The sequence below is a fragment of the Neomonachus schauinslandi genome, chromosome 7 (genome assembly GCF_002201575.2).
Source record: "Neomonachus schauinslandi chromosome 7, ASM220157v2, whole genome shotgun sequence".
NCBI classification, from domain to species: domain Eukaryota; kingdom Metazoa; phylum Chordata; class Mammalia; order Carnivora; family Phocidae; genus Neomonachus; species Neomonachus schauinslandi.
Window position 1 is genome coordinate 558,430 of NC_058409.1, and position 63,142 is coordinate 621,571.

The window sequence follows — 63,142 nt, forward strand, 5'->3', positions numbered from 1 at the left end:
TTCCTTCCTTCCTTCCTTCCTTCCTTCCTTCCTTCCTTCCTTCCTTCCTTCCTTCCTTCTTTCCGTCCTCTCTCTCTCTCCCTTCCATCCTTCCTTCCCTTGGATGGTTACATGGGTGTATCCATTTTCTAATGTAAGCATATTTCTCTATGTAAGATACATTCCAATGAAAAAGGTAAATATAGGCTTTCAAATACGTACTACCTCTATTTCTTTACCCACTCTCCCAAGAGAACTAGGAAGAGTGAATGAAACAGAATGGAGGAGTGAGAGGTAGATGTAATTTTGGGGGTGAATTGAGTCAGAATGGTATTACAGAGGCAAAAAATATGCAAAAGAGAATATGATTGCCAATAACTACAAAATTAATGTTAATGATCTACTGATGAGTCATCAAAAAAATCATACTCCATTCTCATTTCTGGATACCATCTTGGATGTCATTTTCCAAGTCCAGCTTTGAACTTGGGCTCTCCCATATGAGAGAATGCATAGCTTGGTCCACTTTTACCACCTTTTTGTTTCTGAAGATGTGTCCAGATAAATCACAAAATGATTTAGCAGTGATTTATAACTAATATCTATGGAATTTTCACTGTGTATGAGCACTGTGAGAAACATTTTATTTTATTATTTTCTTTTCTTTGAGATTTACTTATTTATTTAAGAGAGGAGGAGGGCCAGAGAGGGAGGGAGAGAAAGAACCTCAAGCATCCTCCCCACTGAGTGTGGAGCCCAACATGGGGCTGGATCTCATGACCCTGAGATCACAACCTGAGCTGAAACCAAGAGTTGGACGTTAATTGACTGAGCAACCCAGGTGCCCCTTGTGAGAAACATTTTGCATGGAATTATCTTGTCATTTCATCATCACAACAATCACTTGAGTTACATTTTATTAATGTTTCCATTTTACTGATAAAAAAAGGAAGCTTGAAGAGGCTAGACAACTCGTCAAAATTATAAAGCTATTGAGAAGCAAAGTTGGAATTGAAACCCCAGTTGGTCCTTTTCTAAAGCTTTTACAGCCAAGCAACGAAAAATTATTGGCCAATTTAGCTGTTTCACATTATTCTTCTCTTAAAATATTCCATCCTAAGCGAGCGGGCTTCTGTGACCTTTTCCTGATTACCTTCCCTCTCAACTAACCAGGTTTTCCAGGTAGAGGCATGAGGTAATGTCGATCATTCTCTTTGTGAGTTGCTTCAAAATTTTCCTCTCTTCAGGAACATCTCAAGAAAAGGAAGTAAGTAGAAGCATTTATAGCTCATTATATTAGCTGATATCATTAAAATCCCCCTGAGACATCAATAGGAAACTTTGAACTTAGAGTTAATAAAAATGCACTCTATACTTCAAAACACAAAGATATCTCACATGGATAATAGAATTTCCCAAGATAATCTGTTTAATTGATCCAATTGAAATCTTTTTTTATGACATAATATCTTTAGATTGTTACTCAAACATTACAAGCTCATTTAGAGGGGACTTTAAGGATAAAGAGATGTAGGCATAGAGCAGTGGTTCTCAAATTTGCCATGCAAAAAATATTTATGTCTTTAATCCATGCCCATTTCTTCAATAAATGGTGTTGGGAAATTGTGTAATCATATGCACAAAAAAAAAAAAAAAATGAAATGGATCCCTAACTTATACCATTTAGAAAAAATAGCTTGAAATGGATTAAAGACATAAAATGTAAGACTTGACACTATAAAACTTCTATGAGAAAACATAGGAAAAAGGCTCCTTGATATTGTTCTTGACAACAATATTTTTGGATATGACACTGAAAGCATAGGGGTGCCTGGGTGGCTTAGTCGGTTAAACATCTGCCTTCAGCTCAGGGCATGATTTCAGGGTCCTGGGATGGAGTACCGCATCAGGCTCCCTGCTCAGAGAGGAGTCTGCTTTTCCCTCTCCCTCTGCCCCTCCTCCCACTTGTGCTCTGTCTCTTTCTATCTCACAAAAAGTAAGTAAAATCTTAAAAGAAAGAAAGCATAAGTAACAGGCAAAATCAACAAGTCAGACTACATCAAACTAAAAAGCCTCTTCACAGCAAAAGAAACAAATGACAAAATGAAAAGGCAATCTACAGAATGGGAAAAAAAAATATTTGCAAACCATATATATGATAAGGTGTTAAAATCCAAAATATATAAGGAATTCATACAACTCAACAGCAAAAAAGACCCCTCAAAAACACTCCCCCCAAAAAAGCCAAAAACAAAAACAAAAAACAAAAAGCCAAATAACATGTTTAAAATATGCATAAAGCACCTGAACATTTTTCCAAAGAAGACATTCAAGACATAGCCATTAGAAAGAAGGAAATCCTGACAATGTGACAACATGGATGGACCTTGAGAACATGAAAAAATCAGGCAGAGAAAGACAAACAATGCATGATCTCACTTATATGTGGAATCTAAAAAGCAACAACAAAAAAGCCATACTTATAGAGGCATAGGAAGAGCAAAGGGCTGGGGGTGGGGTGGGGGAAAAGGATATTGGCCAAAGCATCCAAACTTTCAGTTAAAAGATGAATAAGTTCTGGAGACTCTAATATAGACCACAAAGACTATAGTAACAAAACTGTATTATACTTTAAAGATGCTAAGAGAGTAGAACTTAAATGTTCTTACCACACACATGCACAAAGTTAATTATATGGGATGATGGAGGGACTAGTCAACCCCATTGTGGTCATCATTTCACAACATATGTCAAATTATCATGATGTGCACCTTAAACTTACACAATGCTATATTTCAATTATATCTCAATAAACCTGGAAGACATGAAGACCCATGTAATAGAAAAAAAAAAATTGGAATTCTAACAAACTCCCAGGATGGCTGATGATGCTGATCCCAGGATTACACTTTGGGAATTGTTGACCTGGAGATATTAAGGGCTTGCCCATGTTTTGTGGCTTCCTACAAGGAAAGTCAGGGCCAACCGTAGGGGCCACCTATCAGTCAGCTCTCTGACTTTTTCTTTGTCTCATTATTTTTATTACTTTTCAAAGACCAGATAATTTTCTAAAATTCCTGTAAATTCTAAATATGTGTAGGATTGTGCTTTTAAGAATTTTACATTCTGTAATGGGAATGTTAAGTACTTAATTGCTGAGATCTCACATATATATCCAAACTAAAACAAACAGAAGCAATCACAAATACGTGTATCCGAAAACCAAGATGCAGACTTCAAAGGAATTAAGATTTATTAACAATTATAATATTATATCAAAATTATTGGTGCCCAAAGTTAAACTATGTTATGTGAATCTCAATCTATTTATAAGTAGGTACAAGGAACTAACATATGCCAAGAGTTGTGGATTCTTCTAGAGTGTTTGGGAGGTCTGCAGGGGGCAAGAAAAAGCAGCCTTGGCCCCTGGGAAGACATAGGCACAGTGACTGTGGACAGGACAGGATAGACATCATTGGGCCACTTGAACTGGACTGGACTGGCCAGACAACATGGATGGACCTTGAGAACATGAAATAAATCAGGCAGAGAAAGACAAACAATGCATGCCTCACAATATGGTGCCATGCACATAGAAGCTGTACTATACACTGGGTGTAGAAGAAGAAAAAGTGAATTTTCTCTCAGCATCCCAATATGACAATGACCAACCTGAGAGTTTCCTACGTTTTCTCTTGCTCCATTCTTTCCCATGTTGGAGGGTGCAGATTCAACTATTTGGGCTTGCTTGTCTCCCTACAATTTCATGATTTTACTTTTGTGAGTCCAGGACCAAATGAAGAAATTGATCTGCGTTTATTTTTACATGAAGCCCCCAAATCAATTCTCTCTTCATGAAAACCCAAGTCTCTTGATTGGGAGCTTTCCATGATGCCTCCCTGAGGCCTTTATACATGGGGGACTGGGCCAACCTCTGGATGAGAACACTAGTCCCTAATGTCCTAGCTCTGTAAACAAGCTGTTATCTGTCCCCAAGCCCCCAGACTATTCCAAATTCCCAAGGGGACAGGATATCACATTTGCCTTTTCATCCCCTTAGTATGCACCAATAAAGTGACATTTATGTAAATTCTTAAAGCTCTTAGAAATAATATGCTTCCCTTTCTCCCTGGGGGTCACCTGCCATCTCCTTAGCCCTAGGGTACCTGTATATATGTGTGTGACATAAAACATGCTGATTTGAAATGTGGCACTCTGCCACTCCCCCCCCGCCCCGCCCGCCGCCCTTAGCTGCAGAAGAGATGCCCCTTCAGGTTGCTCTGGAGAGCTTCAGCCCATAGTCAGCTATTCATCTATGCAGTGCTACTTAAAGATTCATTACCACTTCGATGGGGCAGACCTTATTTCTGTGCTCAATCCCTCATCAGAGTTTTTGTTGGAATTTCTTTTGGAAGACCCAGAAACTAAAAGGGAGCAGAATTAGTTGCCTTCTCCCCAAGAAAACTCCTGGCTGATCTCTGGAATTGAAGTAAGGAGAGCTGACAGAATCTGGGAAAAACAAGAGTGAGGTCATGGATAGGAGGTTTGTGGTAGCGATGAGTTTCAGTCCTGTATCTTCAGTCCTTTGTATGTGGATATATAATTGTCTTGTGTGCTAGTTCTATTGAGGTTTATATCTATTTGGGCACCTGAAGGAATTGAGGTTTCTCAATCCCACTTTGCACATTAACTCCAGTTTGGAACAGAGTTACTGCATCCAATTCAGAAATGATTGAATGCACCAAATTTGAACAAGTGGATCTATGACAAGTAGAAAAGGAGAGAGTACATTCTACTTGCTTCCCCATTCCTAGCTAGGCCAATCCAAAGCCATCCCCTGACCTTGATGCACACACATCAGATCATCTTTTCTGATTTCCCCAATGAACAGAACACCTCTGTGTCATTCTGTTTTGGCACAGTGACCAATCAAGCATTGCAAGGCTTCTCCAGCAATGCTGAGAATGATCACAGGCTTTTCTCCATAATGATGGATTTTTTGTTAGGCCTTTATTGTTAAGCCTATGTGCAGATTAGTGGAAGAAGCAGTAGGAAATGACCACCTTTAAACAAGTTTAAAATGATAAGAACAGGGGCGGGAGAAAGAGTGGGAACTTTGAGCTAACGGGCAGGACTGGCATTATGGGCCTCCCTAACACCGAGATCCTATGCCTGCCCACCTTGCAGGGCTGCTCTGACCATGGCTCGGAACTGTAGGTGGAGAAGCTCTGGGAAACATCTGATTTATTGTAAATGTGGAAAGAATGATGGCTTTTAGGATAGACAAAAAATAGCTCTACTGCTTTGTATGAAGTCCCACTCAGTGGGCACAGAATATCATTCAGCAGGTTCTCCTCAGAGTGCTGGTGCAGAGTTGGTCAGAGAATCAAGCCCAACGAATCAATCCAGCTTCATACCTTTAGGCCAAAGCTGTCAAAATTGGTGTAGACTTGTAACGTCATGTGTTCACAAAGTGACTACAGGTTTTGGAATAGCAGTATCCCTTTTAAGTTTCCATTTCCAGCAGCTCCATTTCATCGTTCAGACTAAGGGTATGAGCTAACGCATATGAAAAAAACAAGTACGGTAATTTATACTTGAAATACCTGTGGGGTGACACAGAGGACAGCCTCTGGATATTGGACATGAGAATGAGCATCAGGTCACCTTGCAATGAAGGAATAGCTTTGAGAAATGTCACCTAGAATAAACATACTATAAAGAGATAAATGTGATAACTTTGCAATTTTGCTGAGTCAGGCCCTCAGTGATGCATGTTGCTAAGCAATTTGTGTTGAGTTTGTCCTTGCCACTCATGGGACTCTCTTGAGCTTGGATGAAAGCCATGACAGGTCTGTGGATACAGACATGCAAGTGATTCTTCCCAGCCAACACCAGCAGAGTGTGTGTGGGAATGTCTCTCTGAGTACTCTGTTCACACAGGGAGGTCACGCAGTCTTTGGTTCTTGGCTGGCTGTTTCTCATCATTCTCAGCCCCCTTCTGTGTCTTCATGGAGCTTTACTGGGGGTCCTATGCCTGGAGCAGGGGACTTGAGGAATTCCTGCTTGCAAACCCAGCTGGGTAGAGTTCATAAATTCTTCACAGTCACGCTAGACAGGTGCTGAGAGCAGCCGCATAGAGACACACACTGCAGAATATTTCCGTACTCTTGTTCCCACAGCTTCCTCCTTGCACGTTGCGTGAAGCCATTTCTTAATGGCCATTGGCATTTTCCATCCCCACAGCTGATACGAGCCCGGTGGACTCTAGTGCTATAAGGCTGAGACCCAGCAAAGCGCTTGCCATGAGCTATGGGAAACGTGTAGAGCTGAGAATGTTCAGGGCCTGTGGTGATACCACCAGTCCTGTAGAGCCGTGAGGTCTGGGTGGGGTGTGACAGGACCTGGCCTACTTTCCAGCGTGCACCAGGAGAAGCCAAGGCATGGAGAGAGGACTGCGTATCAGGACACACATGTGTAGATGTGCCTTTACAGACACAGAGTACAGTCTATCATCTCAACTCTTTCTGATAGTGAGTGTCAAATGTTACTGCATTTAATCTCAGTAAAATTACCTGTTGTTAAGGAACTGTGTGACATGCATATTTGTGAGCTCCCTGAATGCCATCCATGAGTTTGGGTCTTTGTGTCTATGCAAGTACTACTTTCTCTTCTGGAAACATATTTTGCTCAATCTGCCACATGCAAAATTCTTACTTGTTATTTGGAAAACAACCAAAAAACCCCCAAAACAAAAAGACCCTCTCAGGTACAGCAGTGTCCCTGAACCTAAACTCTTCTACAGGGGCTTCTCTGATCAACTGGGAATAATTTGAAGCACATTCAGCTTTTTAACAAATCTTTTAGAGAACTTTTACTTCCTCCTTTCTTTCTTATTATTTACAATCTTTCACCAAGGAGGGTAACTTCTTGAGTTACCCTCCTCTTCCTTCCAGGAGAATCAGACACACTGCTTTGCATAATATAGGTATCAATATGTGTATGCTAGGAAAGTGTGGAAAAGCAGATGACTCTCCTAACTTCATAGACCCACACATGGAAATTGGAGAGTGCTGGGTAGCATCTTCATTTGCTGTCTTATCCAATACTTGCTTGTGTGTTTCCATGACAGCTGGTGAAGACTATGGGAAACGACAGTAACAGCTACCAACAAGCATTCATCTTGCTGGGCTTTTCTGATCACCCTCGACTGGAGATAATTCTCTTTGCTTTTGTCTTGGTCTTCTACATCTTGACCCTTGTGGGCAACACTGCCATCATCTTGTTGTCAATCATGGATGCCAGGCTCCATATGCCAATGTACTTCTTTCTTGGGAACCTTTCTTTCTTGGACCTCTGCTTTACAACCAGCATTGTCCCCCAGCTGCTGTGGAACCTTTGGGGTCCAGAGAAGATCATCTCCTACCATGGATGTGTGGCCCAGCTCTTTATCTACATGGTGTTGGGCTCAACTGAGTGTGTTCTCCTGGCTGTCATGTCCTATGATCGCTACGTGGCCGTCTGCCAGCCGCTGTACTACACTGTGGTCATGCACCCACGTCTCTGCCTGCAGCTGGTGACTGTGTCCTGGTTCTGTGGCTTTCTAAACTCATTTGTCATGTGTCCCCAGACAATGCAACTCTCCCGATGTGGGCGCAACACAGTGGACCACTTTCTGTGTGAGATGCCTGCTCTTATTGCCATGTCCTGTGAAGACACCATGTTTGTGGAAGCATTTGCCTTTGCCCTGGGTGTCGCCCTTCTCCTGGTGCCCCTCTCCCTGATCCTCATCTCCTATGGCATGATTGTTGCCACTTTGCTGAGGATCAAGTCAGCCACTGGGCGCAAGAAAGCATTCAACACCTGCTCTTCCCACCTAACCGTGGTGTCCCTTTTCTATGGGACCATCATCTACATGTACCTGCAGCCAGCCAATAGCTATTCCCAAGACCAAGGCAAGTTCCTTACCCTCTTCTACACCATCGTCAGTCCCAGTATCAACCCCTTGATCTACACTCTGAGGAACAAGGATGTAAAGGGGGTGATAAAGAGGCTCCTGAGGGGAGAGAAGGGGGCCTGGGAAGCCTGAGGGAGAAGAATGCTGGGGTAATGGATGATGTTCTGGGGTCTCTCTCTTAGATATATATGTGACGATGTGGAGAGCACACTTTCAGAGTAGAGGGAGCACAGCTGGGCATGATGATTTTGAGTGTGACCTCATCCCCAGCTCTCTGGATGTGAAGTAGTTTTCTTCAGTTTAAAGGCATCTATTTTAGGAAATCTCTCCTTTTTTCCATCTTTGGGCTTCATCCACAACTGCAGGGGATTGGGAACACTAATTCAAAGCACACAGTCTGCAGATTAAGTCATGAGATGTCAAATAATGAGAGAACACCAGCCTCCTCTTGAAGCTCCTTTATTTATGACTATGGTGGTTTTTCAGAGGTGGGCAAAACAACATCAGTCAAATTACAGGACTCTGCCTAGATGTAGGTTGTTTCTTCTTAAGTGAGGAGTTTCCTATTTTTGTTTTTTGTTATTTGGCTTTTTAAGTTTTTATTTTAGTTCCAGTTAGTTAACATACGGTGTAATATTAGTTTCATGTGTACAATATAGTGATTCAACAATTCCATACAACACCCAGTGCTCATCACAAGTGCATTCACCATCCCTTATTTAACTCATCCCCCCCCCCCCCCCCCCCCCCCGGCACCCCCCCGCGTGTTTTCTATATTCAAAAGCCTTTATTTGCCACCCCCTCTCTCTGTCCCTTTTTTTCTTTCTCTTTCTCCCTTTGCTCATTTGCTTTTTTTTTCTTTCTTTCTTTTCTTTCTTCTTTCTTTCTTTCTTTCTTTCTTTCTTTCTTTCTTTCTTTCTTCCCTTTCTTTCTTTCTTTCTTTCTTCTTTCTTTCTTTCCTTTCTTTCTTTCTTTCAAGGATTTTATTTATTTATTTATTTGAAGGAGAGAGACAGCATGAGAAGGAAGAGGGGTACAGGGAGAGGGAGAAGCAGACTCCCTGCTGAGTGGGGAGCCAGATACCTCTTGTGATTTTAGCTTCCATGCAGTTAAATTTTGAACTCTTTAGGAGCCATATGTGGCCTTTCTTTATGATTAAAAAAGAGCATTTAGGGGCCCTTGGGTGGCTCAGTCAGTTAAGCTTCTGACTCATGATTTTGGCTCAGGTCATGATGTCAGAGTTATTAGCCCTGCATTGGGCTCCACACTCAGTGGGGAATGTGTTTGAGATTCTCTCCCGCTGCCGCTATCTGCCCCTACCCCCACTCATGCTCACTCACTCTCTCTAAAGTAAATAAATAAATCTTAAAAAAAAAAAAAAGAACATTTAGGTTTCCATTTTAAGGTCAAGAAATCACCCAGGTAGCATCATCTTGGAAATAAAAGATGGAATAAATTTTGTCTATTTTTGTCTATTGCCTGTCTTTTTCTTTATCCTTATTCTCTTTGTTGAGACTCTGTGACATGAAAATCACCAGCAAAGCATCCACACACATGAAATGAGTTTATTTCCTATAGTACTTTTCATCCCCATGATTTATTTATTTTATGACTGGAGCTTTGTACCTCCTAATCTCCTTCACCTATTTCACCCATCCACCCACCAACCTCTTCTCTAGCAACCACCAGTTTGTTCTCTGTATTTATGAGTCTGTTTCTGTTTTGTTTGTTCATTTGTTTTGATTTTTAGGTTCCACTTACAAATGAAATCATATGATATTTGCCTTTCTCTGTCTGACCTGCTTTTAATAAAAACAAAAAATATTCAAACAACCTTCTCTACTTAGAGCTTGAATAGTAAGATCAAATCTTGCCACTGTAATTCTCCTTTATTCCTTTTGACACATTAATATTTTCTTTATATATTCAAATCCTATCAGTCAAGTTAAGAAAATATTCCTTTGGCAGTTGTCCTTCTATGATGATTTTTTAAAAATTTAATTTAATTTTATTATGTTATGTTAGTCACCATACATCATTAGTTTCTGATGTAGTTTTCTATGATTCATTGTTTTCATATAACCCCCAGTGCTCCATGCAATACATGCCCTCCTTAATACCCTCCACCAGGCTAACCCATCCCCTCACCCACCTCCCCTCTAAAACCCTCAGTTTGTTACTTGGAATCCATAGTCTTTCATGGTTCATCTCGCCCTCCGATTCCCCCTGCTCATTTTTCCCTTCCTTCTCCTAATGTCCTCCATGCTATTCCTTATGTTCCACAAATAAGTGAAACCATATGATAATTGACTTTCTCTGCTTGACTTATTTCACTTAGCATAATCTCCTCCAGTCCCATCCATGTTGGGTATTCATCCTTTGGGTCCAGTCCCATGTAAAAGTTGGGTATTCATCCTTTCTAATGGCTGAGTAATATGCCATTGTATATATGGACCACATCTTCTTTATCCATTCATCTGTTGAGGGCATCTGGGCTCTTTCCACAGTTTGGCTATTGTGGACATTGTTGCTATGAACATTGGGGTGCATATGGCTCTTCTTTTCACTACATCTGTGTCTTTGGGATAAATACCCAGGAGTGCAATTGCTGGGTCATAGGGTAGCTCTATTTTTAATTTTCTGAGACATCTCCATAGAGAGACTATGGACTCTGAGAAACAAACTGAGGGTTCTAGAGGGGAGGGGGATGGGGGGGATGGGTTAGCCTGGTGATGGGTATTAAAGAGGGCACATAGTGAATGGAGCACTGGGTGTTATGCACAAACAATGAATCATGGAACACTGCATCAAAAACTAATGATGTAATGTATGGTTTTAACATAACATAATAAAATAAAAAAAAGAAAAAATGGGCAGAAGACATGAACAGACACTTCTCAAAAGAAGACAAACAAATGGCTAACAAACACATGAAAAAATGTTCATCATCAGCCTCTATGATGATTTTTAATTCTTATTTATTTATTTTTGTTTATTGTTTATTTATTTTTGTGGGCGTGCCTGAGTGGGGGGCTTGGGGGAGGGGCAAAGGGAGAAGGAGAAAGAGAATTCCAAGCAGGCTCCATGTCCAGCATGGAACCCAACACTGAGATCATGACCTGAGCCAAAATCAAGGGTTGGACACTTAACTAACTGGGCCATCCAGGCACCCCACTCTATGATGATTATTTTTACCCTTCTCCTTACTTATTCTTTCATATTTTAATGTTTACAAGATAGTAACAAGTGGAATTTATTGAACATTGTCTATGGCACTATGCTAAGCCCTTTTCCTATTTTATCTGAGCTAATATTTATAATAACTCTGAGAAGTAAACACTATTAATATTCTCTAGATAAGAAATCTGAGTCTAAGAGGGTTTAGTATAAGAGGCTTGATTTGGGGTTGAATTCCTGTTTCCTGGATTGGCACTGACATTGTCAAATGATTCTGAGTCAGACCCCAGTGACTCAGACATGAGAAGGATAGAAGTAGGTTGGTGAGGGAAAACACTCCATTAATACAACCCTCCATGTCTTAACCTTTCAGACTGAAATAACCAGACAGCTTTATCTTATTTATCTCTTCTGAGGTCACTCCATTAAGGACACTTACCACCAACTCCTGTGCAGCAAAGCCAGGGGAAACTAGATGATGCCCCAATGATGGCCTGGAGGCTAAGACCCAGTTCTGCTGCTTGAGGCTGCACTGTGCTCTCCTGGGCATAAGGGCCTGGGCCAGGATGCCAGAGGAAAGGAGAGGGGGCTTGTGGAGTAGGGGAGTGGGCCAGTGTGCTGTCCTCACTCATCCTGCCTTTGCCCTCATCTTTGGCAATCTATTTTACCCAGCCTGACATAGGTTTGTTGCCTTCACAACTCTTTTCCAGATTATGCAAAACCCATATGAATCTTGTCCTGAAGACTTATCAATAAGAATCCCTGGAGATTTGTCTCTAACATTTAATTTTTTTTTAAGATTTATTTATTTATTTGAGAGAGAGAGAGAGAAACAGCATGAGAGGGAGGAGGGTCAGAGGGAGAAGCAGACTCCCTGCTGAGCAGGGAGCCTGATGCGGGACTCGATCCCGGGACTCCAGGATCATGACCTGAGCCGAAGGCAGTTGCTTAACCAACTCAGCCACTCAGGCGCCCTCTAACATTTAATTTTTAATAACAAAAGCTTTGTTGGTGTTTCTAATGTAGGTATTTAATCAAACTTGGGATTCCATTACCAATACTAAGCCATCACAACAGCTTATAACTTTGGCAAATTTGAAAATTCCTCAATAAGCTTTTCAGTGCTGACAACATCTGGGTCTTTCTTCTCAAATCAAAGACATTTAATCAATGCCTACTAGCTTGAACCATATTTTCATTGAAGCCGCTATTCTTCCTGCAATTGTGGGATCCTCTCACAAGAAAATATGAATCTTTTACATCTCTAAGTGTAACTCCCTGCCCTCTTGATGTGAATTTGCTTCAGGAGGGTGAAGAAAATAAATTCCAAATATACACTGCTATCACTGAGCACAGGGCTGATGGATTTGACATTCTGTCACCTTTAGAAGAAGAAAAACATCAGATTCCAGGAGGATTTGATAATGCAGATGTAGATCTGCAGAGATCAACTTGCATACTATTTAAAATACTTAGAAATTTAAATGAATTTTTAAAAGTATCTTTCTACTATTTCTCCCAAAAGCATGCTTGGCACAGTGATAAATACATAATAAATCCTTTGTAAAATATGTTGATTTATAACAAGAGTAAAGAATGGTATATAAAGCACAAACAAGCTTTATTAGAGCCTACCATTTTATAATTAGAAATTACTATTCACTGCAAATATTTGTGATACTATATCTGATACATCAAAACTCTGGTTTTGAGAAGATAAATGGGAGTATTAATAATGATTAATAATCATTTATTTAGTCGTTTGGTATTTTGTCCACCTTTTCTTATTTAGCTGATGCTGGGACCATGGAGCTACAAATATGAAACACAAAGTAAAGGACAGTGTAGTCTGACATTGATAATGTGCTATGGGATGAATTTGGGTGGGCACTTCACTTGATTGTTGAAGTTTGGTTTTCTGCAGAAGATGATGGCTGTTCAGTGTTTGAAAGATGAATAAATTAGAAAGTAAAAGAATGGAAAGAAGGTGCTGTAGTAAAGAACAAAAAGTATGTGCTAAAGCAAGGACAGGATGGAACCTGTCCTGAGCTCAGCAGTTTGAGGTATTTGGGTACAGGATCCCTAAGGGGAATGGTTGTGGGTAAATATGCAGGTGTGTACAAGAGCCAGGTCTTTAAACACTCTCAAGTAATACTCAGTTGGGGAACTAGGATTTTATTTTTCCTGCAATGGAAAGGAAATTAATGTACTTAGGAAAGAGAGTGACACCGATAGGGTACATTTTAGGTAGATCATTTGCTGCAATTTAAAGCATGACATAGAAAGTAAAAAGAGGAAAAGCATTTCAGTAATCCAAGTGAGAGTTTATAAGAGTTTGATGAAGGAAATGGGTGAAGATGAAGCAGAGAAATTGTATTTTAGAGATGTTAGGGGAATAGACTCAGGACTGGGGATCTGACTGGAAATGAGCAATGAGCAACTGAGAATACCCTAGACCCAATCCCTGGTGATAGCTTTGCTTTTCTGGATGTAGAAGGAACACAATGGAACTGGTGGTTGAAGAGCACAATTTCAGTCACAGCAACTGACAGCATAGTTTTCTCCCAAATCAGAAGGAAGGATCTCAGAAATTATTTTAAGACCAGGCAAAAAAAAAAATCCCATAAAAATAACCATGTCAGATTCATCCTGCCCTTTGAGGAAGGAACTCCTGGCCCAGAAGGTCTCACTCTTATCAAGCTTTTTCACAGACCCCCAGCTGTGGAAGTGAGTCATTAAGTTTGGTGTGATCACATGTGAGTCAGGCCCCTGAGCTGACAGTTGCTAGTGGGGTTTCCTTGTGGTCTCCATCAGAATGAGCCACAGGCCCAGGCAGAAGTGATGATAACCCACTGAGAGATCTGTGTCACAGTCAACCTGTTTGAAATCTTACTGCACTGGACAGAGTTGGAGACCATTTGATCCCTGGGGTCCTGCCTCATCTGTCTGACTTAATTCTGTCTGAGAGCAGGAAACTACCTGATGGGTCAGAGGGTCAACAGCTGGTGAATTAAGTCAGTAATCTGTCTGTTTAAACTTATTTAAATTACTCACATTGTTTGAATGAATCATTCCACTCCTCTACTTTGTCACTGGAGACATAACTACGCATAACAATCCAAGCACTGTTTTGCCAGTCCATTCAGGCAAAGGAAATAGGAGGGTTAAGATCATCTAGGTTAACAAATGTTTCTCTGAAATATGTTGTCTTCAATTTTCTAGGCCATTATTTCTGTTTTTCATATCCTAATGGCCTTGGAAATACTATATTCCAGACAGAAGAATGAATCTAAAATTTGATAATCATTTCTACTTGATAGCTGATGTGGGGAACAAAGGCAAAAGAAAAAAAATTAAATTTCCTTACTACTTAGAGCCATTGACAAGTCCTTGAGACAGTCAGAGTGACATTCCTCTGGGAACTCGGCTGCCTCGATGTTGATACTTTGCTAAGGGCAAAAAACAATCTGAGCTTAACATTTATCTGTCCTCTAGGATCCTGTGAGTCTGTAATGTATATGGACATTCCTTTGGAAACTTCCTTTATCTCTACTCCCAAGATACTTGTTGGCAATCATCCTCCAAACAAATGACGCACTGATATACAACTGAAGGGTCTCATGACTAAGGTTTTATTAGACGGTAATAAATGACCTTTTCCCAACAATAGCTAGCCCCCTCAAGGTCCTGGAAACTTTGCTTCTAAATTCCTTAGAGACTCACACTATCCCCAACCCCCTCCCAACTTGAAAGGATACAATGGGCTCTTTCTGCCCACAGATCCTGTCCCCATTCTTTAATAAAATCACTTTTTTTTCACCAAAAACAACTCAAGAATTCTTTCTTGACCATTTGCTCCAAACCCAACATTTCCACATCAATAGCTTTTCAAATAAGAGTAAAAGAATCCCTAAACCTCCCCCCAAAACAAAAACCCCCAAAAAACAAAAACCAAAAACCAAAAAAAAAAAAAAAAACCCTTATTTGGATTGTTTTAAATTTTATTTTTTAATTTGTCATAAAGTCAAACTGTAATTTTTGGCAAACAGTTCTATGAATTTTATACACATATATAGATATATGTAATTACCATCAAGATCAGAATTTAAAAGTTTTATCACCACCCAAAAACTTCCTTGTCTTATGCCTTGACTGTCTTCCCAAGCCTAAACTTTGCAATCACCATATTTTTGTCTTTTTGAGTTTTGAACAATCTACAAATAAAATAAGATACCTTGGTTGGTTTTAAAATTGGCTTCTTTATGGATAAAGAAGACGTCATATAATGGAATATTACTCAGCCATCAAAAAGAATGAAATCTTGCCATTTGCACTGACATGGATGGAACTGGAGGGTATTATGCTGAGCGAATAAGTCAATCAGTGAAAGACAATTATGTGATTTCACTCATATGTGGAATTTAAGAAACAAAACAAGCATGGGGGAAGGGAGGGAAAAATAAAATAAGATGAAAACAGAGAGGCAGACAAACCATGAGAAACTCTTAACTGTAGGGATCAAACTGGGGCTACTGGAGAGGAGGTGGGTGGGGGGATGGGGTAACTAGGTGATGGGCATTAAGGAGAGCACGTGATGTGATGAGCACTGGGTGTTGTATGCAACTGATGAATCACTGAATTCTACCTCTGAAACTAGTAATACACTCTATGTTAATTAATTGAATTTAAATACTTTTTAAAGAGATTTTATTTATTTATTTGAGAGAGAGAGTGAGAGAGAGAACATGAGTGGGGGGAGGGTCAGAGGGAGAAGCAGACTCCCCGCTGGGTAGGGATCCCGAAGTGGGACTTGATCCTGAGGCTCTGGGATCGTGACCTGAGACAAAGGCAGACACTCAACAGACTGAGCCACCCAGGTGCCCCTGAATTTAAATAAATTAAAAAAAGAAAAGAAAACAACAGAAAAAGGAAAAAAAAGAAGATCGACTTCTTTCAATGAGCAAAATGTCTTTGAGAATTATATAAATTGTTGTGTCAGTAGTACATCCTATGTTTTGCCGAGTAGAATTGCATTGGGGGAGTGACATCAGTTTGCTTATCCACTCACTGGCTGAAGCATATTTGGGATGTTTCTAGTGCTGGGTAATTATAAATGCTATGAACTTTCGACTACAGGTTTCCAAAGGAACATAATATTTCATTTCCCAGGGTTAAGTACTCAGAAGTGGGACTACAGGGTCCTAGGGTAAATATATATTTATTTTAAAAAGTGCAAAACCATTTTCCATAATGGTATACAATTTTGCATTTTTACAATCAGTGTATAAGAATTCCAGTTGCCAACTTCATCAGCACTTGGTAGTGTCAGTTTGAGTTAGATTAATAGGTGTGCAAGGACATTTCATCATGGCTTTAATTTTCCTAATGTCTACTGAGGTGGAACATCCTTTCATGTGCTTATTGGGTGCCTAAATGAGGCATCTCTCCATCACATAGGAGACCCCAAATGTGGGGTGATGATTGGGTGGAAACTGGTTCATGCAGTGAAAGAATTCACCTGAGGCAGAACAAAGGAGATAGAAGTTTACTGAATACAACGCAAGGGAGTGGTGGGTAAGACAGTGGAGGAGAGGTCTCCAGTGAGGCAGTGGTGGGGACTGTAGTTAAGGGGAAATGTAAGGAGGTATGGAATCTTCTTTTTCTTCTTTTTTTTTGGTACCTGTTCTGGGTTGTAAGTAGCCTGTTGGTCAGCTAGGATGTGTGGAGAGTCTGAGGTGGGTCACCTGATGGTCCCATCTGTATTCCATTGCTCAAGCCTATTTGCCTAAAAGTGGCCTCTATACTTATGTTCACCAATATATCCTTTTCATTAAATCAGTCTCTTGTTTTGCCCATTTTCAGAATTGGGTTAATCACTTTTTCTTTCTGAAGAGTTTTGAGTGTAGTTTTTAAAAATTTTTAAATGTATTTAAATTTATAATTTTTGAGAGAGAGTGTGTATGTGTATGCATGGGTGGGTGGGGAGGCGAGGAGCAGAGGGAGAGGGAGGGAAAGAGACTCCTAAGCAAGCTCCATGCTCAGTACAGAGCCTGATCTGGGGCTGTTCTCACAACCATGAGATCATGATCTGAGCTGACGTCAAGAGTCGGACTTAACCAACTGAGCCACCCAAGTGCCCCAATTTCTGAGTGTTCTTTAACAATTACGGAAGGAAGTCACTTGATGAATGTATAATTTGCAAATATTTGATCCCAGCCTCTAATTTGACCTTTTATTTTCTCAACAGTGTCTTTCTGAAAGCAAAAGTTTTCATTTGGATTGAATCCAATGTATCATTTTTTCTAATATATTTGATTTTCTGGTGTCACGTCTAAGAGTTTTTTGTCTAACTCCAGGCCAAAAAGATTTTTCTCTATTGTTTTCTGCTAAAAGTTTTATGATCTTGCATTTTACATTTGTATCTCTAATCCATCTGAGTTATTTTTATGGAAGGTGTGGAGTTTAGTTGGATGACCATAATTTTTTGTGTTTGGATGTCCAGTTCCAACAATTTGTTGAAAATGCTTGATGAATTGCTTCTGTGTACTTGTCAAAAATCGGTTGGCTACATTTCTGTGGGTCCATTTTTGGGCTCCTGTTCTCTTCTGTTGACCTATGTGTTTATCCCTTAACTAATGCCATATTGTCTTGATCATTTCAGCTTGACAATAAACTTTAAGAACAGGCACTGTGATTTCTTCAACTTTAACTTACTTTTAAAATTTGATCTAAATTTTCCTTTTCCTTTCCATATAAAAACAGAATTAACTTGCCTGTATCACCAAAAATGTCGCTGAAATTTTTATTGGAATTGCACTAAATCAATGGATCAAATAGAAGTGAATTGGCATCTCTACCATGTTGAGTCTTCTTATCCATGAACATGGCAATGTCTCCATGTAAAGTTGTCTTTTTTTATTGTTTCAGCAACTTTTTCAGTTTTTAGCATACAGATCCTTTTTACCATATTCTAGATTCTGTGACAGAAATATTTCACATCAATCAGAGAAAGATAATTATATGATTTCACTCATATGTGGAATTTAAGAAACAAAACAGAGGGACATAGGGGAAGGGAAGGAAAAATAAAATAAATTGAAATCAGAGAAGGAGACAAACCATGAGAAACTCTTAACTGTAGGGACTAAACTGAGGGTTCCTGGAGGGGGGGATGAGTGGGGGGATGAGGTAACTGGGTGATGAGCATTAAGGAGAGCACATGATGTAATGAGTACTGGGTGTTATATGCAACTGATGAATCACTAAATTCTACCTCTCAAACTAATAATACACTATATATCAATTAATTGAATTAAAATAAAATAAAAATAAAAATTCCAAACAAGAAATGAACAAAAAAAGAAATATTTATTTTGAGTGTTTTGGACATTTTTCCTTACTTGATAACAAAAACTTTATGAATTCATTGTCATTAAGCAAGAACAAAATAAGAGCTTTGATCTAAGTAAATGATTTTACCCGTCTGCAAAAGAACTTGTGAATGAGGAGAGCTGGCAAGAGAGGCCCGATTCTGAGATATGGTGAGATTGTGAATCCTGAAAGAAGGTGGGAGCAGAGATTGAAGGATGGGAGGAAACCTAGTTTGTCCATAGTCACACAGCCTGTGGGTGGTAGAGTCCGGAAATGAATCGAAACCTATAGGAATCTTGCCTGGCTTTTCCCTGTTCTACCATTGGATGAGGCTATAGTGAGCTCAGTTGAGTAAACAATCCTTAAATTGCTTAGAATAGTGCCCAGCACATAAAACAGAAACAAAAACACCTACTACATAGTTTTCTCACTAAAGGCAGAAAGTTGAGTTTGTTTACATTGCTTGCTAATTAGTACTTTTTTTTAAAAGGCACAACCCTGTCTCTCCTATTTAATGACACCCTGTTCAATGTCAATAACCTTTTTCAAGATCCAACTAAAAAATTATCTCCTCTTGCTATTTTTCTATTAAGATAACGATTACATTCTCTTTATTTTTTCAGCAGTATGGACCAAGTTTGTAAAACCTAACTTGCTAATTATGGTAATCTTCTTTGTAATTTATGCTAATGATCAGTAATTATGTGTGTGAATATACAGGACAGCAACTCTGTCTCATGAATTTTTACATCTCAAGCATCAAGCAAGGTCAGAATTACAGCTTGTTCCTATAAATGCTTGTGCTTTTGGTATGTCCCCCTTAAAGGCAATGCAACATTTTCAAATATAGTACACAATGAATCATGGAACACTACATCAAAAACTAATGATGTAATATATGGTGATTAACATAACATAATAAAATAAAAAATATATAGTAGAAATGTTAGTCAAATTATTTTGTGACTCCAGGTACACAAGTGATCTGTCTTTTGCAATTTACCAATTAATATTTAGGAGGACTATTTCTCTCCTCTCTCCTCTCTAAATTTGAGTCATCTTAGTGATTGCTCTGATGTAAAATTATTATTTATATGACTTGCTTTCCTCTACATCCTCCTCAGAAGTCTCTTGAGAATTGTTTTCCTTTAGGATCTTACATCTCTAGAGGCTGGAAGAAGACCTAAGAACTCAGGCAACCTAATAGCATAAACAACTTAAGCTCATTCTAAGAAACCTACGGCGGCTTAATGCTAATTTTCTAACCACTTGAAAAGCTTTAAAACTCCCTGCAGTTTAGCGTGTGAGAGGAACGCTGTGATAGCGGTGGGGGGTTAGCGTTGTCTCCTCTCCCTGGGCAGGAAGGGGAGGGATGTGTTTTCTGGGGTGGCAGATTCATCACCCCCTCTCAGTGACTGCAGAGTGCTCATCCCCCCTTGTAACTGAGCCTGTTGTTAAGCTGAATCCTCACTTCCTCCCCTCGGTCAGGATTTCAGAGATTACGTTCCTTTCTCTCTTCATTTCCAAGTTGTATGTTAAAAGTTACATTAAATCCAATGCCAATATTGATTTGGTTAAATAATGCAGTCGTGCAACCAGTTTGACCACGTTCCTCTTTGTTCCTGAGAGATTTGCTATTTTAACTAAACAGGGGTTTCCCAATTCACATTTTTTTTCAGAAAACCTTCTTACCTTTTCTGCTCCCCAAATTACCCACCCATGCTTTCCCAAACCCTCTTATTAACTTAGGGAAGAGTTAATGGGTACATCCTCTCAGGTTTCACCAGATGGTGCTAAAAATAATTGGATCTGTGCTTATTAAGCTACTAGCAATAAGTGGAATCCATTAATTTTATTGATACAATATTCAAAGAACTGTGCTTTGTATACAGTACAAAGTGTTCTAAAATCCTGTCTTCAGTGGTTTTGCAGTTAGTTTTTCCTACGAGAACTTTGGATCCTTGATCAGGGCAATGACTTCTACTCCTGTTGGCCATCTCCGGCTAGAGAACGACTTAATGTACAGGGTTAGGTGTTTCTGTTTGCCTTGTTTCATTTCTATCTGTGGACCAGCATCTTCTGGTCCTGACGATTTGTTATACCTCCAGATTTCCACTTCCAAAACTGGAACACAGGCATTGTTCAAATGTAGACAACCGAGCGAGGCCAGAGCAGGATGCTGTTGATTTGCCACAGTAGCAGGATGAGTGAGAGATCCACCACTGGCTCTTTGTAGCCTGTGAACTCAGCTGACCCTCCTCGTCAGACTCTGGGTGAGGACAGGGGCAAGTGCCATCCTTGATCACTGCTTTCCTTCTTGGAGGAATGCCCTGGCTCCCCTCTTTTACCACCTGCCCCGTTGACACAAGGGGGGGACTCTGGGAAGCGGCTTCTTCAATCCAGGGACAATCTCGCATCCCAGACCCACTCATTGTTTCTTCTGAGAACTTGGTACAGGTCAGTATAAACAATGATGGTGTTGCAGTGAGGGGAAAACTTACCCAAAAAAGACCTGCTGGCAAGTGTATTTCATTTGAGATCATGGGCTCCCAGAGCACTGTCCTAGAATACTGATGCTTTTGTAAGTTTAAGCATACGAGTCTTATATTTTTGGAATTATTTTGTTGTTTTTCCCTAACAAATATTTCTGATTTTCATTTTAAAAAAGAAGCATTTGAGTGCCTTTAAATACAAGTATTTTAAGGAATGCTCTGAGAAACCCCGTGATGTAGTCATTAATATTTCCTCGTAAGAGGAAACCAGTTCTTGTGGTTATACTGGGATCCAGGGGGGTGTGGATCTACATCTCAGATCCCAGGACAAAGGGCTTTAAACCCAGCTGCAGTCCCACAGACCTAACAGGCCATTGCTATAACAGGTAATCAGGGAGGTGGATGGTTAGGCAAAATTGCTTTTCAGATGTGTGATAAGCTTTCTACATTTCTATGCACTCTTCTCAATATTTAGTAGTCTCTGTTTGAACACAAATTTCAGGAAGTTCGAGAGTGTTCAGAGCAACTCATGCAAACTAATACAGTATTCAGAAAGTCCTAACAAAGAGCAAATGTGGCATTATTAACTGTGTTCTGCGGTAGAGGACGTGGACACAGAGAGCTGGAATTCACTCAAGGAACCTTCCTTAAACATGTAACCTCTAACCTACATCCCAGTGTAGTGACTGGGCTCAGGTCACGTGGACTTTTCAGCCCCGTTTCCAATGGCCAGTCCATCAGAACATGTGTCTGACAATTCTGGGGCTCCTCGGAAGCATGCTGCAATCAGGAAATGGGCATCTTACCTCCCTTCCAGACAACTGACTTCTCCTGAGGTCACAAAGGTCTCCCCTTCCCGTGTAATTGTCCCACCCCATCTGCAACACCACCACCCCCAGATGGGAAGAGCTAATAATGAGGGCATGTGAAGTGGGCAAAACCTCTCTAGACCTTTGCCAGAGTAATTACACAGATGGAAACGTTCCCCTATGTGAAGCTCATGGCAGAGGCCCTCTTGCTCTGTGGTTAAAATATTGATTGGTGGGGCACCTGGGTGGCTCAGTCAGTTAAGTGTCTGCCTTTGGCTCAGGTCATGATCTTAGGGTCCTGGGATTGAGCCCCATGGTGTGAACCTTGCTCACGGGAAGCCTGCTTCTCTCTCTGCCCCTCCGCCTGCTCATGCTCTCTCTCTCTCTCTCTCTCTCAAATAAATCAATAAAATCCTTACAAAAATAAAACATTGATTGCTTAATGAAAAAGAATGGTAACATTATAAGGACATTTGTACCTTGATGAGATCAGCATAGATCCAACAAATTTTTGTGTTCATGGACCTAATGTTCAGGTGACCCAATGGCGATTGGGCCCAGGAAGCTTACTGTTCCTAACCAAACCCACAAGTATTTGGTTGACAAGACTGACTGCTGTTTACCAGTAGAGGGAGCAATGGGACCCCAGGAGGGCTGGACTACTGTCTTTGAAGGTACGGCATTCCGACCAGCAGGTGGGAAGCAAGTTGACAGAAGAGGGTAGACTGTGCGAGGACTGTTAGCTGGTCCAGGGAGTATGGGAGGCCCACAGCCTCCATGACAGGAGTGCCTGCCACCTATGGGGAGATCTCCCATGCCAGCAAGGTGGGACTACTACTTTCTTGTATGTTTCTGAAAATGCACAAGGGGATAATTACACCTCCACTTTCTCTTTCCTAAATTCCATTCAGATAATTCGTGTGACCCTGCTGAGATCATGGATTTTGGTTTAGTATCGTTAAGATATCAGACTTCAGACCTGGAGCAAAGCAGTGAGTGAACACATGGGGCAAGTATTGAGTGGTTCCTCATGCTAAGAGAGTGGAGTGCTCTTGCACACATGCACACACACACAGACACGCACACACACGATGAACACGGGAGGTTAAGACACGCAATACACGAACATGCAAGGGGAAGACATGTACACACATGATGAACATGCGAGGTGAAGAGACGCACACACACGATGAACATACGAGGTGAAGACACGCACATACACGAACGTGCAGGGTGAAGACACGCACACACATGATGAACATGCGAGGTGAAGAGACGCGCACACACACACGATGAACATGCAAGGTGAAGAGACGCACACACACACACACGATGAACATGCGAGGTGAAGACATGCACACACATGAACATGCGAGGTGAAGAGACACACACGATGAACATGCGAGGTGAAGAGATGCACACACATGATGAACATGCGAGGTGAAGACATGCACACACACATGATGAACATGCAAGGTGAAGACATGCACACACACGATGAACATGCGAGGTGAAGAGACACACACACAAACATGCGAGGTGAAGAGACGCACACACAATGAACATGCGAGGTGAAGACATGCACACACACATGATGAACATGCGAGGTGAAGAGACGCACACACACGATGAACATGCGAGGTGAAGACACGCACACACACGATGAACATGCGAGATGAAGACACGCACACACACACGATGAACATGCAAGGTGAAGACATGCACACACACGATGAACATGCGAGGTGAAGAGACGCACACACACGATGAACATGCGAGGTGAAGACATGCGCACACATGATGAATATGCGAGGTGAAGACACGCACACACATGATGAACATGTGAGGTGATGGGTGTAGGGATGACTTAGATGGAGAGTCCCTTTAACAGAGTGAAATGTATCACATTATCACGGTGTACACCTTAAATATCTTACAATTTTATATGCAAACTGTACCTCAATAAAGCTGACATATATATGTGTATATGATTCATATACATATAAGTTCTAAAAATCTGGAAGAAGAAAGTAGAGAAAACAAGTATATACATAAATTTATCAATAACTATTGTCTATGAGTAGATGGGATTAGGCATTTTTTTTAATAGCCTTTTTTTTCTGTAACAAACATGAATTGCTCTTATAATGAGTTGTTTTAAAGTAGCTAAATAGGATAGAGGGTACATACCTCAATATCATAAAAGCCATCTATGAAAAACCCACAGCGAATATCATTCTCAATGGGGAAAAACTGAGAGCTTTCCCCCTAAGGTCAGGAACGTGGCAGGGATGTCCACTATCACCACTGCTATTCAACATAGTATTAGAAGTCCTAGCCACAGCAATCAGACAACAGCAAAGAAGAAGTTAAACTCTCACTGTTTGCAGCTGATATGATACTTGATGTGGAAAACCCAAAAGACTCCACCCCAAAGCTGCTAGAACTCATACAGGAATTCAGTCAAGTGGCAGGATATAAAATCAATGCACAGAAATCAGTGGCATTCCTATACACCAACAACAAGACAGAAGAAAGAAAAATGAAGGAGTCGATCCCACTTACAATTGCACCCAAAACCATAAGATACCTAGGAATAAATCTAACCAAAGAGACAAAGGATCTGTACTCAGACTATAAAATACTCATGAAAGAAATTGAGGAAGACCAAAGAAATGGAAAAACATTCCATGCTCATGGATTGGAAGAACAAATATTGTGGAGATGTCAATGCTACCTAGAGCAATCTACACATTCAATGCAATCCCCATCAAAATACCATCCACTTTTTTCAAAGAAATGGAACAAATAATCCTAAAATTTGTATGGAACCAAAAATGACCCCGCATAGCCAGAGGAATGTTGAAAAAGAAAAGCAAAGCTGGTGGCATCACAATTCCAGACTTCCAGCTCTATTACAAAGCTGTCATCATCAAGACAGTATGGTACTGGCATAAAAACAGACACATAGGTCAATGGAACAGAATAGAGAGCCTGGAAATGGAGCCTCAACTCTATGGTCAACTCATCTTCGACAAAGCAGGAAAGAATGTCCAATGGAAAAAAGACAGTCTCCTCAACAAATGGTGTTGGGAAAATTGGACAGCCACATGCAGAAGAATGAAATTGGACCATTTCCTTATACCACACCCAAAAATAGACTCAAAATGGTTGAAAGACCTCAGTGTGAGACAGGAGTCCATCAAAATCCTAAAGGAGAACACTCTTCGACCTCAGCCGAAGCAACTTCTTCCTAGAAACATCGCCAAAGGCAAGGTAAGCAAGGGCAAAAATGAACTATTGGGACTTCTTCAAGATAAAAAGCTTTTGCACAGTAAAAGAAACAGTCCACAAAATCAAAAGACAACCGACAGAATGGGAGAAGATATTTGCAAATGACATATCAGATAAAGGGCTAGTATCCAAAATCTATAAAGGACTTTTTAATCTCAACACCCAAAGAACAAATGATCCAGTCAAGAAATGGGCAGAAGACATGAACAGACACTTTTCCAAAGAAGACATCCAAATGGCCAACAGACACATGAAAAAGTGCTTAACATCACTCGGCATCAGGGAAATCCAAATCAAAACCTCAATGAGATACCACCTCACATCAGTCAGAATGGCTAAAATTAACAAGTCAGGAAATGACAGATGTTGGCAGGGATGCGGAGAAAGGGGAACCCTCCTACACTGTTGGTGGGAATGCAAGCTGGTGCAGCCACTCTGGAAAAGAGTATGGAGGTTCCTCAAAAAGTTGAAAATAGAGCTACCATACAATCCAGCAATTGCACTACTGGGTATTTACCCCAAAGATACAAAGGTAGGGATCCGAAGGGGTACATGCACCCTGATGTTTATAGCAGCAATGTCCACAATAGCCAAACTGTGGAAAGAGCCAAGATGTCCATCGACAGATGAATGGATAAAGAAGAGGTGGTATATATATACAATGGAATATTATGCAGCCATCAAAAGGAATGACATCTTGCCACTTACAACAATGTGGATGGAACTAGAGGGTATTATGTGAGGGAAATAAGTCAATCAGAGAAAGGCATGTATCATATGACCTGACTGATATGAGGAATTCTTAATCTCAGGAAACAAACTGAGGGTTGCTGGAGTGGTGGGGAGTGGGAGGGATGGGGTGGCTGGGTGATAGACATTGGGGAGGGTATGTGCTATGGTGAGCACTGTGAATTGTTTAAGACTGTGTCAAAAAAAAAAAAAGAAGAATATAGCAGGAGGGGAAGAATGAAGGGGGAGGAATCGGACGGGGAGACGAACCATGAGAGACGATGGACTCTGAGAAAGAAACTGACGTTTCTTGAGGGGAGGGGGGTGGGAGGATGGGTTAGCCTGGTGATGGGTATTAAAGCGGGCACGTTCTGCATGGAGCACTGGGTGTTATACACAAACAATGAATCATGGATCACTACATCAAAAACTAATGATGTAATGTATGGTGACTAACATAACATAATAAAAAAAAAAGTAGCTAAATAGATAACAAGCCCTTGTCTTTAGGGTATCACTCTTCAGCTAAAAATAAGACAGAAAAAATAAAAGTGTTGTCCCCTTTATGTGTGGTGATTACAAATCAAATGTTACATCTCATTACCACATGGTTTTTAAATTTAACTTTAAAAAAAAATTTAATGTAAAGATTCTTCTACTAAAAAAGAAAAGAAGAAAAAGAAAAGGTTCCTTGTGCCTATATTATATTTTCTAAACTTGTAATTCATGCTGACCTACGTTAGCTCTTGGTATGCATTTTCACCAGGAGATGTGCAGAGACACTTCACTCATACTATACTCCATTTCCAAGCCATCCGTTATGTTAGTTTGTCTACAATTTTCAAGTTGACTTCTTTTTTAAACACTGGCTCTCATTGGCCTTCGTGTATGGCTTCACCTCAGACAATTACTTCTTCCTGAGTTTAGGGTCTGCAGCCCTTTCTGACTGGACCTCAAGTGGACATGCCCTACAGGTAGGCATGCATTTACAGACTCCCCATTTATACCCTATTCTAACTTCTCCAGCAGCTGGATCCTTGTCAGCCCCAAACAAGTTGATGGCAGGAAACTGTATCCATACAGCTAGCATTTAATTGTCGATATGGAGGACATACATCTTTTTCTGTTAATTTCTGAATGTTAGAGGAGTTCACAAGCCAAATATTTGATTGGTGTCTGTTCAATAATGTAAGTATTTAGTCCACTCTTACTGAAACAATGCAGGTTATCCCTCCCCAAATCTCCCAAACCTGCTGCAAAAATAACCCTGCACAATGATGCTTACTATTTCCTTTAACTGACCCGTTGGGCAGAGTATTATGTTGCGTTGGAATGAGCCAAAGAACGTCCCTCATTTCTGCTCATTCTGTGAATGCCTGCAGCAGGGAAGAAGATTCTCTCACCTCTGCACAATCAAATCTGCTTTTGGTCTCTTGGATAACTCTACCTTCATCACTGGGTCAGGAGACCGGACCAAATACTTAACAATTCAGAGTTAAGTAAATTCAGGGCTTGTTTTATTTCAAGGGCCCCCAGGCTGTTACTTTCCTGACTGTGTATAAGTAATGTACGTATTTTATGAATAGATGCTGTCTCTCATTCCTGTCTATACCACAGAGTAAGTCACCAATACATTTTTTTTCCCAGTTGAGTTTATAATCATGGAAACATGAGAGTTTATCCTATTAATTGAAGCTATTGTTTCACAAATTTTAGGGGGCAATTTGTCAGTGAGCAGACAAATAGGTTCAAAGTTAGTGGATTCTGACAAAAGTATTTGCTTTCTTTTTCTAAATTATTTTATAGCTAATTATATCAATAAAAGCGTATTTTTTTAAAGGTCTATCCACTTATTTCACTTAACCAGATTATAAGCTATTGAGGAAAAAGTTATAGCTTTCATCGCTTTGTAGACAAGTATGTTTTTAGCACCTCAGCCTACAGTTGCAGGAATGGACAGACAGGTGGCCCGGTTCAGGTGTGAGGGGGCACAGTGAGACGCATCCACTGTTGGAAGGAAAGGAGATGCACCATTTTCTTCATGAGTAATAGCACACATGTTAACCTCTGCAAACAGGTTTATCAAGCCAAGAGTGGTGGAAAGAAGTAAGGCGAGCTCTGGAGGAGACTTCATTCTGCTGGGGTTCTCTGACCGGCCAAAGCTGGAGACCATCCTGTTTTTCATTAACATGGTTTTTTACCTTCTGGCTGTGGCGGGGACCTCGACCATCATCTTCCTCTCCCTGGTGGACCCTCCACCGCACTAGCCTATGTATTTCTTCCTCTGCAGTCTGTCCCTCCTGGATCTCTGCTACACGACTGGCAGCATTCCTCAGATGCTGGTCAACCTCTGGGGCCCCACGGAAGACCATCACCTACGTGGGTTGCGTCGTCCAACTCTGCCTTCCTGTCTGCAGGGGGCACCGAGTACCTCCTTTCAGTCATGGCCTACGACCGCCTCCTGGCTGTTCGCAAGCCACCGCACCCACGGCCGCCACGCACCCACAGGAGTGCCTGCAGGTGACAGCTGTTGCCTGGCTCAGTGGGATCGCTGACTCCGTGCTCATGTCCCCACTGACGATGTCCCCGGGGCGCTGTGGCCAGCGCCGCATCAACCACTTCGCCCGCATTTCCTGCGTGGACACCAGCCGCGCTGAAGGCCTGCTTTCCTCCTGGCCATCCCCATCGTGCCGGTGCCTCTCGCCTTGATTCTCGTGTCCCACGGCTGTATTGCAGGGGCGGTGGTCGCGTGCATCCAGGGTGCGGCAGGGAGGCCTTCAACACCTGCTCTTCGCATGTGGCCGTGGTGTCCCTCTTCTATAGCAGCATAATCTACATGTACATGCAGCCCGGGACCGTGGCCAGCCAGGACCAGGGCAAGTTCCTCACGCTCTTCTACGGTCTCGCGACCCCCACTCTGAATCCTTTCATCTACACGCCGAGAAACAAAGAGACTTAGTGCAGGGGGCGGTGCGCAAGGTTCTCGGGAGAGACAGCGGCGTGCCCGGCGCGGGAAGGCACTGAGGAAGGCTGGCATCCCTGCGCCCAGGTGCCTCGGGTCCGCGGAGACTGAGGCGCTCCAGCGCAGGAGCGGTGTACGGGGTCGCGCGCAGGCGCTGGAGTGTGGGCGCAGCGGGTCTGCTCTCTTCCAGGGGTCCTGGACTAAGGCACAGGTGGCTGGACAGGACCCCTGTCCTTCCCGGTGACAGCGTTGACCGGAGGAGATACTGTGCTGGGGGAATGGAAATGCTACTTCCTCTCTGCTCAGGGGGGTTTTACGCGGAGACAGTGATGACTTGGGGCTGGGATTCTAGGGCCCTGTGACGTCACTACTAAGTTAGCCATCAGGGAGGAGACTGCAGGTGCTGGGCACCTGCACGCGTGTGTGAGGGCGTGGCTGGTATGCTGATGTTCGGTGGTTCCCTTCCATAAACCTTCGTGTTAGGAATGTTCTCGACCCTCCTGGAGATGGGGCTGTTCCTTCTGCAGGCTGCAGTTGCCTGTCTCCGGGTGCCCTGCTCAAGTAACTGCTTCAACAACAGTGGTCCTTTAAAATTTTTTCAGGTCATATGCCACTTGTTGATCATTAACTGAACTGAACGGGCATTTCATGCAACAAGCATTTAAAAGTGAGTTGGGTTAGCAGGAAAGCGAATAGACATTTCAGAGACGATTACATAAGGTAGGGTAAGTCAGTTGTGAGTGCGTGTGTCTCAAATGTTTTCCTTACAGTGAACCATTGACACAAAAGCTTGAAAATCACTGCCTTAAAGAGTCTTTGCTGGAACAACCTTCCAAGCATGCAGTACCTCTGCACTGGGGGAAAAAATTAGAGATACAATTCTATTTATTTTTCTAAATACTCTTCCCCCCCCCTTTTAAAAACGTTTTAAAATTTCAGCTAGTTAACATACAGTGAAATATTAGTTTCAGGTGTAGAATCTAGTAATTCATCACTTCCATACAACACCCGGTGCTCATGACAAGTACCCCCCTTCATCCCCATCCCCTGTTTCCCCCATCCCCCACCCTTTCCTCTCTGGTGACCATCACTGTGTTCTCTAGTGTAGAGAGTCTCTCTCCTTTTATTTCTAATTTAATTTAATTAAAAAAAATTTGTATTGTTATGTTAATCACCATACATTACATCATTAGTTTTTGATGTAGTGTTCCATGATTCATTGTTTGCATATAACACCCAGTGCTCCATGCAGAACGTGCCCTCTTTAATACCCATCACCAGGCTAACCCATCCCCCCACCCCTCCCCTCTAGAAACCTCAGTTTGTTTCTCAGAGTCCTTAGTCTCTCATGGTTCATCTCCCTCCAATTTCCCCCTTTCATTTTTCCATTCCTTCTCCTAATGTCCTCCATGTTATTCCTTGTGTTCCACAAATAAGTGAAATCATATGATAATTGACTTTCTCTGCCTAAAGACACATACAGACTGAAAGTGAAGGGATGGAGATCCATCTTCCATGCCAACGGACCTCAAAAGAAAGCTGGGGTAGCAATTCTGATATCAGACAAATTAGATTTTAAGCTAAAGACTGTAGTTAGAGACACAGAAGGACACTATATCATTCTTAAAGGGTCTATCCAACAAGAATAGCTAACAATTGTAAATATCTATGCCCCCAACATGGGAGCAGCCATCTACATAAGCTAACTGTTAACCAAAATAAAGAGTCATATTGATAACAATACGTTAATTGTAGGAGACCTCAATACTCCACTCTCAGCAATAGACAGATCATCTAAGCAGAAAATCAACAAAGAAACAAGAGCTTTGAATGGACCAGAATGGACACTGGACCAGATGGACCTCATTGATATTTACAGAACATTCCACCCTAAAACAACAGAATACTCATTCTTCTCGAGCGCACATGGAAATTTCTCCAGAATAGACCACATACTGGGTCATAAATCAGGTCTCAACGGACACCAAAAAATTGAGATTATTCCTTGCATACTCTCAGACCACAATGCTTTAAAACTGGAACTCAATCACAAGAAAAAAATTGGCAGAAATTCAAACACTTGGAAGCTAAAGACCACTCTGCTCAAGAATGTCTGGGTCAACCAGGAATCAAAGAAGAACTTAAACACTTCATGGAAACCAATGAGAATGAAAACACATCAGTCCAAAACCTATGGGATACTGCAAAGGCAGTCCTAAGGGAGAAATACATAGCCATCCAAGCCTCACTCAAAAAAAGAGAAAAATCCCAAATTCACCAACTAACTCTACACCTTAAAGAACTAGAGGAAAAGCAACAAACTATGCCTAAGCCATGCATTAGAAGAGAAATAATTAAAATTAGAGCAGAAATCAATGAATTAGAAACCAGAAACACAGTAGATCAGATCAAAGAAACTAGAACCTGGTTCTTTGAAAGAATTAATAAGATCGATAAACCACTGGCCAGACTTACCCAAAAGAAAAGAGAAAGGACCCAAATTAATAAAATTATGAAGGAAAGGGGAGAGATCATGACTAACACCAAGGAAATAGAAACAGTTATTAGAAATTATTATCAACAACTATATGCCAATAAATTAAGCAACCTGGAAGAAATGGTTGCCTTCCTGGAAACCTATAAACTGCCAAGACTGAAACAGGAAGAAATTGCAACCTGAATAGGCCAATAACCAGTAACGAGATTGAAGCAATGATCCAAAACCTCCCAAAAAACAAGAGTCCAGGACCTGATGGATTCCCTGGGGAATTCTACCAAACATTCAAAGAAGAAATAATACCTATGCTCCTGAAGCTGTGTCAGAAAATAGAAACAGAAGGAAAGCTTCCAGACTCATTCCATGAATCCAGCATTACCTTAATGTCCAAACCAGGCAAAGACCCCCTCAAAAAGGAGAATTTCAGACCAATATCCCTGTAGAATATGGATTCCAAAATCCTCAACAAAATCCGAGCTAATAGGATCCAACAATACATTAAAAGGATCATCCACCATGACCAAATGGGATTTATCCCCGGGATGCAAGGGTGGTTCAACATTCGCAAATCAATCAATGTGAGAGAATACATTAATAAGAAGAGAAAGAAGGACCATATGGTCCTCTCAATTGATGCAGAAAAAGCATTTGACAAAATACAACATCCTTTCCTGATTAAAACACTACAGAGTATAAGGATAGAGGGAACATCCCTCAAGTTCATAAAATCCATCTATGAAAACCCACAGTGAATATCATCCTCATGGGGAAAAGCTGAGAGCCTTTCCCTTAAGATCAGGAACACATCAAGGGTGCCCACTCTCACCACTATTGTTCAACATAGAAGTCCTAGCAACAGCAATCAGACAACAAAAAGAAAAGGTATTCAAATTGGCAAAGAAGAAGTCAAACTCTCTGTCTTTGCAGATGACATGATACTTTATGTGGAAAATCCAAAAGACTCGACCCCCAAATTACTGGAACTCATCCAGCAATTCAGTAATGTGGCAGGATACAAAAGCAAAGCACAGAAATCAGTTGCTTTCTTATACACTAACAATGGAACTGTAGAAACAGAAATTAGAGAAACGATTCCATTTACTATAACATCAAAAACCATAAGATACCTCGGAATAAACCTAACCAAAAAGGTAAAAGATCTATACTCTAGGAACTACAGAACACTCATGAAAGGAATTGAAGAAGACACAAAAAGATGCCAAAATATTCCATGCTCATGGATCGGAAGAATAAACATTTTTAAAATGTCCATGCTGCCCAGAGCAATGTATACCTTCAATGCCATCCCGATCAAAATTCCAATGACATTTTTCAAAATGCTGGAACAAACAATCCTAAAATTTGTGTGGAATCAGAAAAGACCCTGAAATGCCAAGGAAAGGTTGAAAAAGAAAAACAAAGCTGGGGGCATCACATTGCCTGATTTCAAGCTATATTACAAAGCGGTGATCACCAAGACAGCATGGTATTGGCACAAAAACAGACATATAGACCAATAGAACAGAATAGAGAACCCAGATATGGACCCTCAACTCTATGGTCAAATAATCTTTGACAAAGCAGGAAAAATATGCAATGGAAAAAAGACAGTCTCTTCAAAAAATGGTGTTGGGAAAATTGGACAGCCACATGCAGATGAGTGAAACTCGATCATTCTCTTACACCATACACAAATAGTCTGTTCTTGATTCGTCTCTTTCTCTTTTTTTCCCTCAGCTCATCTGTTTTGTTTCTTAAATTCCACATATGAGTGCGATCATATGGTATTTGTTTTTCTCTGACTGACTTAGCATAATACTATTAGCTTCATCCACATCCTCACCTTCCATACAACACCTGGTGTTTATCACAAGTGTCCTTCTTAATGCCCATCACCCATCTGACCCATCCCCCTACCCCCGCCCCTCTGGTCACCATCAGTTTGTTCTCTGTAGTTGAAAGTCTGTTTCTTGGTTTGCCTCTCTCTCTCTTTAGGGATACCATTCTTACTAATTCAAGAACAGAGGGTCATGGAAGGAGATAGTGGTGTGGTAGCATATGGACAGGAAGAGGGTGGAAAGCCATGAACCCGCAGCTGCACAGTATGGGAGAGTTTGCCGGGATCAGTGATGATCATGATGAGGATGATGATGCTAATTATGATGTAAATGGATCTGTACTTCATTAACTCATGTATTTTTACCTTCTGACAATTCTGAAGTAAGACCAATTCAAGATTTAATGGCAAGGGACGCCTGGGTGGCTCAGTTGGTTAAGCGACTGCCTTCGGCTCAGGTCATGATCCTGGAGTCCAGGGATCGAGTCCCGCATCGGGCTCCCTGCTCAGCAGGGAGTCTGCTTCTCCCTCTGACCCTCCTCCCTCTCATGCTCTATCTCATTCTCTCTCTCAAATAAATAAATAAAAAGAAAAAAAATCTTTAATAAAAAAAAGATTTAATGGCAAGGCAGAGTTTACTTTGCAATTTTTTTTCTCAGAATTACAGCAAAAGGCAAACACAAGAATCTTTAAGTTGTAAAAATTAATGAAATTAATAAAATTTCAATGAATTCTAGGAACTAATTGGTCTCTGTAATGGTGAACTTGCTGTGTCAATCTGACTAGGCCGTAGTACCCAGTAATTTGGTCACACACCATTCCTGATGTGACTGTGAAGGTATTTCTTAGATGAGATTAGTGTTTAGATCAATAGACTTTGAGTAAAGCAGATTGCTCTCCATTGGGTGGGTGGGCTGCATCCAACAAGTTGAAGGTCTTAGGATCAAACAGAGATTCCCCTAGCAAGGGGGAAATCTGCTTTTAGATCACTGTTGGACTTCAGCTGCAACATCAACTCTTCCTTGACTCGCCAGCCTGTCCTGCAGATTTTGAATTGCCAACCCACAAAATCACAAGAACTATTTCTTTAAAATCGTTCTATTTATCTACCATCTATCATCTATCTATCCATCTATCATCTATTTATCTACCTATCATCTATCATCTATCTGTCTATCTATCTATCATCTATCTATCTATCTATATCTATCATCTATCTACCACCTATCTATGTATCTATCTACCATCTATCTACCATCTATGCATCTATGTATCTATGTATCTACCATCCATCATGTATCTATCTACCTTCCATCATCTATCTGTCATCTATCTATCTATCATCTATCTATATCTATCAGTCATCTATCTATCATAATCTGTCTATCATCTATCAATCTATTATCTATATCTACATATTCTATTGATTCCGTTTTTTTGGAGAACGCTAATACTTTCCAAAAAGTAATAAAAATTAAGTATGTGTAGATTAACTTTTGCATAAGTTTTACTTATTTTTTAAATCCTAGATTCTTTAGGTTCATACCCAGTTTTCATATTTATTTTCTTATGTTCAAACAACCATTTCCTTGAAGAGAAGCTTTGCTTTTATTTTCAATCCAGACATCCTCACTGGATTTGTAGAAATTAAAAAAAAATGTGGGTATTGTAGAGAATGAGGAGGGCAAGTTAGTTTATGTGTATACTACTTTACTTTCTGATTTCTCCAGGTAAAAGGAAGTTTGTTGTAATCTTTCTTTGCTTGTACCTTTTATGAAATCTTTGAAATTTTTTCATGGTTTTGTCTTTTGGTGGTTTTGATATTTTAATACTTGTATGTACTTGGCATTGCAAATTGTAAGGATAAGCACATGTACTCTAGCTTCTGGTGCAGCTTCATATGTATGTCCTGTGGACCTATATAAATAACAGTATTAAAACAAGTTTTTAGGTTATGTGGAAATAAGTCACTTAGGATTACTAATTTGCTTGTTTTCCTTTATATTTTTGGCCAGGAAACAATCATATAGCACCATTCTAACTGTTTAGAGAATCCATCCTGTGTTTTGTTTTAAGACCTCTTTTTTTGAAGATTTTATTTATTTATGTGAGAGAGAGACAGAGAGCATGAGAGAGGGCACAAGAAGGGGAGAGGTAGAGGGAGAAGCAGACTCTCCACTAAGCAGGGAGCCCAATGTGGGACTCCAACCCAGGACTCCAGGATCATGACCTGTAGCCAAATGCAGACGCTTAACTGACTGAGCCACCCAGGTAACCCACCCAATTTTTATATACCTGCAGTATTAATTATAATAAGATTGATAAAGGTCAATCAGGATAAGGTTTTAAGCATTTTCAACTATTTATGAAAAACATCATTTATAACTATCAGTGAACATAAACAATTTTGTCTAATAAATATTCTAACATACACAGCTTCCCATAGCTAATGTACAGAAGAGTTAAATATTAATATTAAATTATTATTAATAATATTAATTATTAATATTAGTAATTGAATATTAAACATCTGTGTTATACCAAAAAGTACTTGAAAGCTTTTTAGTAAATGTATGTAGACACAAATTTTTTTTCTTTATGACAAAATACAGATTTAGAATAGTTGCTTTGTTGGATCATATTTAGTTATCCTTTAAATGTACCCCTTTCCACTCTAAACAAAAGAAATCTCTATGCCAGCCTTTTTCCACCACAAATGCTTTTGTGTCAATGTGTTCTCGAGGTTTGACATGAAATGTGATTCCAGTTTGTACACATGGTTCCCAATAGCATTTTGGTTAAGGCCTATAATATCTTTAGTCTATGCAACTGTACCAGTTTTTCTTGCTTCCTTTTCTTTCAATTTATTTATTTAATATGCATATTCAAGTATAATTAGCATACAGTGGTGTATTAGTTTCAGATGTACAGTATAGTGATTCAAAAATTATATACATTACCCAGTGCTCATCATAAGTGTGCTTTTAATCCCCTTTATCTATTTCACCCATCCCCCCCACCCACTTGCCCTCTGGCACCCACTACTTTGTTCTCTGTATGTAAGAGTCTGTTTTTGTTTGTCTCCTTTTCTTTGCTCATTGGTTTTGTTTCTTAAATTCCACATATGAGTGAAATCATATGGTATTTGTCTTTCTCTGACTGATTTAGTTTGCTTAGCATAATACCCTCTAGCTTCATCCATGTCGCTGCAAATGGATTATGGTTTCACATCTCACAGTTAGGTCTTTAATCCATTTTGAGTTTATTTTTGTATATGGTGGAAGAATAATAAAAAATGAGACTAGGTTAAGGGAACTCAGCAATATCATTAAACATAATAACATTTGCATTACAGGAATTCCAGAAGGAGGAGAGAAAAGGGGGCAGAAAGTTTATTTGAAGAAATAATAGCTAAAAACTTCCCTAATCTGGGGAAGGAAACAGACACCCAGATCCAGGAGTACAGAGAGCCCCCAACAAAATCAACCCAAAGAGGTCCACACCAAGACATATACTAATTAAAATGGCAAAAAAGTAGTGATAAGGAAAGAATTTTAAAAGCAGCAGAAAAAGAAAACAGTTATGTACAAGAAAAACCCCATAAAACTATCAGCTAATTTTTCAGCAGAAACTTTATAGGACAAAAGGGAGTGACATGATATAATCAAACTGTTGAAAGGAGAAAACAAAAACAAAAACAAAAAACCCTGCAACCAGAAATACTCTATACAGCAAGGCTACCATTCAGGGAGAGATCAATGTTTCCCAGGCAAACAAAAGTTAAAGGAATTCATCACCACTAAACCAGTCTTACAAGGAATATTAAAAGAAATTCTTTGAGTGGAAAGAAAAAAAACCATAATCAAGAGTAAGAAAATTAGGATTAGAAAAAATTCCACAGTAAATGCAAACATAATAAATGTAGTAGATTAATCACTTATAAAACCAGTACAGAGGTTAAAGCATAAAAGCAGTAAAAATCAATTATATATACAAAAATCAGCCAAAGGATTCACAAAATAAAAAGATATAAAGTATGACATCATATATGTAAAATGTGTGGCGGGGGTGAATGAATCTACATTTACTGCTTGTCAGTAGTTCTTGCTGTGCACTTGGTGGCAGTCAACCTTGTACATCAGAGATGCCCCTTGCACCTGTATAAACTTTATCAACTTGAGCCACTTATTATTGGTATGACAGTGCAACTTATACTTTAAATACTACTCAAAACCTAGAGGAAGAAACATTTTCTGAAGAAATAAAAGACTACATTAATTTACAGAAAATCATAATCACTTTTTTTTTTTTTACTTTGTCATGGACTATATTGAGTTGTTTACTTACTTCTCATCACTTAATTCTTTACAGCAATCCCATGAGGCTGGTGTTATTGCCCCACTTTATAGATGAAGAGGACAGGGTTCAATAAGGTGGATCTATTAACTGAGAACCCATAGTCACTAAGGAGCCAGGTTCCGCAGCAAGTATGACCTGACCTAATCCCATACTCCCAAGCCCTGTGCTGCCTGGCCTTTTTTCATTATGCACACAGTGCATAATGTCCTATAATGTTATGCACACAGTGCATAATGTCTTGGTCCTATAAAAATGTGAATTCTCCTCAAATTAATTTACAAATGTAGTACAATACCAATCAAAGTCCCAATGAGATATTTTTGAGGTTACTAGGAAGGGACCCTGGTATGACATTTAATCTGGTAAAACAAAACATTGTAACAACCATGAAAAGTCTAAATTGAAAAAAAAAGAAAGAACAATGATCCATGTCTTGATCTACTAAATGATAAAATATCCTATAAATCCACAATTACTAAAAGCATGTTACTCATATAGAAACTAATAAATATTACATGATCAGAATTGATATTCTCCCAAATAAATGTATATACATTGGAAATTTAGTATATGGCAAAGGTATAATTTCAGGACAATGGTGAAAATATAGCTAATAAAATTAATTGGGAACTCTTAAGTAAACATTTGGAAATATTAAATATTATCGCTTCTTTCTCTCTCTCACAGACAGTCACTGTAGATGGAATGGATTAAAAGGCTAAGCATAAAATAGAAAACGGTAAAGCAACAAGATAAACATAATCTCTAAGTATAACTTCAGGCATCAAGCTATAAAATCGTGTCCTTTCCCAAATAGTCTGAAAACACAAAACAATATTCAGTTGGGGTCTCTAAGACCCTTTATTACCTAGACCTCTGGGATCTCTCAGAACTCACTTCCCACCACTCTTTTTCTCACTACCTTCCAGCCACACCAGACCTTCCCACATATGAATCTCTTCTTCCTCTAAATCCTTTGCACTACTTTCTCTTGTGATTTCCTCTACACCCATATTGTGTGTCTCCCTCATTTCATCAGGGAGAGCCCACATGGCAGCTCCCAGATCACTTGTTACTTTCTCTAGGCTCACCCCATTGGATTGTTGGTCTTCTTCACCTGTATTCCCCATTGGCTTGCTTACTTGGTGAACTTGTACATCACTTGTCACTGAAAGTTTCGGCTTGGTGAGTGTGATGGTTAATTTGATGTGTCCCTGTGGCTAGACTATCATACCCAGTTTTTGTTCAAACCCCAGCCTAGATGTTTCTATAGAGATATTTTTTAAAGATGTGACTGACATTAAATCAATAGACTTAAAGTACATTATCTTCTAAAGTATAGGTGGATCTCATCCATGCAATGAAGGCCTTAAGAGAAAAGACTGAGCTCCCATGAAGGTGAGGAAATTCTGACTTCAGACTGCCTTTGGGATTAAGATGCAACATTAATTCCTGTCAGAATTTCCAGCTTGCTGGCCTGTCCTGCAGAATTTGGATTTGCCAACCCCCAAATCACATGAGCCAATTCCTTGAGATTAATCCCCCTTCTCCATCCTTCCTTCCCACCCCCCGGTCCTCCTCTCTCTCCGCATGTATGTATCTATCTATGTCACCTGTATCTATGTAAAACCTGCATTGCTGTTACAGAATGTTGCAAGGAGAAATAATTGGGGGAGAAACTTCTAGTACTTGTCCAATAGTCTTGGACAAGGAAAAATGCAACATCCCAATAAAGCTAAGACATCAAATATTCAAATCTCACAGGAGTTAAAAAGGATGAAGGTATGGTTAGCCTCACCAGGTAAAGAATCCCTTTCTAGTTAAGAGGCTGGAAGAAGGTTAGGGGAACATGGATTGGGTGGTGAAAGAAAATAGCTGTGATTAAAAGCTCTTATCTCATACTTATCAAGAGTTATGGGGATTGTTAGCAGCTATGTTTTATGTTAAATTATTGCCCCCCTTCTATATTACTAAGTTATGTGAAAGACAATGGTGGTGGCTAACATTTTAGGTCTCAAAGAGCTTATTCCTTAACTGATATCACTTCTTGTGATATGGTAGCCAATAGAAGTTTCTATGTCCCTGAAGTTGGAGATGTGAACTTTCACCTAAATTAAAGACCAGGGTAGAGACAGAGAGCAATGAATATGGACTCTGCCCCAGCAGATTCAGTCTCTACTTTCTCCAACTTGCTCTGTGCTCCATCTGCAGGGACAACACCAGCTGGACCCTAGCCTTTAGCTTGTGGTTGCATTCAGCCAATGGGGGACCATGCCAGGAGGTAGTAAGGATGGAGTAGTTAGGTCAACATATTGACTACTGCTCTTTCATCCTGAGAGTGCCACATCTGGATGTTTCTCTCACCTAAAAATAACAGCTCCTGTTGAACATCTGTCCTCACACAGCACTTCTGTCTTCTGGTTTCTGTAACTGCTCCTGTCCTCTTGCCTTTGTCTGCAAGTAGTAATGGTCCCTACCGGCACTAACCCAGGTTAATATTGGTTGACAAGTTTAATTATAAACCTAGGTCCTCTGGCTCAAATCCAGACTCATTTCCATTCTTCCTCATAGCTGTGATGTAGCGGCAGTTTCCAGGTTAGCTGGAAGACTGTTTTGGTTTCCATTACCTTATTAACTCAAGGAAGAGGAGTGCACACCCTCTTCTTCACTTCAGAAGGAGAAGTGGTCCTGAATACCACTCCTGAGTCTGGTACCTGAAATGCTTTATAGAGAAGTAGAGAGTGTTACAATATGAAATAGAGAATCAATGAAAACAAATAAGTATGATGTAATATTTTGTATGCAATGGATTCCATTTTTTAAGGGAGATTTGTGAAGTAAATTGAATTGTATCAACAATCTGTTTCCCTTCCCAACTGCCAGTATGTGGGCAATGTTTGTAAAAGAAATACAATTCTTGTAATATTTTCCCCAATGATATATATTATGTGGAGTATTTTAAGAAAATGACTCAATACAAAAAAGAAACCTACATACATTCCATAACATAGCAAAACATAAAATAAAAGTAGCCAAATGTCTACAAATAGAAATAGTTGGAAACTAGGGAATACCTACTAATTACGTTGTTATACATTATTTTCAAAAAACATTGTGAGACTTTGTCAGTATAAACATTTTTATGTCATTTAATGTTGAAAGTACTCAAGAAGCAGCAGGGCACTCTGAAACTGATGTCTGGATTAAAATACGAGCTTCCTGCATCCAAGTTCTATTAATTTGGACCTCAGTTCCCTCATTTATAAAATGGGGACAATAATGGTGCCTAATTAATAACTTCACTGTATAAGTTAAGTGAGTGAAGCCAGATAACTTTTTAGAAATATGCCTAGCAATACTAAGCAGCTATGATGTCTCAGCGTCTTGGGATCAAGCCCCACATCAGGCTCCATGCTCAGTAGGGAGTCTGCTTGAGATTCTTTCTCTCCCTCTCCCTCTGCCCCCCCCCAACAAATATGCTCACTTGCTTTCTCTCAAATAAATAAATCTTAAAAAAAAAAAAAAGAATGAATGCATGCATGCTTGGACGTATGAGAAAAGCAAATGTGCCAGTGAGTGAATGAAAACATCTTTACATATCCTAAAAAGGAAGGCCTAGAGTTGAATAGGAAAATCAGTAGTTCAGTAGTTGGAGATAAATCAATGCAGCATATTATTGACGAAACCACTGATTTGCTGGAAATATGATTGCAGTTCTACTCTTTTTTTTTTTTTAAAGATTTTAAAAAATTTATTTATTTGACAGAGAGAGACACAACAAGAGAGGGAACACAAGCAGGGGGAGTGGGAGAGGGAGAAGCAGGCTTCCCACAGAGCAGGGAGCCTGGTGAGGGGCTCTATCCCGGGACCCTGGGATCATGACCTGAGGTGAAGGCAGACACTTAACAACTGAGCCACCCACGCACCCCCACAGTTCTACTCTTGAGATGCTTGCATTTTCCACCTCTTCCTCCCAAAGGGGTATGAAATGTGTTATTCCCAACTCTTCTGACACTAAATGTGTGAGATTTTTCCCACCAATAACCAACTCTCCAACTCTCTGGACACCTATATTAAATGAAATTCTGACACTAACACCCAGAGTTAGCACAGACCCCCAAAATTTGAGGGCTCATTGGCATAAATCAGGTATGATAGAAATGGCCTCATTATGAATAACAAAAGATGTACCTCTCACCCAAGTCACTCAGGAAATTCCAAGGGTCTTAGAAACTCTGTGCCATCAGACACAAAGAGTGAATTTATATATATTTCTTATTATATCACAATGGGTCACAGGCAAAATGGTGAATATGTTGTGGATAGATAGATCTAGAGTTAAATCTCAACATAAAATCTTAATAGTTTTGTAATTAGTTAACGTTTATGGGATTAATAATATTTGCCTTGTGGAGTTGTTACACATATTAGGGAAAAAAATGAAAAAGACTTCACACAGATCATCATCTCAAAGGCAATTACTCTAAACAATTAAAAAAATAACAACATATATAACTATACAAGCAATTAACAATAAGACTGCATACATATTACACGTATATAACAATATAAACAACTAATAGGATTATTAGCAAAAAATAAAACAGAAAATACTTTTTCTTTACCTTGTCCTGAAAATGATGTATGAGCACATTCATATCAGATTGTCACCTACCTTGAACTCAAGCAATATTGGCAAGTATCCTGCCTCCCTAATCAATTTTCATATCTTTCAATCTTTTCTTTCCTCTCACAATTACTAAAGTCTCTAAATATGTCCCCATGACCCTGCAAAGCCACAGCAGTTCTCTAACACAATGCGCCGGAGAGCCTTCTTCACATCCTTGTTCCTGAGCATGTAAATCAGGGGGTTCAGCATCGGGGTGACAACAGTGTAGAAGAGGGCTATGAACTTGCCCTGTTCGTGAGAGTTACTCTTGGCTGGCTGGAGATACATAAAGATGATGCTCCCATAGAACAGAGCCACAATGGCCAGGTGGGAAGAGCAGGTGTTGAAGGCCTTCCTCCGTCCTTCTGCTGACCCGATCTTCATCACAGCCCCAGCGATGTAGCTGTATGAGACCAGGATGAGACCCAGGGGCAAGACAACAAAGATAAAGCTGGCCACATACATCTCTATCTCATTGAGGCTGGTGTCCACGCAAGCCAGTTGCATAATGAGGGGCATCTCACAGAAGAAGTGGTCAATGCAATTGTTCCCACAGAGTGGCAGGAGCATAGTGAGTGTGGAGCCCACCATGCCGGTGGTCAGACCCCCAAGCCGTGAGGCAAGGGCCAAGCTGAGGCAAAGTTGTGGATGCATGATGACAGTGTAATGCAGTGGCCTACAGATGGCAGCATAGCGGTCATAGGACATGACTGCCAGGAGGATGCATTCAGTTGCCCCCAGCCAGTGGGAGATATAGAACTGGACCACACACCCTCCATAGCTTATGGTTTTCTGTGGTCCCCAGAGGTTGACCAGGAGTTGTGGGACAATGCTTGTGGTAAAGCTAATGTCCGGGAAGGAGAGGTTGGCAAGAAAGAAGTATATAGGAGTGTGGAGGTGCACATCCATGCAGGAAACCAGAATGATGATGCCATTGACCAAGATAGACACCACATAAAACCCTGAGACAACGATGAAGAGGAAATGTTCTAGTGAGGGTTGTGCAGAGAAGCCCAAGAGTACAAAGACTTCTGGAGAACTTACATTGACTAGTCCCATCTTCACGTGCAGCCGGGAGTGGGACAAAAAGACCACCTGTGGTGAGTGGAGGGTACAAAATATAAGGCCTCGAGTGATTATATCAGTTAGCAGACTTTAAACATAATTTAAACCCATTTTCTTGAAATCATCTACTGCTCCATGGATGATGCTGCATCATCTTCCTGAAGGCCAGTTTGGAGAGACATGAAAATATGCATAGCCGAGGGGAAAACGGACATTCATGCAAAGTTCTTGGCACATTTTATTAAAATATTACTCAGGTGTGAAGAACAGAGCAGCTATAAACTCAAAGGTCATCCCTTTCTAAATCCCAGGGAGTGAAATTTATTCATCTCTAAAACAGGAAGTTGACCAAGAAAAATAAACTTGAACACACATGTTTATTCACAGATTTTCAAAATACATGTAGGGTTTCCATCATGCATATGCAAAAATGGGGCTCAGAAAGCTTCATGCATTTGCTGAAATTTATGCACAGAAGCTGAACCAGTGTGGACCTCACTGAGCCACAATGCTGAGACAATCGTCTGCTTTGCATGTAGCAGAGCAGGGCAGCACTGACGCTCTGAAAAAGCATCTGGGAGATGGATTCTGACCCCCTGCAACCCGGGGAAGCATCGAGAGCTGCAAAGATACGGGTGGCTTCATAATGTGGATGTGAGAGAGGAGAAGTGAATGAGGACAGATACGAGCAATGGCACAATGAGGTGATTACCCCATATAGAGAGTCATCTCAAATGAGCTGATGAGGACATAGAAAAGTAAAGGACAGAACTCAAAACCATATTGTTCCCTGTGGATATAAGTGTCCCCTCCATGGAGATATGTAAACTTTGTGGACTCACGTATGAAGAAAATGTATGAATGTCACCAAGAGATGGCAGCCATAAGGTCAATCACGAGGTAAGAGTTCAATAGAATTTTTGAGGAAGTAGAAACCTTTGTGGTGATCTGATCTATTTCTGGAAATGTTCAGTGGTTTACCCAAAGTCCCAGAGCTGCTCAGTGCTGGTACTGGAGCTACACCCAACATTCAGATTCTTAGTACAAAGATAACATTCCCAGTAAAGGAGGAGGTTTGATCATTTGCAGAGATTCACCAAAACTGCCCAATAAATAATCATTCTTGAAAATGTGATCTCACCCAAGTCCTGTGACATTATGACAAAGAAAGATAGCATAGTGACAGTTGTGAAAACGTTTTTAATTCAAATTTTAAGTTAATTATGTAGTCACAAACTCTACTCCTGGCTGTAGGTAACCTGCCAAAATACCAAAGACCTCAAGAAGAGCAGGTCAGATTATTGAAATGGATCCGTGTTCATCAACCTAACTGGAATTACCAGAAAGTCTGTGATCCCAGTTCATCTTAAATACTGTAAAAAAGAAGCAAATGAACAAACAGAAATAAACAAATCCAAGGATGTCACTTACTGATGGTGAGCTAGCAGCAGCATCTCCCTGTATGGAGAGTGGAAATGTTGAATAATGGGGAGTATTTTACTTCAAAGATTGGTAAAACCCATGAATTCAATGGATATGGCATTAAAAATTAGGAAGGTAGCCATGGGATTTGAGAAACACTAAAAATATTGGAAATCTCCAAATCATTGGTGGCAGACATGTTAGATTCTGTTCAAATGCATGTCTAAAGAATACATTCTTAAGTTTTAAAATCAGAATAGGTTTAAGTTAGAAAGAAACCCTATTTTTTCCTATGAAAACTTTTTGCAAAAGGAGTGAGGATGACTCATAGTGTTTCCAGAACGAGAAATTTATGCCCACTCTCAAAGGACCTAGTGTGTCATAAAACCCGTGTAATCACAAGACACTCATTTTATCCTCTGGAGCATTCAGGAGGGAGACAGAGGGTGATGTATATGTCAGGGCAGTGAAATTGGAGGGAAAGAAGCTTTGGGGATTTTTTTCCCTATTGAATAATTACAATTTCATTGTAATCAAATTAATGATTACTTTTATGAATAAAACACCACTTTAAGTTTTTATACTGCCAAACACTGTTTACCGAACATAAGAATCAAGTCTCTACTCAAAGATTTGTCAGGTAGTGGAGGAGAGAGTCTGAAATATTTGCTCATTACAGTAATTTTGGTACATGTCGCTATAGATTTTCTTTTCTTTTTCAAGAGAGAAGACAATCAAGAATTTTATTTTTTATTTTTGTTATTTAAATTCAATTAGCCAAAGTATAGTACATCATTAGTTTTTGATATAATATTCAGTGATTCATTTGTTGAGTATATCACCCAGTGCTCATAGATTTTCTTTAAAATTCAATCATATAATTATTGGTGTCCACCACAGCAATGAACCAACATTTTCTTCTTTAAAAATGAGCTTATTTTTTTATTGTATTAAAATACACATAACATAAATTTAGCATAAAAATTTTTTAAGTATACAAATCAGTGAAATTAAGTGCATTCACAGAATATTGCAACCATAACCAACATCTAGTTCCGGAACTTTCTCATCGCTCCAGATGTACCCCCTACCTAGTCACTCTTCATTTGCTTTCTTTCTCCAGGCCTTGGCAAACACTAATCTGCTTTCTGTCTCTAAGGATCTACCTATTGTCAATATTCCATGTATATGAAATCATACATTTTGTGGCTTTTTGTGTTTGGATTCTTTCACTTAGCATAATGTCTTGTTCATCCACATTGTAGCATGCGCCAGTATTTCACTCGCTCTTGTAGCTGAATGCTATTCCATTGTGTGCCTTCACCATATTATATTTACCTATTCATCTGCTGATGGACATTGGGTGAATTTGTTGGGTATTTTGGCTATCTCTACCTTTGGCTATTGTGAATAGAATGTCTATGAACATTTCTCTACAAATTTTGTTTGAATGCCTGTGTTCAGTTATTTCAGGTGTACACCTAGGAGTGGACTCATTGGGTCATGTGATAACGCTGTGATTAACTTATGGGAGAACTGCCAAATTTTTTCACAGTGACACAGCCTTTATATTCCTGCAAGCCCTGCATTGTATGTTCTGATTTCTCTACATCTTCGCCAATACTTTTTATTTTCCACTTAAATTTTTTTTGTAATAATCCTGGTGGGTGTGAAGACATATTTCCTTGTTGGTTTTGATTTGTACTTCCCTAAAGACTGATGATATTGTGCATCTGTTTATGTACTTTTGGTCACTTTATCTTTTTTTGGAGCAGTATTTATTCAGGTCCTTGTTCCACTTTTAATTGCATTATTTGTTGTTGTTGTTGTTCTTAAGAAATGAATTCTTTATATATTCTGATTATTAGATCCCTTATAGATAGATCATTTGCAAATATTTTCTTTCATCTCTGGGCTGTTTTTTTTTTCACTTTTTTCATAGCGTCCTTTGACAAAGAAATTTTTTTCATGAAGTCCAATCTATTTTTCTTTTGTTTCTTTTGTTTGGGGTGTCATATTTAGGAAACCATTGCCAAATCCAGACTCATGAAGTGTTCCTTCTGTATTTTCTTTTAAGAGTTGCATAATTTTAGCCCTTATAATTAGGTCCCTGATCCTTTATGTATATATGTGTGTATGTATGTATGTATGTATGTTTCAATATGATATTAGATAGGGGTTCAGCTTCATTCTTTAATAGCTATATATCCAGTTGTCCCAGTGTTATTTGCTGAAGAAACTATTTTTTCCCCATTGAATGGTCTTATCATCCTTGTCTAAAATCAATTGCCACAGATGTATGAGTTTATTTCTGTACTTCCAGTTCTTTACCACTCATCTTTTGTTATGTTAGGACCACAATTTTGATTACTATAGAGTTGTAGTAAGTTTTGAAATTGGAAAATGTGAGGTCTGTAAATTTGTGGGTTTTTTTTTTCCATTATTGTTTTGACTATGCTGGGTCCCTTGTAATTCAATATGAATTTGAGAATTGGCTTTTCAATTTTTGCAACAATGACAACAAAAACATTGGGGTTTTGATAGGCATTGCATTAAATCCATGGATCACTTTGGGGAATGTTGCCATCTTAGCCATATTAGGTCTTCCCATTCATAGACATGGATGTCTTTCTATTCATTTAGGTCTTCAATATTTTCATCAATAGTTTGTTGTTTCAGTATACAAGTCTTAAACATTCTTAAATTTATTCTGAAGTATTATCTTTCTCCCATGCTATTGTAAATAGAATTATTCTGTTAATTTCCTTTTGGGGTGTTTATTGCTAGTGTACAAAAGTACAACTGTATTTTGTGTTTTGATCAAGTGTCTTGAAACTTTGGTGAATTCATTTATTAGCTTTAACAGTTTTGTGGATTCTTCAGGATTGTATACATTAAAAATCATGCCATTTGTGAATATAGATAATTTTACTACTCCCTTTTCATTTTGGGAGTCTTTATTTCTTTTGCTTGCCTAATTACTTTGGCTAGAACTTCAACACAATGTTGAATAGAAGTGGTAAAAGTGGAAAAAGTGGACGCCATTGACTTGTTCCTGATTTTAGGAAGTAATCTTAGTTTTTCACAATTGAGTATGATGTTAGGTGTGGGTTTTTAAAATTATATTACCTTACCACGTTGAAACAGTTTCCTTCTTGAATTACATGAATTGATATTTGTATGTTGAACTGTCCTTGCATTCCTGTACTAAATCTCACTTAGTTATCATGTATAATGCTTTTAATATGCTCTGCAGGGTTTGATTTGCTATTTTTCTGAGGATTTCTGTATCTGTATTCATAAAGTACATTGGTCTGCAGTTTTCTTTTCTTCAATGTCTTTAGCTGACAGCTATACATTTTTACATATATTCTGGAATAACTTCACTGGATACTATTTCTTATTCCTTTAGCACTGGTCCCTAATTGAACCATAATTAATTTACTCTTCAATTTGTGTAAAGATTTGGGGGAGCATAATTACTAAGACTGAGTTTGCACATTGCACTGGAACTAGCTAGTTCTGGCTATTAGTCAAGCCTCTTAAATTTACTTGTCTTCCATTTTTTTTTTGATATGCACATTAAAAGATTTGCAGAATATCATTTTAATTTTTAAACTCTGTGAAGGTAAGGTCTGTGTATATCCTGGTTATTATTATATTCTCCATTGTCCCAATATATGCCTTGATTTGATACCTGGCATGTTGACAACATCCAATACATATTAATTATTATTATTATTATTATTATTCAATGAATGAGTGATTCTGGGTCTATTCTGTTAATGAGTGTATAATGCTTTTGATATAACATAGGAATAGAGGCATTGGAATATGTATTTGACATAATTTACTCCAATATGGGTCATTTTACACCAATAATTTTATCTAACTTTTGAATTATCTCTGAATTATGCAGATTACTCCTAATTAACTCTGTAAAGACCTATTATGAGTGCCACCTCAAAGATGAGGCCACTAGGGCTTTGAGTGGGTTTGCACAAGGTCACATGTCTACTAAATGGCAGGGCAAGGACTGCACATGTTTCCACTCCTAAGTAACATTCCTTTTCTATTTCACACATTCCCTTAGTGACCTCATCTAGTCCAATGGGTTCAAATACTAAATCCTGAAGACTTCCTGTTATATCTGTGACCAGTACCTCTATGCCAAACTTCAGATTTCTTTATTTTTTTATTTATTTTTATTTTTTATTATTTATTTGACAGAGAGAGACACAGCGAGAGAGGGAACACAAGCAGGGGGAGTGGGAGAGGGAGAAGCAGGCTTCCCAAGGAACAGGGAGCCTGATGCGGGACTCGATCCCAGGACCCTGGGACCATGACCTGAGCCGAAGGCAGATGCCCAACGACTGAGCCACCCAGATGCCCCCAAACTTCAGATTTCTATAGCTAATTGTACTGTTATGGACAGAATTGTGTCCCCCCATTTATATGTTGAAATCCTAATCCCCAAGGTGACTCCCCTCTACAAATGCAAGATATACACTATCTTTCTTTTTGTGTGTGTGTTTGTGGTTGTTAATGAATGTGTGTGTGGCAAACTGTGATGGAAATATATGTGTTAGTTTGCTAAGGCTGATAAAACAAAATATGAAACAACAACAACAACAACAACTGAGTAGCCAAAACAACAGAAATTTATTTCTCACAGTTCTGGAGGATGCAGTTCTGTCTGTAAAGATCAAGGGGCTATCAGGGTTGGTTTCTCCTGAGATCTCTCTCCTTGGCTTGTAGATGGTAACTTCTGTCTGTGTCTTCACATGTCTCTGCATCCCTGGTGTCTCTCTGTGTGTTCAAATCTCCTCTTCTTATGACACCAGTCATTCTGGATCAGGGCCCACTCTAATGGCCTCGTTTTAGTTAATTGCAGCTTTATTTTTTTTAAAGATTTTATTTATTTATTTGACAGTGAGAGAGACAGCGAGAGAGGGAACACAAGCAGGGGGAGTGGGAGAGGGAGAAGCAGGCTTTCCGCTGAGCAGGGAGCCCGATGAAGGGCTCGATCCCAGGACCTGGGATCATGACCTGAGCCGAAGGCAGATGCTTAACAACTGAGCCACCCAGGTGCCCCAGTTAATTGCTGCTTTAAAGATCCTATCTTCAAATATGCATTCTAAGGTACTGGAATTAGGGTTTCAACATATGAATGGGGGGGGTCATAATTCAGTCCACAGCACTGTGATTCTTCAATTCTAAAAGTTCAGAACTATGGTCAATTCCCTAACAGGGAAGAACTCATTTAAGTTCTTCCCCCACTCCTTTTTTTTTTTGGGGGGGGGCATTCACAGCTTTAATAGAATGTGCCATGAGCCCTGGGCTGAGGCTTCAAGTGTCTGTGCAGCCCCACTTCCTGCAGGTGGCTCTGTGCTTATGCTGGTGGGCAGGGGAGGAAAATGGCAACTGCCAGCTCACTCCTTTTCAGAGAAGTCCCCAAACATGCTCAGAAATCAGTATGAACAGATCTATCTCCCCTTCACCCCCAGTATTGTGTAAATTGCCTTTTTTTTTTTTTATATTGCCCCTCTGCACATGCTGCTGTGTCTTTACAGGTCATGACCCAGGTGTCACTTGCTCTCCTGGCTCACCAAGTGCTGAGTCAGTTGACCTTTAAATCTCCAGGATCCATGTCCCACTGGTTTTAAAAACCCATGGGAAAACAAAAACAAAAACAAAAAAACCCATGGAATTCAGCCCTTCTGGATTTTAAAGACAAATATTATGGGGTAGTCTCCCCCATGTGGGCTCCCATGGTGAGGACCCATCTCTCTACACTCTCTGTGTGAACAGCTCCCTCTCTCCTGTGGGATATTTAGTTATGCAGTTTGTTCTGTCAGGCTTCAGTCACTCTCCCTTTTATTGACTTGTATGTTGATGATATCTAGTTGAAAACGTGGGACAGGGTGAGCTCAGGATCCTCCTACTCTGCCAATGTCCCAAGTTCCCCCCATCATGTTGTATACTTTAAATAAATATAATTTATAAAACTATTCTTTTTTTTTTTATTCATGAGAGACAGAGCGAGAGAGAAAGGCAGAGGGAGAAGCAGGCTCCCAAGGAGCAGGGAGCCCAACGCTGGACTCGATCCCAGGACCCTGAGATCATGACCTAAGCCGAAGGCAGACGCTTCACCATCTGAGCCACCCAGGCGCCCTTTATAAAACTATTCTAACTTAATAAAGAATAAATATAATTTTTAAAACAGATAACAATGCTGATCGCTGGTCCGGGGAGAGGAATGGGGATTCCACATCCTGTAGCCAATGCTGCATCTTTTCCACTGAGAACCTTTTCAACACATATATCCTAACAAATCACAGCCCATGAGCATCACTGCAGGCCCTTTGTTGTTAGGGATCTGGATCCACTGTTCAGAATAGAAGGATTGAATCAGCATCTTTAATAATTCTCTATGGGCTTAATTCTTTCCCCCCAGGATAAGGCAGGGCTCAGATCCCCATCTGGGTGAGCTCAATATCCTGTGACTTATTATAATGAATCTAGGGACTCATAGGGAAGGTAATTGTAATAATAATCTATTCTACTAGGTATTTTCATATTGTTCCTTTTGTTTTTATTTTTTTATTAGTTGAAGTATAATTGACATACAATATCCTATCAATTTCAGGTATACATCACAGTTATTTGATATTTTTATATGTTATGAACTGATCCCCACAAAGTCCAAATACTATCTGTCACCATACAGAGTTATTACAATATTATTGACTTTATTTCCTATGCTTTACTTTATTTCCCTAAGTTATGTTTATTTCATAGCTAAAAGATTGTACTTCTTAACCTCCTTCACCTATTTTGCCCACCCCCAACACTCCCCGTCTCTGGTAACCAACAGATTTTTTCTCTATATCTATGAGTCGGTTTCTGTTTTGTTCTTTTATTTCACTTGTTAGATTCCACCTATAAGTGAAATCATATGGTATTTGTCTCTCTCTGTCTGATATACTCCATTTAGCAGAATACCCTTAAGGTCCACTAAGTTGTCAAAATTGTCAAGATTTCATTCTTTTATATGGCTGGGTAATATTCCTTTGTGTTTGTGATATATGAATATATATGTATATGTATACAATACACTGGAGAGCTACATGCAAGAGAGTGAAACTGGGCCACTTTCTTACACCATACACAAAAATAAACTCAAAATGGATTAAAGACCTAAATGTGGGGCGCCTGGGTGGCTCAGTCATTAAACGTCTGCCTTCAGCTCAGGTCATGATCTCAGGGTCCTGGGATCGAGCCCCGCATCAGGCTCCCTGCTCAGTGGGAAGCCTGCTTCTCCCTTTCCCACTCCCCCTGCTTGTGTTCCCTCTCTCACTACGTCTCTCTCTGTCAAAAAATAAATAAAATCTTTAAAAAAAATAAAGACCTAAATGTGAGACCTGAAACCATCTCTGACATGGGCCACAGAAACATTTTTCTAGATAGGTCTCCTAAGGTAGCGGAAACAGAAGCAAAATTAAACTACTGGGACTACATCAAAATAAAAAGCTTTTGCACACTGAGGGAAATCATTCAATAAAATGAAAAGGCCACCTGGTGAATGGGAGAAGATATTTGCTAATCATACATTTGATAAGGGGTTGGACACTTGCATTCTGGACAGACACAATGAGGCCACCAATCTTCACAGTTTCTTTAACCAAATTGCAACATTCATTCGTCAGCCAAATGTTTTCAATTAGGTCTTGGCTCTAAAAGGGATGGTGGACAGGACTTCCTCAAACCCTCCAACACTGTTAGCTTCAACTTTTGTATCCTTCCAAGTTTCTGGTCATTTCTGGGCAGCAGCACTGGATGAAATACAACACATGGTTGTGATAAATTCCAGGCAAGTGACATCATAATAAGAACATTTTCTTCTACATTTGCAAATATTTTGTGACTACCAAAGTACATTCTCCACAAATTCCTGATGACAAATTAGGCTAATTTCAAAATTCTTAAGCACAAAGTAATACTAATAAGAATGAATAGCCAAGCAATTGTAAGGGAGGAAAAATTTAAGGTAAAACTTTAGTAAGATCTTAGTTCCTGGGGTCCTATGAATTAAACTGATAACAGATTGACAGGAGACAAAGCATACAAATTTATTAATTTTTACCTTCATGGGGCATCACAGATAGGAAGAGACTATCCAGTGGAGTACCATCTTAATAGGGAGAGTAAAAGGCCAAAGGCCACTTAGAGGAGAGAAAATGAATTTTAGAAATGATAAATAAGCTTTAAGAGAATAGGATGGAAGATATGATAGTTTTGACAATGTCTTTCCTCTGTGGTGCCTAGTTCTCAACTCCTATACTGTAAAGAGTTAAATTTTCCTCTTGAGGCAACTGCCAGGAAGGAGACTTATAACAATTGAAATGTGTGTGTGTCTGTGTCTGTGTGTGTGTGTGTGTCTGCTGTGTATTTGGTTGTTTTTGTTTGTCTTAATCATAATTTTTATTTTTAGACTATATCACAAAATCCAGTTCTGGAACATGTGAGTTTTTAAGCAGTTTCTGGGATAGGAAAACATTTAAAAATAATTTTAATGAACTTTTTACTTTCTATTTTTATTTTTTTTATTTTTAATTTATTGTTATGTTAGTCACCATACATTACATCATTAGTTTTTGATGTAGTGTTCCACAATTCATTGTTTTCATATAACACTGAGTACTCCATGCAGTACGTGTCCTCCTTAATAACCATCACCAGGCTAACCCATCCGCCCACCCCCCTCCTCTCTAAAACCCTCAGTTTGTTTCTCAGAGTCCATAGTCTCTCATGGTTCATCTCTACCTCCAATATCGCCCCCTTCATTTTTCCCTTCTTTCTCCTAATGTCCTCCATGCTATTCCTCATGTTCCACAAATAAGTGAAACCATATGATAATTGACTTTCTCTGCTTGACTTATTTCACTTAGCATAATCTCTTCCAGTCCCATCCATGTTGATGTGGTGGTTGGGTATTCATCCTTTCTGATGGCTGAGTAATATTCCATTGTATATATGGGCCACGTCTTCTTTATCCATTCATCTGTTGAAGGGCATCCAGGCTCTTTCCACAGTTTGGCTATTGCGGACATTGCTGCTATGAACATCGGGGTGCATATGGCCCTTCTTTTCACTACATCTGTGTCTTTGGGGTAAATACCCAGTAGTGCAATTGCTGGGTCATAGGGTAGCTCTATTTTTAAAATTTTGAGGAACCTCCACACTGTTTTCCAAAGTGGCTGTACCAACTTGCATTCCCACCAACAGTGTAAGAGGGTTCCTCTTTCTCCACAACCTCTCCAACATTTGTTGTTTCTTTCCCTGTCCATTTTTGCCATTCTAACTGGTGTAAGGTGATATCTCAATGTGGTTTTGATTTGGATTTCCCTAATGACTAATGATAATGAACATTTTATCATATGTCTGTTAACCATTTGTCTATCTTCTTTGGAGAACTGTCTGTTAATGTCTTCTGCCCATTTTTTGACTTGATTATTGATTTTGTGGTGTTGAGTTTGAGAAGTTCTTTCTAGATCTTGGATACCAGCCCTTTATCTGTAGTGTCCTTTGCAAATATCTTCTCCCATTCTGTGGGTTGCCTCTTTGTTTTGTTGACTATTTCTTTTGCTGTGCACAAGCTTTTAATCTTGATGAAGTCCCAAAAGTTCATTTTTGCTTTTGTTTCACTAGCCTTTGGATATGAATCTTGAAAGAAATTGCAGTGGCCGATGTCAAAGAGGTTACTGCCTAGGTACTCCTCTAGGATTTTGATGGATTCCTGTCTCACATTGAGGTCTTTCATCCACTTTGAGTTTATCTTTGTGAACGGTGTTAGAGAATGGTCGAGTTTCATTCTTTTGCATGTGGCTGTCCAATTTTCCCAGCACCATTTATTGAAGAGACTGTCTTTTTTCCATTGCATGTTTTTTCCTGCTTTGTCAAAGATTATTTGACCATAGAGTTGAGGGTCCATATCTGGGTTCTCTATTCTGTTCCATTAGTCTGTATGTCTGTTTTTTTTTTTTTTTTGTATGTCTGTTTTTGTGCCAGTACCATGCTGTCTTGGTGATCACTGCTTTGTAATATAGCTTGAAATCTGGCAATGTGATGCCCCCAGCTTTGTTTTTCTTTTTCAACATTTCCTTGGCGATTCAGGGTCTTTTCTGATTCCATACAAATTTTAGGATTGTTTGTTCCAGCACTTTGAGAAATGTCATTGGAATTTTGATCGGGATGGCATTGAAGGTATAGATTGCTCAGGGTAGCATAGAGATTTTAACAATTTGTATACTTCCGATCCATGAGCATGGGATGTTTTTCCATTTTTTTGTGTCTTCAATTTCTTTCATGAGTGTTCTGTAGTTCCTAGATTATAGATCCTTTACCTCTTTGGTTAGGTTTATTCTGAGTTATCTAATGGTTTTTGGTGCTATTTAAATGGAATCGTTTCCCTAATTTCTATTTCTACAGTTGTGTTGTTAGTGTATAAGAAAGCAACTGATATCTGTGCATTGATTTTGTATCCTGCCACATTACTGAATTGCTGGATGAGTTCTAGTAATTTGGGGGTGGAGTCTTTTGGGTTTTCCAAGTATCATGTCATCTGCAAAGAGAGAGTTTGACTTCTTCTTTGCCAATTTGAATACGTTCTATTCCATTTTGTTGTCTCATTGCTGTTGCTAGGACTTCTAGTACTATGTTGAACAATAGTGGTGAGAGTGGGCATCCTTGTCGTGTTCCTGATCTTAAGGGAAAAGGCTTTCACCTTTTCCCCATTGAGGATGATATTCGCTGTGGGTTTTTCATGGATGGATTTTATGAACTTGAGGAATGCTCCCTCTATCCCTATATTCTGAAGAGTTTTAATCAAGAAAGGATGCTGTATTTTGTCAAATGCTCTTTTTGCATCAATTGAGAGGACCATATGGTTCTTCTCCCTCCTCTTACTAACGTGTTCTATCACATTGATTGATTTGCGACTGTTGAACCACCCTTGCATCCCAGGGATAAATCCCACATGGTCATGGTGGATGATCCTTTTAATGTATTGTTGGATCCTATTAGCTCGGATTTTGTTGAGGATTTTGGAATCCATATTCATCAGGGATATCGGTCTGAACTTCTCCTTTTTGATGGGGTCTTTGCCTGGTTTGGAGATTAAGGTAATGCTGGCCTCATGGAATGAGTCTGGAAGCTTTCCTTCTGTTTCTTATTTTTTGAAACAGTGTCAGGAGAATAAGTATTATTTTTTTGAATGTTTGGTAGAATTCCCCAGGGAATCCATCAGGCCCTGGACTCTTGTTTTTTGGGAGGTTTTGGATCATTGCTTCAATCTCCTTACTGGTTATTGGCCTGTTCAGGTTGTCAATTTCTTCCTGTTTCAGTCTTGGCAGCTTATAGGTTTCCAGGAAAGCATCCATTTCATCCAGGTTGCTCAGCTTATTGGCATATAGTTGTTGATAATAATTTCTAATAATTGTTTCTATTTCCTTGGTGTTAGTGGTGATCTCTCCCCTTTCATTCATAATTTTATTAGTTTGGGTCTTTTCTCTTTTCCTTTGGGTAAGTCTTGCCAGCGGTTTATCGATCTTATTAATTCTTTCAACGAACCAGGTTCTAGTTACTTTGATCTGATCTACTGTGTTTCTGGTTTCCAATTCATTGATCTCTGCTCTAATCTTAAATATTTCTCCTCTAATGCGTGGCTTAGGTATCATTTGTTGCTTTTTCTCTAGTTCTTTAAGGTGTAGAGTTAGTTGGTGAATTCGGGATTTTTCTGTTTTTTTGAGTGAGGCTTGGATGGCTATGTATTTCTCCCTTAGGACCACCTTTGCAGTATCCCATAGGTTTTGGATCGATGTGTTTTCATTTTCATTGATTTCCATGAATTGTTTAAGTTCTTTGATTTCCTGGTTGGCCCAAACATTCTTGAGCAGAGTGGTCTTTAGCATCCAAGTGTTTGAATTTCTGCCAAATTTTCTCTTGTGATTGAGTTCCAGTTTTAAAGCATTATGGTCTGAGAATATGCAGGGAATAATCTCAATCTTTTGGTATCGGTTGAGACCTGATTTGTGACCCAGTATGTGGTCTATTCTGGAGGAAGTTCCATGTGCGCTAGAGAAGAATGAGTATTCTGTTGTTTTAGGGTAGAATATTCTATAAATACCTATGAGGTCCATCTGGTCCAATGTATCATTCAAAGCTCTTGTTTCCTTGTTGATTTTCTGCTTAGATGATCTGTCCATTGCTGAGAGTGGAGTATTGAGGTCCCCTACATTTAACGTACTATTATCAGTATGACTCTTTATTTTGGTTAACAGTGGGCTTATGTAGATGGCTGCTCCCATGTTGGAGGCATAGATATTTACAATTGTTAGCTATTCTTGTTGGATAGACCCTTTAAGAATGATATAGTGTCCTTCTGTGTCTCTAACTACAGACTTTAGTTTAAAATCTAATTTGTCTGATACAAGCATTGCTACCCCAGCTTTCTTTTGAGGTCTGCTGGCATGGAAGAATGATCTCCATCCCTTCACTTTCAGTCTGGGTGTATCTTTAGGTTCAGAATGAGTCTCTTGTAGACAGCATATGGATGGGTCCTGTCTTTTTATCCAATCTGCAACCCTGTGCCATTTTATGGGAGCATGTAGGCCGTTCATGTTGAGTGATTATTGAAAGATATGAATTAATGGTCATTGTGTTTCCTGTGAAGACCTTGTTTTATAGATTGTCCTTGTAAATTTCTGTTGTATATCACTCTTGGGGTTTTTCTCCTTTTACAGAACCCCCCTTAATATTTCTTGCATGGCCGGCTTAGTGGTCACATATTCTTTCAGTTTCTACTTGGTCTTAGAAGCTCTGCCTCTCTCCATCCATTCTAAATGACAGCTTTGCTGGGTAAAGTATTCTTGGCTGCATGTTCTTCTTGTTTAGTACCCTGAATATATCTTGTCAGGCCTTTCTGGTTTGCCAGGTCTCTGTGGATAGGTCTGACGTTATTCTGATGTTCCTCCCTCTGTACGTAAGGAATCTCTTCCCCCTAACTGCCCTTAGGATGGTTTCCTAAGATTTTAAGATTTGCTAGTTTTACTATTTTTTACTATTACATGCTGGGGTGTTGGCCTGTTTTCCTTGATCTTGGGAGGGGTCGTCTCTGCCTCTAGGACATGAATGTGTGTTTCATTCCCCAGAGTAGGGAAGTTCTCAGCTACAATTTGCTCAAATATTCTTCTAGTGCTCTCTCTCTCCCCACCCCCTCAGGGATTCTAACAATTCTGACATTGGAACATTTCATGGTGTCACTTATTTCTCTGATTCTCTTTTCATGGATTCGGAGTTGTTTTTCCCTGGCCTCCTCTTTATCCTTCTTTTCTTTCAATTGGTCTAGATCACTAATTCATTCTTCTACCTCATTTACCCTAGCTGTTAGATTATCTAGATTAGATTGGATCTCATTGATAGCATTTTTAAGTTCTGTCAATTCAGCTGTCATTTCTGTCCTTAGAGACTTTATGTTGCCATGAATTGATTTCTCCATTCTAGCCATTGTCTTCACAATTACTAGCCTGAATTCCATCTCCGACATCTTGGTTATATCTGAATCCATCTGTAAATCTGTGGCATAAGTCATAATCTCTGAGTCTTTCCTATTTTGGGGTTCCTCCTCCTAGTCATTCTGTTGAGGGGTGGTTGAAGGACCAAATTATTGACCAGAGTCCAAGAAAGATGCACCTGTTTTCAAGGGACCTGAGGATTGCTGGCCTCTTGTTTTCCCAGCCTGTCTTCTGGGGGAGGGGACTGCTGCGCGGTTACTCAGGTAGCCTTGTTTGAGTAGAGTTGCCCTGCCCCCCTGTGGTGGGGGATGGGCTCAGTGAAAGCCGTTTTTGGGGGGCTTTTGTTCTCTGGCGGATTTCCCTGGTGGCTTTCCACATCTCTTCTGAGAGTCAGAGCAGAAGAGTCCATTTCCAGTCCTCTGCCTCAGAGCAGAGAGACTGCAGTCTGTTCTTCAGTGAGCTCTCCAGGCCACACTGTCTCCATTTCTGTCTGTGCTGCTATAAACAGAAGTGTCCTAAGTTGCACCCCCCTCAGCAGCACTCCCAACCCGCCACCAGGTTGGGGCGCTTCTCTGCCCTTTGTGCATCTAAAACCACCAGCCACCCCCAGTTCGCACGCATGGCCCCACCACTCTGGGTTTCTGTCTGGGGGTCCCCCTAAAGTCCTTTCCCCACTGCTACTGGTCTGCAAGTTTGTGCCCTGTCCCCTGAGCGGGAGGCAGTCGCTCACCAGCGGTGTAGGATCCTGATGGCTGGTTCCCTCCCCGTTCCATTTATCCTCCAATATCTGCCCTCGGAATCATGGCTCCCCACTGTACCTCGAAACCAACTGTCTGCAATATTCTGTTTGTAGAGATCCAGATCTATCTTCTTATATCTCAGGCTGATTTCATGGGTGTTCAGAGTCGTCTGGTAGATATCCAGCTCAATTCCAGGGACCGGTTGGAAGAGGGTCCCCTAGTCCTCTTTTCCCTCCTTTGCTTTTCTTTTTCAAGATTGCTTTGGCTATTTGGGGTCTTTTTTGGTTCCATACAAATTTTAGGATTGTTTGTTCTCTGTGAAAATGCTGGTGATATTTTGATAGGGATTGTGTTAAATGTGTACCTTGCTTTTGGTAGACATTTTAACAATATTTGTTCTTCCAGTCTGTGAGCATAGAATGTCTTCCCATTTCGTTGTGTCATCCTCAGTTTCTTTCATCAGTGTTTTATAGTTTTCAGAGTACATATCTTCTACATCTTTGGTTAGGTTTTTTCCTAGTTATCTTATGGTTTTTGGTGCTATTATAAATCGGATCAATTCCTCGATTTCTCTTTCTGCTGCTTCATTATTGGTGTATAGAAATGCAACAGATTTCTATACATTGATTTTGTATCCTGTGACTTTACTGAATTTGTGTATCAGTTCTAGCAATTTTTTGGTGAAGTCTTTTGGGTTTTCTCTATAGAGTTTCATGCCATCTGCAAAACATTTGACTTCTTCCTTGTGATTAGGATACGTTTTATTTCTGTTTGTTGTCTGATTGCTAAGGTCAGGTCTTCCAGTACTATGTTAAATAACAGAGGTGAGAGTAGACATCCCTATCTTGTTTCTAACTGTAGAGGAAAATCTTTCAGTTTTTCCCCATTGAGAATGATAATAGCTCTGGGATTTTGTATATGACCTTTACTATTTTGAGGTATGTTCCCTGTATCCCTACTTTGTTCAGGATTTTTATCATAAATGGATGCTGTACTTTGTCAAATGCTTTTTCTGCATCTGTTGAGAGGATCATGTGGTTTTTATCTTTTCTTTTATTAATATGGTATATCATATTGATTTGTGAATATTGAACCATCCTTGCAGCCCAGGAATAAATCCCACTTGATCATGGCAAATGATTCTTTTAATATCCTGTTGGATTTGATTCATTAGTATTTTATTGAGAATTTTTGCATCCAGTTTCATTAGGATGTATTTCTCTTTTATAGTGGAGTCTTTGTATTGTTATGGTATCAGTGTAATCCTGGCTTCATGGAATGAATTTGGAAGTTTTCCTTCCTTTTCTGTTTTTTGGAACAGTTTGAGAAGAATGGGTATTAACTCTTTAATATTTGGTAGAATTCCCCCTGTTAAGCCAGCTGGCCCTGTACTTTTGTTTGTTGGGAGATTTTTGATTACTGATTCAATTTCTTTGCTGGTTATTGGTCTGTTCACATTTTTTTTCCTTCCTGTTTCAGCTTTGTAAGTTTGTATGTTTCTGGGAATTTATCCATTTCTTCCAGATTTTCAAATTTGTTTGCATATAATTTTTCATAATATTCTCTTATAACTGTTTGTATTTCTGTGGTATTGGTTATTTCTCTTCTCTCCTTTGTGATTTTATTTACTTAGGTGCTTTCTCTTTTCTTTTTGATAAGTCTGGTAGGGGTTTATCAATTTTATTATTTTTATTCAAAGAACCAGCTCCTGATTTCATTGATCTATTCTACAGTGGGGTTTTCTTCTTTGTTTGTTTTGTTTGTTTCTATATCATTTATTTCTGCTCTGATCTTTATTATTTTTCTTCTTCTGTTGTCCATAGGTGATTTTTTTCCCCCTAGCTTAACCTTTAGGTGTACAGTTAGTTTGTTTGTGATTTTTCTTGCTTTTTGAGGTAGGCCTGTATTGCTATATAATTGCCTCTTAAGACCACTTGCTGTATCCCAAAGGTTTTGGACCGTAATATTTTCATTTTCATTTGTTTCCATGTATTTATTTCCTCTTTAATTTCCAACCAGGAAATGTCCAATTTGGTTGGCCTATTCATTCTTTAGTAGGGTGTTCTTTAACCTTCATATATTTGTGGTCTTTCCAAATTTTTCCTTGTGGTTGACTTCAAGCTTCCCATTATTGTGGTCAGAAAATAGGCATGGTATGATCTAAATATTTTTTTGCTTCTTAAGGCCTGATTTGTGACCTAGTATGTGATCTGTTCTGGAGAATGTCCCATGGGCACTTGAAAAGAATGTGTAGTCTGCTCCTTTAGAATGAAATGCTCTTAATGTATCTTTTTTTCTTTTTTATTGTTATGTTAATCCCCATACATTACATCATTAGTTTTAGATAAAGTGTTCCATGATTCATTGTTTGTGCATAACACCCAGTGCTCCATGCAGAACGTGCCCTCCTCAATACCCACCACCAGGCTAACCGATCCTCCCACCCCCTCCCCTCTAGAACCCTCAGTTTTTTTTTCAGAGTCCATCGTCTCTCATAGTTCGTCTACCCCTCCGATTTCCCCAATTCATTCTTCTCCTCCTGCTACCTTCTTTTTTTTTTTTATTTTAACATATATTACATTATTTGTTTCAGAGGTACAGATCTGAGATTCAACAGTCTTGCACAATTCACAGCGCTTACCAGAGCACATACCCTCCCCAGTGTCTATCACCCAGTCACCCCATCCCTCCCACCCCACCCCTCACTCCAGCAACCCTCAGTTTGTTTCCTGAGATTAAGAATTCCTCATATCAGTGAGGTCATATGATACATGTCTTTCTCTGTTTGACTTATTTCGCTCGGCATAATACCCTCCAGTTCCATCCATGTCATTGCAAATGGCAAGATCCCATTCCTTTTGATGGCTGCATAATATTCCATTGTGTATATATACCACATCTTCTTTATCCATTCATCTGTTGATGGATATCTTGGCTCTTTCCACAGTTTGGCTATTGTGGACATTGCTGCTATAAACATCGGGGTGCACATACCCTTTAGATCCCTACTTTTGTATCTTTGGAGTAAATACCCAGTAGTGCTATTGCTGGATCATATGGTAGCTCTATTTTCAACTTTTTGAGGAACCTCCATACAGTTTTCCAGAGTGGCTGCACCAGCTTGCATTCCCACCAACAGTGTAGGAGGGTTCCCCTTTCTGCGCATCCCCGCCAACATCTGTCATTTCCTGACTTATTAATTTTAGCCATTCTGACTGGTGTGAGGTGACATCTCATTGAGGTTTTGATTTGGATTTCCCTGATGCCGAGCAATGTTGAGCACTTTTTCATGTGTCTGTTGGCCATTTGGATGTCTTCTTTGGAAAAGTGTCTGTTCATGTCTTCTGCCCATTCTTGATTGGATCATTTGTTCTTTGGGTGTTGAGTTTGATAAGTTCTTTATAGATTTTGGATACTAGCCCTTATCTGATATGTCATTTGTAAATATCTTCTCCCATTCTGTCGGTTGTCTTTTGGTTTTGTTGACTGTTTCCTTTGCTGTGCAAAAGCTTTTTATCTTGATGAAGTCCCAAGAGTTCGTTTATGCCCTTGCTTCCCTTGCCTTTGGCGATGTTTCTAGGAAGAAGTTGCTGCGACTGAGGTCGAAGAGGTTGCTGCCTGTGTTCTCCTCTAGGATTTGGATGGACTCTTGTCTCACAGTGAGGTCTTTCAATCATTTGGAGTCTATTTTTGTGTGTGGTGTAAGGAAATGGTCTAGTTTCATTCTTTTGCATGTGGCTATCCAATTTTCCCAACACCATTTGTTGAAGAGACTGCCTTTTTCCCACTGGACATTCTTTCCTGCTTTGTCAAAGATTAGTTGACCATAGAGTTGAGGGTCCATTTCTGGGCTCTCTATTCTGTTCCATTGATCTATGTGTCTGTTTTTGTGCCAGTACCATACTGTCTTGATGATGACAGCTTTGTAATAGAGCTGGAAGTCTGAAATTGTGATGCTGCCAGCTTTGCTTTTCTTTTTCAACATTCCTCTGGCTATGTGGGGTGTTTTTTGGTTCCATACAAATTTTAGGATTATTTGTTCCATTTCTTTGAAAAAAGTGGATGGTATTTTGATAGGGATTGCATTGAATGTGTAGATTGCTCTAGGTAGCATTGACATCTTCACAATATTTGTTCTTCCAATCCATGAGCATGGAACGTTTTTCCATTTCTTTGTGTCTTCCTCAATTTCTTTCATGAGTATTTTAT

At 39.7% G+C, this 63,142-nt stretch overlaps 2 protein-coding genes and 1 pseudogene across 2 annotated transcripts; 2 read left to right on the forward strand and 1 right to left on the reverse strand.

Annotated features, from left to right (window-relative positions):
* Positions 1–7,123: 7,123 nt before the first annotated feature.
* Positions 7,124–8,068, forward strand: LOC110580250 (putative olfactory receptor 2W6). Its single transcript, XM_021689905.1, has one exon. The coding sequence runs from the start codon at positions 7,124–7,126 to the stop codon at positions 8,066–8,068; it is 945 nt and encodes a 314-aa protein (XP_021545580.1).
* A 19,797-nt stretch (positions 8,069–27,865) lies between these two features.
* Positions 27,866–28,832, forward strand: LOC110580248 (annotated as a pseudogene).
* A 13,399-nt stretch (positions 28,833–42,231) lies between these two features.
* LOC110580249 (olfactory receptor 2C3) lies at positions 42,232–43,191 on the reverse strand. The gene has a single exon (XM_021689904.1). The coding sequence runs from the start codon at positions 43,189–43,191 to the stop codon at positions 42,232–42,234; it is 960 nt and encodes a 319-aa protein (XP_021545579.1).
* Between the last annotated feature and the right edge of the window lie 19,951 nt (positions 43,192–63,142).

Excerpts from the sequence above, each read along its gene's own strand:
- LOC110580250 (XM_021689905.1), top strand. The coding sequence starts at position 7,124 with ATGGGAAACGACAGTAACAGCTACCAACAAGCATTCATCTTGCTGGGC.
- LOC110580249 (XM_021689904.1), bottom strand. The coding sequence starts at position 43,191 with ATGGGACTAGTCAATGTAAGTTCTCCAGAAGTCTTTGTACTCTTGGGC.